The 72,089-nt window shown below is 37.9% G+C and overlaps 1 protein-coding gene across 1 annotated transcript; it reads right to left on the bottom strand.

Annotated features, from left to right (window-relative positions):
• Nucleotides 1-39,051: 39,051 nt before the first annotated feature.
• Nucleotides 39,052-49,307, bottom strand: MMP13 (matrix metallopeptidase 13). Its single transcript, XM_019948662.3, has 10 exons — nucleotides 49,188-49,307; nucleotides 48,858-49,099; nucleotides 48,026-48,174; nucleotides 47,734-47,859; nucleotides 45,626-45,787; nucleotides 44,072-44,189; nucleotides 42,938-43,071; nucleotides 41,821-41,980; nucleotides 39,870-39,973; nucleotides 39,052-39,203 (listed from the first exon to the last, which is right to left on the bottom strand). Exons 1-10 carry the CDS (start codon nucleotides 49,305-49,307, stop codon nucleotides 39,103-39,105), a joined length of 1,416 nt encoding a protein of 471 aa, XP_019804221.1. The 3' UTR covers nucleotides 39,052-39,102.
• Nucleotides 49,308-72,089: the final 22,782 nt, after the last annotated feature.

The raw sequence follows: 72,089 nt of genomic DNA, 5'->3' as shown, positions 1-72,089 counted from the left end.
CATCTGACTCTCTTCCTCTACTCTATTCCCCACTCACCACCACCTTTAATAATTTCCAAGTCCTGTCATCTCATACACTTCTTATCACATTCATTTAGCTCTTCTTTTTCTAGTCCCATCTAGTCTATACATTTATGATTTTATACCTGGAATCTAAATTCTTTTCTAATTAGTCTTTTAATCCATTCTCTATGTAAGATACATTGTTGCCAGAAATTTTCTCTACATTTTATGTTTTGCATAGTATTCCTGTTCTCAAAAATTCATTCATAAACTAAAAGGAATTATCTCAGGACAGAGGAATTACAAATGATTTTTACTTCCTTCTTTTTATGTTTCTATAGTTTCCAAATTTTGCAGAAATTTTAAATTCAAAATTCCAATCCATATTATTTTGCAAAGATAAAATTCTTTCAGAAATTAATTCCACAAATATTTACCAGGCATGGTTTTAGGCTCCAGTTCTCAAGGGGCTCACAGTATTATAAGAGAGAAAGAGAACAAAACAAATAACTGCAATCAACTGAGAAGGATATGCCCTGGGTAAGCTGTCCCTGGGGGCCTTACAGGGATCAAGAAATGACAAGGCAGTCTGGAAGCCTGGGTCAGGTAAGCACACAGGAGGGGCACACACCCTTTCCTCTGGGTCAGAAAAGGTTTCCCAAAGGAAGTCTCAGAGGAGACTGTAGGTCATCTGACTCTCTTAGACCAGGTGAGAGTAGAGAGGGGAAGCAAGGAGTGAGCAAGGTGAAGCAGCCAGAGAATGTACAAAGCCAAAAAGAATAGGAATGTCTGGGGAAGAGGGTGTGTGTGTGTGTATGTATGTGTGTGTTGGGGAGAGATGACATCTCTAGAGATGGGACTTGTCTGGGAGGGGAAATTTCCCCCTCTACACATTTTGAGTTCTTGTGGCTGGACTAATAATAAAATTGGCATGAGATTAACAGCAGAAAAAGAAACAAATTTAATTTATTTATTTATTTATTTATTTTTTACTCCAATTTGAAACAATCTCACATCGCTTTTGGGGGATTTGATTCTGTTCTGTCCTATCCAGATGGCAATGATAATGTGAGGCTGGAATGAAAAATAAGGAGTCTGGGCTTGGAGAGTGATGGTTGATAAGAGTGGAAGCCACCAAGTTAGAAGACAAGCTTGCAAAACTTCTTAGAGGTATAGGGCAGTACTTGAGCAATTGCTCTAGAGTACTGGTTCTCAAAGTGTGGCCCCAGACCAACAGCAGCGGCGTGTCCTAGGAATCCGATAACCATGTAAAATTTTGGCTCCTTCCCCAGACCTACTCAATCAGAAACTCTAGGGTGGGCCCAGCAACAGTGCTTTGGGAACCACTGCACTAGAGTTTAAAGGGAGACTCTACCAAAGATCTGCACTAAAATCTGATTTTAATTACTTCTTCTTCCTGCTTCATGCTTCCTGGAAACAAAGATAAAAACAAATAAAAACCAGGCGTTTCTGAGACCTATGAATGGTTGATTTAAAGAAGGTTCAGAGGAATAGGGAAGATGGCGGAAGAGTAAGACGCGGAGATCACCTTCCTCCCCACAGATACACCAGAAATACATCTACACGTGGAACAACTCCTACAGAACACCTACTGAACACTGGCAGAAGACCTCAGACCTCCCAAAAGGCAAGAAACTCCCCACGTACCTGAGTAGGGCAAAAGAAAAAAGAAAAAACAGAGACAAAAGGATAGGGACGGGACCTGCACCAGTGGGAGGGAGCTGTGAAGGAGGAAAAGTTTCCACATACTAGGAAGCCCCTTCGCAGGTGGAGACTGTGGGAGGCGGAGGGGGGAGCTTCGGAGCCGCGGAGGAGAGCACAGCAACAGGGGTGCGGAAGGCAAAGCGGAGAGATTCCCGCACAGAGGATCAGTGCCGACCGGTCCTCACCAGCCCGAGAGGCTTGTTTGCCCAACCGCCGGGGCGGGTGGAGCTGCGAGCTGAGGCTCAGGCTTCGGTCGGAGGCAGGGAGAGGACTGGCGTTGGTGGCGTGAACACAGCCTGCAGGGGGTTACTGCACCACGGCTAGCCGGGAGGGAGTCTGGGGAAAAGTCTGGACCTGCCGAAGAGGCAAGAGACTTTTTCTTCCCTCTTTGTTTCCTGGTGCACGAGGAGAGGGGATTAAGAGCGCTGCTTAAAGGAGCGCCAGAGACCGGCGTGAGCCGCAGCTAAAAGCGCAGACCAGAGAGACGGGCATGAGACGCTAAGGCTGCTGCTGCTGCCACCACCAAGAAGCCTGTGTGCGAGCACAGGTCACTCTCCACACCTCCCTTCCAGGGAGCCTGTGCAGCCAGGGTCCCGGGATCCAGGGACAACTTCCCTGGGAGAACCCACGGCGCACCTCAGGCTGGTGCAACATCCCGCCAGCCTCTGCCGCTGAATGCTCACCCCGCATCCGCACCCCTCCCTACTCCCCGCCTGAGTGAGCCAGAGTCCCTGAAGCAGCTGCTCCTTTAACCCTGTCCTGTCTGAGCGAAGAACAGATGTCCTCTGGCGACCTACACGCAGAGGTGGGGCCAATCCAAAGCTGAGCTCCGGGAGCTGTGAGAACAAAGAAGAGAAAGGGAAATCCCTCCCAGCAGCCTCAGAAGCAGCGGATTAAAGCTCCACAATTAACTTGATGTACCCTGCATCTGTGGAATACCTGAATAGACAGCGAACCATCCCAAATTGAGGAGGTGGACTTTGAGAGCAAGATTTATTATTTTTTCCCCTTTTCCTCTTTTCATGAGTGTGTATGTGTATGCTTCTGTGTGAGATTTTATCTGTATAGCTTTGCTTCCACCAGTTGGCCTAGGGTTCTATGTGTCCGTTTTTGTTTTTTTCCTTTAAAATTTTTTATTTCTTAATAATTATTTCTTATTTTAATAACTTTATTTTATCTTACTTTATTTTATCCTCTTTCTTTCTTTTTCTTTTCTTCCTGCCTTCCCTCCTTCCTTCCTTCCTTCCTTCCTTCCTTTCTTTCTTTCTTTCTTTTCTTTCTTTCCTCCTTCCTTCTCTCCCTCCTTCCTTCCTTCCCTCCCTCCCTCCCACCCTCCTTCCTTCCTTCCTTCCTTCCTTTCTTCCTTCCATTCTTTCTTTCTTTCTCTCTTTCTTTCTTTCTACTTATTCTCCCTTTTATTCTAAGCTGTGTGGATGAAAGGCTCTTGGTGCTACAGCCAGCAGTCAGTGCTGTGCCTCTGAGGTGAGAGAACCAACTTCAGGACACTGGTCCACAAGAGACCTCCTGGCTCCACATAATATCAAACGGTAAAAATCTCCCAGAGTTCTACATCTCAACACCAGCACCCAGCTTCACTCAAGACCAGCAAGCTACAGTGCAGGACACCCTATGCCAAACAACTAGCAAGACAGGAACACAACCACACCCATTAGCAGAGAGGCTGCCTAAAATCATAATAAGTCCACAGACACCCCAAAACACACCACCAGATTTGGACCTGCCCACCAGAAAGACAAGTTCCAGGCTCATCCACCAGAACACAGGCACTAGTCCCCTCCACTAGGAAGCCTACACAACCCACTGGAACAACATTAGCCACTGGGGACAGACACTAAAACCAACGGGAACTACGAACCTGCAGCCTGCAAAAAGGAGACCCCAAACACAGTAAGATAAGCAAAATGAGAAGACAGAAAAACACACAGCAGATGAAGGAGCAAGATAAAAACCTACCAGACCTAACAAATGGAGAGGAAATAGACAGTCTACCTGAAAAAGAATTCAGAATAATGATAGTAAAGATGATCCAAAATCTTGGAAATAGAATAGACAAAATGCAAGAAATATTTAACAACTACCTAGAAGAACTAAAGATGAAAAAAGCAACGATGAACAACACAATAAATGAAATTAAAAATACTCTAGATGGGATCAATAGCAGAATAACTGAGGCAGAAGAATGAATAAGTGACCTGGAAGATAAAATAGTGGAAATAAGTACTGCAGAGCAGAATAAAGAAAAAAGAATGAAAAGAACTGAGGACAATCTCAGAGACCTCTGGGACAACATTAAATGCAACAGCATCCAAATTATAGGGGTTCCAGAATAAGAAGAGAAAAAGAAATGGACTGAGCAAATATTTGAAGAGATTATAGTTGAAAACTTCCCTAATATGGGAAAGGAAATAGTTAATCAAGTCCAGGAAGCACAGAGAGTCCCATACAGGATAAATCCAAGGAGAAACATGCCAAGACACATATTAATCAAACTGTCAAAAATTAAATACAAAGAAAACATATTAAAATCAGCAAGGGAAAAACAACAAATAACACACAAGGAAATCCCCATAAGGTTAACAGCTGATCTTTCAGCAGAAACTCTGCAAGCCAGAAGGGAATGGCAGGACATATTTAAAGTGATGAAGGAGAAAAACCTGCAACCAATATTACTCTACCCAGCAAGGATCTCATTCAGATTTGATGGAGAAATTAAAATATTTACAGACAAGCGAAAGGTGAGAGAGTTCAGCACCACCAAACCAGCTTTACAACAAATGCTAAAGGACCTTGTCTAGGCAAGAAATACAAGAGAAGGAAAAGACCTACAATAACAAACCGAAAACAATTAAGAAAGTGGGAATAGGAACATACATATCAATAATTACCTTAAATGTAAATGGATTAAATGCTCCCACCAAAAGAGACAGACTGGCTGAATGGATACAAAAACATGACCCATATATGTGCTGTCTACAAGAGACCCACTTCAGACCTAAAGACACATACAGACTGAAAGTGAGGGGATGGAACAAGATATTCCATGCAAATGGAAACCAAAAGAAAGCTGCAGTAGCAATTCTCATATCAGACAAAATAGACTTTAAAATAAAGATTACTACAAGAGACAAAGAAGGACACTACCTAATGATCAAGGGATCGATCCAAGAAGAAGATATAACAATTGTAAATATTTATGTACCCAACATAGGAGCACCTCAATACGTAAGGCAAATACTAACAGCCATAAAATGGGAAATTGACAGTAACACATTCATAGTAAGGGACTTTAACACCCCACTTTCACCAATGGACAGATCACCCAAAATGAAAATAAATAAGGAAACACAGGCTTTAAATGATACACTAAACTTGATGGACTTAATTGATATTTATAGGACATTCCATCCAAAAACAACAGAATACACATTTTTCTCAAGTGCTCATGGAACATTCTCCAGGATAGAACATACCTTGGGTCACAAATCAAGCCTTGGTAAATTTAAGAAAATTGAAATTGTATCAAGTATCTTTTCCAACCACAACGCTATAAGACTAGATATCAATTACAGGAAACGATCTGTAAAAAATACAAACACATGGAGGCTAAAGAATACACTACTTAATAATGAAGTGATCACTGAAGAAATCAAAGAAGAAATAAAAAAATACCTCCTACAAACAAATGACAATGGAGGCACGATGACCCAAAACCTATGGGATGCAGCAAAAGCAGTTCTAAGAGGGAAGTTTATAGCAATAAAATCGTACCTTAAGAAACAGGAAACATGTCGAATAAACAACCTAATCTTGCACTTAAAGCAATTAGAAAAAAAGAACAAAAACCCCCCAAATATAAAAAGGAAAGAAATCATAAAAATCAGATCAGAAATAAATGAAAAAGAAATAAAGGAAACAGTAGCAAGATCAATAAAACTAAAAGCCGTTTTCTTGAGAAGATAAACAAAATTGATAAACCATAAGCCAGACTCGTAAAAGAAAAAAAGAGAGAAGACTCAAATCAATATAATTAGAAATGAAAAAGGAGAAGTTACAACTGACACTGCAGAAATACAAAAGGTCATGAGAGATTACTACAAGCAACTCTATGCCAATAAAATGGACAACCTGGAAGAAATGGACAAATTCTTAGAAATGCACAACCTGCCAAGACTGAATCAGGAAGAAATAGAAAATATGAACAGACTAATCACAAGCACTGAAATTGAGACTGTGATTAAAAATCTTCCAACAAACAAAAGTCCAGGACCAGATGGCTTTACAGGCGAATACTATCAAACATTTAGAGAAGAACTAACACCTATCCTTCTCAAACTCTTCAAAAATATAGCAGAGGGAGGAACATTCCCAATCTCATTCTATGAGGCCACCATCACCTTGATACCAAAACCAGACAAGGATGTCACAAAGAAAGAAAACTACAGGCCAATATCACTGATGAACATAGATGCAAAAATCCTCAACAAAATACTAGCAAACAGAATCCAACAACACATTAAAAGGACCATACACCATGATCTAGTGGGGTTTATTCCAGGAATGCAAGGATTCTTCAATATACACAAATCAAACAACGTAATACACCATATTAACGAATTGAAGGAGAAAAACCATATGATTATCTCAATAGACACAGAGAAAGCTTTCCACAAAATTCAACACCCATTTATGATAAAAACCCTCCAGAAAGTAGGCATAGAGGGAATTTTCCTCAACATAATAAAGGCCATAGATGACAAACCCACAGCCAACATCGTCCTCAATGGTGAAAAACTGAAAACATTTCCACTAAGATCAGGTCCAAGACAAGGTTGCCCACTCTCATCACTCTTATTCAATATAGTTTTGGAAGTTTTAGCCACAGCAATCAGTGAAGAAAAGGAAACAAAGGGAATCCAAATCGGAAAAGATGAAGTAAAGCTGTCACTGTTTGCAGATGACATGATACTATACATAGAGAATCCTAAAGATGCTACCAGAAAACTACCAGAGCTAATCAATGAATTTGGTAAAGTGGCAGGATACAAAATTAATGCACAGAAGTCTCTGGCATTCCTATACACTAATGATGAAAAATCTGAAAGTGAAATCAAGAAAACACTCCCATTTACCATTGCAACAAAAAGAATAAAATATCTAGGAATAAACCTACCTAAGGAGACAAAAGACCTGTATGCAGAAAATTATAAGACACTGATGAAAGAAATTAAAGATGATACAAATAGATGGAGAGATATACCATGTTCTTGGATTGGGAGAATCAACATTGTGAAAATGACTCTACTACCCAAAGCAATCTACAGATTCAATGCAATCCCTATCAAACTACCACTGGCATTTTTCACAGAACTAGAGCAAAAAATTTCACAATTTGTGTGGAAACACAAAAGACCCCGAATAGCAAAAACAATCTTGAGAATGAAAAACGGAGCTGGAGGAATCAGGCTCCCTGACTTCAGACTATACTACAGAGCTACAGTAATCATGACAGTATGGTACTGGCACAGAAACAGAAATATAGATCAATGGAAGAGGATAGAAAGCCCAGAGATAAACCCACACTCATAGGGTCACCTTATCTGTGATAAAGGAGGCAGAAATGTACAGTGGAGAAAGGACAGCCTCTTGAATAAATGGTGCTGGAAAAACTGGACAGGTACATGTAAAAGTATGAGATTAGATCACTCCCTAACACCATACACAAAAATAAACTCAAAATGGAATAAAGACCTAAATGTAAGGCTAGAAACTATCAAACTCTTAGAGGAAAACATAGGCCGAACACTCTATGACATAAATCACAACAAAATCCTTTTTTACCCAACTCCCATAATATCATAATAAAATAATACCCAACTCCGAAAATCATAATAAAAACTAAAATAAACAAATGGGATCTAATGAAACTTCAAAGGTTTTGCACAGCAAAGGAAACCATAAACAAGACGAAAAGGCAGCCCTCAGAATGGGAGAAAATATTTGCAAATGAAGCAGCTGACAAAGGATTAATCTCCAAAATTTATATACAGCTCATGCAGCTCAATACCAAAAAAACAAACAACCCAATCCAAAACTGGGCAGAAGATCAAAATAGATATTTCTCCAAAGAAGATATACAGACTGCCAACAAACACATGAAAGAATGCTCAACATCATTAATCATTAGAGAAATGCAAATCAAAACTACAATGAGATATCATCTCACACCTGTCAGAATGGCCATCATCAAAAAAATCTAGAAGCAATAAATGCTGGAGAGGGTGTGGAGAAAAGGGAACACTCTTGCACTGCTGGTGGGAATGTGAATTGGTACAGCCACTATGGAGAACAGTATGGAGGTTCCTTAAAAAACTACAAATAGAACTACCATATGACCATGCAATCCCACTACTGGTCATATACCCTGAGAAAACCATTATTCGAAGAGTCATGTACCAAATGTTCATTGCAGCTGTATTTACAATAGCCAGGAGATGGAAACAACCTAAGTGTCCATCATTGGATGAATGGATAAAGAAGATGTGGTACATATATATGATGGAATATTACTCAGCCATAAACAGAAAGGAAATTGATCTATTTGTAATGAGGTGGATGGACCTAGAGTCTGTCATACAGAGTGAAGTAAGTCAGAAAGAGAAAGACAAATACCATATGCTAACACATATATATGGAATTTAAGAAAAAAAACGTCATGAAGAACCTAAGGGTAAGACAGCAATAAAGACACAGACCTACTAGAGAATGGACTAGAGGATATGGGGAGGGGGAAGGGTAAGCTGTGACAAAGTGAGAGAGTGGTATGGACATATATACACTACCAAACGTAAAATAGGTAGCTAGTGGGAAGCAGCCACATAGCACAGGGAGTTCAGCTCAGTGCTTTGTGACCACCTAGAGGGGTGGGATAAGGAGGGTGGGAGGGAGACGCAAGAAGTAGGAGATATGGGAACATATGTATATGTGTGACTGATTCACTTTGTTGTGGAGCAGAAGCTCACACACCATTGTAAAGCAATTAAACTGCAATAAAGATGTAAAAAAATAAACAACAACAACAAAAAAACAGTAATAAGCATTTTGAATTTATAGTAAGCAATTTTTTTCAACAAATTGGGCTGTTGTCTCAATGGGAAGAAGCTTTCTGATAATTGGATGTCTTGGCTGTATCACTTTTATGATGAAAAATGGTGTAGTGTTTTAGGTATCTTTTGCCAAGGAAATAACTACAGAGTAATAATAAGATGGAATGGACTGTTTGGGAAATTATTCTTCAAAATACAAATGCTTACAGGTAACATCCTTTTAATAAATTAAGTGGCAAAAAAAGGAACATACATATCACTGTGGCTGAATAAGTTGCATAATTTTCAAGGTCCAAACAAGAAAATAAAAAAGAGATGAGTGGCAAAAAAAAAAAAAAAAAAAAAAAAAAGAATAAATGAAGAAAATATGCTATATAAATAGAATGGAATATTATTTAGCCTTAAAAAGCAGAAAATCTTGTCATACACTACAACAGGAAGGAACCTTGAGGATATTATGCTATTTGAATAAGCCAATTGCAGAAGGACAAATATTGTATGACACCGTTTAAATGAGGTATCAAAAAATAATCAAAGGGACTTCCTTGGTGGTGCAGTGGTGAAGAATCCACCTGCCATTGCATGGCACACAGGTTCCATCCCTGGTCCAGGAAGATCCCACATGCTTTGGAGCAACTAAGCCCGTTCACCGAAACTACTGAGCCTGCACTCTAGAGCCCACGTGCCACAACTATTGAGCCTATGTGATGCAACTACAGAAGCTTGTGCGCCTACAGCCTGTGCTCCACAACAAGAGAAGCCACCGCAAAGAGAAGCCCACTCACTGCAACAAAGAGTAGCCCCCGCTCACCACAATTGGAGAAGAGTCCACAACAAAGACCCAACATAGCCAAAAAAAAAAAAAAAAAAAAAAAAAAAAACTGAAGTCGGAAGGAGAATGTACAATGGTGGTTTCCAGGGGTTTGGGTGAGGGGTAAATAAAGAGTATCTGTTTAATGGGTACAGTGTTTCAGTTACACAGGATGAAAAAGTTCTAAAAATCGGCTATACAACAATGTAGATATAGTTAACAATACAGTACTGTACACTAAAAAAATTGTTAAAAGGATACATTTCATGTTATATGTTTTTTCTACAATAAAAATTGTCATCCTAATGGGTGTGATGTGATGTCTCACTGTAGTTTTGATTTGCATTTCACTAATAATTAATAGTGTTGATTACTCTTTGATTATTAATAAGCCTCTTTTCAAATATCTGTTGGCTATTTGTATGCCTTCTTTGGAGAAATGTCTATTCAAGTTCATTTCCCATTTTTTAAAAAAATTTATTGAAGTATAGTTGATTTACAATGTTGTGTTAGTTTCAGGGGTACAGCAAAGTGATTCAGTTATACATATGCATATGTCCATCCTTTTTCAGATTCTTTTTCCATATAGGTTATTACAGAATATTGAATAGAGTTCCCTGTGTTCCACTTTTTAATTGTGTTATTACTTGTGTGTGTGTATGTTGTTCCCACTATAGAACATTTTTGTCTTTAGAAATATTAACTGCCACAACAATATTTTTTCTTTCCCTGTGGGACAGAATCTATCCATTCTATCCAGAGTATTTCAAACCCTTCCTCCTTGTATGAAATACAATCCAAATCCCAGTTTTGAAGCTACATGTAACAACCAAGCATCACTTCAAAAGTCTGGGTCAAGCAAGTTCCAGGACTGGACACCCCATGCCAAACAACTAGCAAGACAGGGACACAAACCCACTCATTAGCAGAGAGGCTGCCTAAAATCATACTAAGTTCACAGACACCCCAAAACATACCACTGGTCACGGTCCTGCCCAACAGAAAGACAAGATTCAGACTCATCCACCAGAACACAGGCACCAGTCTCCTCCACCAGGAAGCCTACACAACCCACTGGAGCAACTTTACTCACTGGGGGAAGACACCAAAAACAACGGGAACTATGAACCTGCAGCCTGCAAACAGGAGAGCCCAAACACAGTAAGTTGAGCAAAATGAGAAGACAGAAAAATATGCATAAGATGAAGGAGCAAGGTAAAAACCCACCAGACCAAACAAATGAAGAGGAAATAGGCAGTCTACAAGAAAAAGAATTGAGAGTAATGGTAGTGAAGATGATCCAAAATCTTGGAAATAGAATGGAGAAAATACAAGAAACATTTAACAAGACCCAGAAGAATTAAGAGAAAACAAACAATGATGAACAACACAACAAATGAAATTAAAAATTCTCTAGAAGGAATCAATAGCAGAATAACTGAAGCAGAAGAATGGAAAAGTAACCTGAAAGATAAAATAGTGGAAATAACTATCACAGAGCACAATAAAGAAAAAAGAATGAAAAGAATTGAGAACAGTCTCAGGTACCTCTGGGACAACATTAAACACACCAACATTCGAATTATAGGGGTCCCAGAAGAAGAAGAGAAAAAGAAAGGGACTGAGAAAATATTTGAAGAGATTATAGTTGAAAACTTCCCTAATATGGGAAAGGAAAGAGTCAATCAACTTCAGGAAGCACAGAGAGTCCCATACAGGATAAATCCAAGGAGAAACATGCCAAGACATATATTAATCAAACTATCAAAAATTAAATACAAAGAAAAAATATTAAAAGCAACAAGGGAAAAGCAACAGATAACATACAAGGGAATCTCCATAAGGTTAACAGCTGATCTTTCAGCAGAAACTCTGCAAGCCAGAAGGGAGTGGCAAGACATATTTAAAGTGATGGAAAGGAGAGAGACCTTCAAGATGGTTGTGGAGTAAGATGTGATCACCTTCCTCCCTACAAATACATCAGAAATACATCTACATGTGGAACACCTCCTACAGAACACCTACTGAACACTGGCAGAAGACCTCAGACTTCCCAAAAGGCAAGAAAGTCCCCATGTACCTTGGTAGGGCAAAAGAAAAAACAGAGACAAAAGAATAGGGATGGGACATGCACCTCTGGGAGGGAGCTGTAAAGGAGGAAAATTTTCCACACACTAGGAAGCCCCTTCACTGGTGAGGACGGCTGGTGGTCAGCGGGGAGCTTTGGAGCCATGGAGGACAATGCAGCAACAAGGATGCAGAGGGCAAAGCAGAGAGATTCCTGCACAGAGGATAGCTGTCGACCAGCACTCACCAGCCTGAGAGGCTTGTTTGCTCATCTGCAGGGGTGGGTGGGGGCTGGGAGCTGAGGCCTTGGATCTGGAGGTCAGATCCCAGGGAGAGGACTGGGGTTGGCCGTGTGAAGACAGCTGGAAGGGCATTAGGGTGCCACAGGTAGCAAGGAGGGAGTCTGGGAAACTGCCTAAGAGGCAAGAGACCATTGTTTCAAGGTGGGTGAGGAGAGAGGATTAAGAACACTGCCTAAACGAGCTCCAGGGATGGTGCAAGATGTGGCTATCAGTGTGGACATCAGAGATGAGCATGAAACTCTAAGGCAGTGGCTGCAGCCACCAAGAAGCCTATGTGCAAGCACAGGTCACTATCCACACCTCCCCTCGTGGGAGTCTGTGCAGCCCGCCACTGCCAGGGTCCCGTGATCCAGGGACAACTTCCCCAGAAGAACACACGGTGAGCCTCAGGCTGTTGCAATGTCATGCTGGCCTCTGATTCCAAACCCCTCCCTCCTCCCCAGCCTGAGTGAGCCAGAGCCACCTAATCAGCTGTTACTTTAACATTGTCCTGTCTGAGCAAAAAACAGATGCCCTCAGGTGACGTACGTGCAGAGACGGGGCCAAATCCAAAGCTAAACCCCAGGAACTGTGAGAACAAAGAAAAGAAAGGGAAATTTCTCCCAGGAGCCTCAGGAGCAGCAGATTAAATCTCCACAATCAACTTGATGTATCCTGCATCTGTGGAATACCTGAATAGACAACGAATCATCCAAAAATTGAGGTGGTGGACTTTGGGAGCAACTGTAGACTTGGGGTGTGCTTTCTGCATCTAATTTGTTTCTGGTTTTACATTTATCTTACTTTAGTATTTCGAGTTCATTACCATTGGTAGAATTGTTTATTGATTTGGCTGCTCTCTTCCTTTTTCTTTTTTTATATAGATAGATATACATGTTTTTTTTCCTTTTTCTCTTTTTGTGAGTGTGTATGGGTATGCTGCTTTGTGTGGTTTTGTCTGTGTAGCTTTGCTTTTACCATTTGTCCTAGGGTTCTCTCTGTCACTTTTTTCTTTATGTTTTTTAGTATAGTTTTTAGAGTTTGTTATCATTGGTAGATTTGTTTTTTGGATTGGTTGCTCTTTTCTTTATTTTTTTTTTTCTGTTTTTTAAAATACTTTTTAATTTTGTTATTTTTAATAATATTTTTAATAACTTTATTTTATTTTTTTCTTTCTTTGTTTTCTCCCTTTTCTTCTGAGCTGTGTGCCTCACAGGGTCTTTGTCCTCCGGCTGGGTGTCAGGCCTAAGCCTCTGAGGTGGGATAGCCAAGTTCAGGACATTGGTCCACCAGAGATCTCCCAGCTACATGTAATATCAAACAGCTAAACCAAAACCTCTCATAGAGGTTTTGAGAGGTGCCAGTTGTGCCTCTCATAGAGCATCTCAAAGCTAAGACCCAGCTCCACTCAACGACCAGCAAGCTACAGTGCAGGACACCCTATGCCAAACAACTAGCAAGACAGGAACACAACACCATCCATTAGCAGAGAGGCTGCCTAAAATAATAAGGTCACAGACACCCCAAAACACACCACCGGACATGGTCCTGTCCACCAGAAAGACAATATCCAGCCTCATCCACCAGAACACAGGCACCAGTCCCCTCCACCAAGAAGCCTTACACAACCCACTGAACCAACCTTACCCACTGGGAGCAGACACCAAATACATCAGGAACTATGAACCTGAAGCATGCGAAAAGGAGACCCCAAATGCAGTAAGTTACACAAAATGACAAGACAGAGAAACACACAGCAGATGAAGGAGCAAAGTAAAAACCCACCAGACAAAAAAAATGAAGAGGAAATAGGTAGTCTACAAGAAAAAGAATTCAGAGTAATGATAGTAAAGATGATCCAAAATCTTGGAAATAGAATGGAGAAAATACAAGGTATGATTAAAAAGACCTAGAAGAACTAAAGAGCAAACAAACAATGATGAACAACACATTAAATGAACTCAAAAATTCTCTAAAAGGAATCAAAAGCAGAATAACTGGGGCAGAAGAATGGATAAGTGACCTGGAAAATAAAATAGGGGAAATAACTGTTGCAGAGCAGAATAAAGAAAAAAGAATGAAAAGAATTGAGGACAATTTCAGAGACCTCTGGGACAACATTAAACTCACCAACATTCGAATTATAGGGGTCCCAGAAGAAGAAGAGAGAAAGAAAGGGACTGAGATAATATTTGAAGTGATTATCATTGAAAACTTCCCTAATATGGGAAAGGAAATAATTAATCAACTCCAGGAAGTACAGAGAGTCCCATACAGGATAAATCTGAGGAGAAACATGCCAAGACACATTTAACCAAACCATCAAAAATTAAATACAAAGAAAAAATATTAAAAGCAGCAAGAGAAAAACAACAAATTACATACAAGGGAATCCCTATAAGGTTTACAACTGATATTTCAGCAGAAACTCCACAAGCCAAAAGGGAGTGGCAGGACATATTTAACATGATGAAAAGGAAGAATCTACAACCAAGATTACTCTACACAGCAAAGATAGCATTTAGATTCGATGGAGAAATTAAAACCTTTACAGACAAACAAAGGCTAAGAGATTTCAGCACCACCAAACCAGCTTTACAACAAATGCTAAACGAACTTCTCTAGGCAGGAAACACAAGAGAAGGAACAGACTTACAATAATAAACCCAAAAGAATTAAGAAAATGGTAATAAGAACATACATATTGATAGTTACCTTAAATGTAAATGGATTAAATGCTCCAACCAAAAGACATAGACTGGCTGAATGGATACAAAAACAAGACCCATATGTATGCTCTCTACAAGAGTCCCACTTCAGACCTAGGGACATGTACAGACTGAAAGTGAGGGGATGGAAAAACAAATTCCATGCTAATGGAAATCAAAAGAAAGCTGGAGTAGCAATTCTCATATCAGACAAAATACACTTAAAATAAAGACTATTACAAGAGACAAAGAAGGACACTACATAATGATCAAGGAATCAATCCAAGAAGAAGATATGACAATTGTAAATATTTATGCACCCAACATCAGAGCACCTCAATACATAAGGCAAATGCTAACAGCCATAAAAGGGGCTTTCGACAGTAACACAACTATACTAGGGATTTTAACACCCCACTTACACCAATGGACAGATCATCAGACAGAAAATAAATGAGGAAACACAAGGTTTAAATGATACAATAGACCAGATAGACTTAATTAATATTTATAGGACATTCCACCCAAAACCAGCAAAATATACTTTCTTCTCAAGTGCACCCAGAACATTCTCCAGGATAGATCACATCTTGGGTCACAGATCAAGCCTTGGTAAATTTAAGAAAACTGAAATCATATCAACCATCTTTTTTGACCACAACATTATGAGATTAGAAATCAGTTACAGGGAAAAAACATGTGAAAAATACAAACAAATGGGTGCTAAACAATATGCTAGTAAATAACCAAGAGATCACTGAAGAAATCAAAGAGGAAATCAAAAAATACCTAGAAACAAATGACAATGAAACCACAGTGACCCAAAACCTAAGGGATGCAGCAAAATCAGTTCTAGGAGGGAAGCTTCTAGCAATATAATCCCACCTCAAGAAACAAGAAATATCTCAAATAAAAAACCTAACCTTATACCTAAAGCAATTAGAGAAAGAACAACAACAAAAAAAAAACCCCAAAGTTAGTAGAAGGAAAGAAATCATAAATATCAGATCAGAAATAAATGAAAAAGAAATGAAGGAAACAATAGCAAAGATCAACAAAACTAAAAACTGGTTCTTTGAGAAGATAAGCAAAATTGATAAACCATTAGCCAGACTCATCAAGAAAAAAAGGGAGAAGACTCAAATCAATAGGATTAGACATGAAAAAGGAGAAGTAACAACTGGCACTGAAGAAATACAGAGGTTCATTACAGATTACTATAAGCAAATCTATGCCAATAAAATGGACAACCTGGAAGAAATGCACAAATTCTTCGAAAAACACAACATTCTGAGACTGAACCAGGAATAGAAAATATGAACAGACAAATCACAAGCACTGAAATTGAGACTGTGATTAAAAATCTTCCAACAAACAAAAGCACAGAACCAGATGCCTTCACAGGCGAATTCTATCAAACATTTAGAGAAGAACTAACACCTATCCTTCTCAAACTCTTCCATAATATAGCAGAGGGAGGAATACTCCCTAACTCATTCTACGAGGCCATCATCACCCTGATACCAGCACCAGAAAAAGATGTCACAAAGAAAGAAAACTACAGGCCAATATCACTGATGAACATAGATGAAAAATCCTCAACAAAATACTAACAAACAGAATCCAGCAGCACATGAAAAGGATCACACACCATGACCAAGTGGGGTTTATCCCATAAATGCAACGATTCTTCAATACACACAAATCAATCAATGTGATAAACAATATTAACAAATTGAAGAAGAAAATCCATACGATCATCTAAATAGATACAGAGAAAGCTTTTGACAAAATTCAACACCCATTTATCTTAAAAACCTTCCAGAAAGTAGGCATAGAAGGAACTTACTTAAAAATAATAAAGACCATATATTACAAACCAACAGCCAACATAACTTTCAATGGTGAAAAAGTGAAGCCATTTCCTCTAAGATCAGGAACAAGACAAGATTGTCCACTCTCACCTCTATTATTCAATATAGTTTTGGAAGTTTTAGCCACAGCAATCAGGGATGAAAAAGAAATAAAAGGAATCCAAATCAGAAAAGAAGAAGTAAAGTTGTCACTGTTTGCAGATGAAATGATACTATACATAGAGAATCCTAAAGATGCTACCAGAAAACTACTAGAAATAATCAATGAATTTGGTAAAGCAGTAGGATACAAAATTAATGCACAGAAATCTCTTACATTTCTATACACTAAGGATTAAAAATCTGAAAGAGAAATTAAGGAAACTCTCCCATTTACCATTGCAACAAAAAGATTAAAATACCTAGGAATAAACCTACTTAAGGAGACAAAAGACCTGTATGCAGAAAACTATAAGACACTGATGAAAGTAATTAAAGATGATACAAAGAGATGGAGAGATATACCATGTTCTTGGATTGGAAGAATCAACATTGTGAAAATGACTATTCTACACAAAGCAATGTACACCTTCACTGCAATCCCTATCAAGCTACCAATGGCATGTTTCACAGAACTAGGACAAAAAATTTCACAATTTGTGTGGAAACACAAAAAACCCCAAATAGCTGAAGCAATCTTGAGAAAGATAAACGGAGCTGGAGGAATCAGTCTCCTGGACTTCAGACTACACTACAAAACTACAGTAATCAAGGCAGTATGGTACTGGCTCAAAAACAGAAAGATAGATCAATGGAACAGGATAGAAAGCTCAGAGATAAACCCATAAACATACAGTCACCTTTTCTTTTATAAAGGAGGCCAGAGTATACAATGGAGAAAAGACAGCTTCTTCAACAAGTGCTGCTGGAAAAACTGGACAGCTACATGTAAATGAATGAAATTAGAACACTCCCTAACACCATACACAAAAATAAACTCAAAATGGATTAAAGCCGAAATGTAAGGCCAGAAACTATCAAACTCTTAGGGTATAACCTAGGCAGAACACTCTATAACATAAATCACAGCAAGATCCTTTTTGACCCACCTCCTAGATAAATGGAAATACAAACAAAAATAAACAAATGGGACCTAATAAAACTTAAAAGCTTTTGCATAGCAAAGGAAACCATAAACAAGACGAAAAGACAACCCTCAGAATTGGAGAAAATATTTGCATACGAAACAAATGACAAAGGATTAATCTCCAAAAATACAAGCAGCTCATGCAGCTCAACATCAAAAAATCAAACAACCCAATCCAAAAATGGGCCGAAGACCTAAATAGATGTTTCTCCACAGATGGATATACAGATTGCCAACAAACACATGAAAGGCTACTCAACATCACTAATCATTAGAGAAATGCAAATCAAAACTACAATGAGGTATCACCTCACACCAGTCAGAATGGCCATCATCAAAAAATCTACAAACCATAAATGCTGGAGAGGGTGTGGAGAAAAGAGTACCTTCTTGCACTCTTGGTGGGACTGTAAACTGATACAGCTACTATGGAGAACAGTATGGAGGTTCCTTAAAAAACTAACAACAAATATAAAGCAGAAACTAACACACCATTGCAAAACAATTATAATCCAATAAAGATTAAAAAAAAAACAACAAAAACTAACAATAGAAATACCATGTGACCCAGCAGTCCCATTACTGGACATATACCCTGAGAAAACCATAATTCAAAAAGAGTCATGTACCACAATGTTCACTGCAGCACTGTTTACAATAGACAGGACATGGAAGCAACCTAAGTTTCCATCAACAGATGAATGGATAAAGAAGATGTGGCACAAATATACAATGGAATAATACTCAGCCATAAAAAGAAACAAAAGTGAGTGATTTGTAGTGATGTGGATGGACCTAGTGTCTGTCATATAGAGTTAAGTAAGTCAGAAAGAGAAAAACAAATACTGTATGCTAACACATATATATGGAATCTAAAAGAAAAAAAATGGTTTTGAAGTACCTAGGGGCAGGAGAGGAATAAAGATGCAAATGTAGGGAATGGACTTGAGGACACAGGGAGGAGGAAGGGTAAGCTGAGACAAAGTTGGAGAGTGTCATTGACATATTTACATAATGAAATGTAAAATAGAAAGCTAGTGGGAAGCAGCCACATAGCACAGAGAGATCAGCTTGGTGTTCTCTGACCACCTAGTGGGATGGGATGTGGAGGGTGGGAGGGAGACACAAGAGGGAGGGGTTATGGGAATATATGTATACGTATAGCTGATTCACTTTGTTATACAGCAGCAACTAACACAACAATGTAAAGCAATTATACTCTAATAAAGATGTAAATAAATAAATAAGGAAATAAATAAATAAATGGATAGATAAATAAATTAATTAAAAGTCTGGGTCATATTGTCCTCTAATAAACATAATGTATTAGAATAAAAGACATAAACTATTTCATATTACCTCAAGAAAATTCTTTTCCTCTTTTGCATAAAACCTCCCTCTCCCACACTCAGTCCCTGGTAACCATGGAGCTGATTTGTATCTCTGTGCTTTTGTTTTTTTCTAAAATATTGTAGAAATGAATCATGCAGTACCTTTTGTCTTCTCTCACTTTTTAAGATTTATCCATTTTTTTACATGTATCAAAAGTGGTTTGTCTTTTTAGTTGCTGAGTAATATTCCAATTTTTTTGACTTTTTCAAGCATTTGGTTGTAATCCCTCATATAATAGTGTACCAAGGATACCTGATAATGATGCTCCTCCCAAATCAAACTCAACACGTGAGAAACGGAAGCCATATTGAATCACAAACATGTTGAAAGGGAAGTAAATATCCAAAGTCAGGCAGACTTTCTTGCTGTGTGATTTTGCTTAGATGATTCTGTACACTCTTTTTTTAAGGCCTATGGTGGATTGAGGAGATTATTATTGGAACCAAACTTCTCTCCTCCCAAAACTGGAATAGCACCAATGTGTGTAGTCTGTCATTCAGTGAAATGAATCTCTTGCTCATTTGTGGAGGGGTAAATAAAAGCAAATTGTAAACATCTCATTCAAAGCACTGGTTTTGAATCCTGCTTGAGCATCAAAATTACTGTTAGAAACATGTACATAAGCCAATCCCTACCCATGACTTCGGCATTAGAATTCTAAGGTTGATGGTAGAGTGTGAGTCTTTTAAACATGGCAATTGGTTCCAATGAATAATCAGAGTTGAGAATCCATGTTTGAAGCTCTCCTTGATTCTGAGAACTTGCATTCTTTGGGGTAGTAGACTTAAATTTCACCTTTTCTCATCTATTTCCCCCTCTTTTCCCAGGATGAGACAAGACTTTTAGACAGTTCATCTGTGGAGAAGCCAGTGACATCCACATTCACATTTTCTAGGACTGGGTGTGAGTGCCAGGAGCCACGACTCGAAAGGGTCCTGGGGGCACCCTTTATCCACTCCTGCTGCACTTATGGAGAGGGAAGGCCAGTAAAGAGCCAATGTCAGGCATGAAGAAAGATTGAGGTCAACTTACTGATTTACTTTTAAGGAGAGCACAACACTCAGAGTGGTAGGAGCCACATAACATTATGAGAGATGGTTAAGTATATGTGACCAAAATACTGGACTGCATAGTGTTTGGGCCAGCTTAATGAGGAGATTATATAAATTCTATAACTAAACTTGTGTATAAATTATGCAAAAATAATCACTAAAATTGCCCAAACTGTTGTGTAATGGAAAGGAATTGATTTGTTTTCCAGATATAGATGCAGTTTCTTTTTTTCCCAGTCTTAATTTTATGGAGACTATTACTGACCTTTGTAGAGGAAATGAAACCATTCCCAGACATACAAGACATTTCTGAAACCAGGGTAAATTTACAGTGAAAGAACGGATCACATCTTTTTAAATAACTTGAAAAACTCTAAGTCATGCACTTATGTTTGAAGAGTTCTTATTCTCTCTTCCTCTTTTGCAGAAGAGTCAGAATGATTTAATTTAGATCCTCATACATTTTTGTAGCTGACGTACTTTAGGTGGGAATGAGAATAACTGCATGAATGACTTAAAAATTAATACAAAAGTAGCATTCAGTCTAGAAAAATGGTACAGATGAACCGGTTTGCAAAGCAGAAATAGAGACAGATGTAGAGAACAAATGTATGGACACCAAGGGGGGAAAACGGCAGGAGTGGTGGTGGTGGGATGAATTGGGAGATTGGAATTGACATATACACACTAATATGTATAAAACAGATAATTAATAAGAACCTGCTGTATAAAAAATAAAATAAAATAAAATTCAAAAAAAAGTAGCATTCAGTGATCTGGATAGCAGTGTGGGATATGGGAAAGAGCATGTATGGGGCATGGAGCTCTGAGTGCCTACTCTGCTCACAGCTTCTTCAGAGCCAATGCCAAGTGGTTTCCTCATCCCCAAATCACCACACTTCTGTGTAAAATGTGACCTGTCTCTGTGGCCAACAGATGATTAGCTCAGAGAGGGATGCTTCACCCAAGACACTTATGGGTTGGCAGATGGTCTCTGAGTCATGGACATAAAAGGTCTGCTCAACAGAGGGGCTCCATACCAAGTAGTGACTGGCCAACCAGTTGGGTCAGACAGAAGAAGAATCAATATAAGCACACATTAAAAGTTGAGTCACTCCTTGAATAGAAAGTTAAAGTAAGGAGTAACCATGCCCACTTCCAAGGAGAAGCACACAAGAGCCTTCATAGCTAATGAAGCAAGACTGTGCACAGGTCTACTCCAAATATTGGTGGGGGACCAAGGAGGAAGGATCCAAGTAGAGATCCACTTACTACATGTCTAAATATCTAGACTAGAGGCCAAAGAAGCTGTGGACTCGCACCTCTCCCCACACTCTCTCCACCTTCACTCCCCATCCAGCCCCCATCCCTCAGCAGCCTGTGAACCTGATAGTGCACATCTTCTGGGGCAGGGCAGAAGCTGGGCTCTTGCCAGAACTTCCTGGTCAAGCGCCCTCACCAATGCTTTACTTTTCTAATTCAAGATTTCCAGGTAGTTCCAAGCACCTCCCCAGAGGAGCTAAGGAGAAAAGATGTCTGGGGAGCTTCATCTGCAAAGACACCCACTTCATGTGATTTGGGGGAGACATCCTTCTCACCTGACCCTCCCATCACTGACATATATACACTGCCACACCCTCAGTCTTGCCTGTACTGACTTGAAGGGCCAATGCAACTTGTGTATCCTCCTCCCATAACATTGTTCACTCAGGGTGGTAGCAAAATTTCAGAAAAACCTTCTTAAGATATAAAACAGGGGAAAAAAAGGCTCTATTTACAGTTTTTGATATGCAAGACACTCTAAAGTATGGGACCCAGTTTGGGAGCCCTTCTTGCCCTGCTTAAAGGGTGGCACTGGCTGTGTGCCCGTGGAGCTTCTGCCTATCTTCCTCATGTCTGCAGGCAAGGGTATCCTCACCAGGAACTCCCACTATCATGTAACCCAGGGTTTTCCTGTGCTTGGTATTTGAATGAACATAACTGCAGGGAACTAGATCGTGAGGTGTAAAATAAGTCACATTACCTCATTACCTCTTTCCTCTCAGTTTGTCTGTGTATAATATGTGTGTGTATACATGTGTGTATACATATATATGTGTATATAAGTGTATGTATATGTATGTGTGTGTGTGTGTGTGTGTGTGTGTATATATATATATATATATATATATATATATATATGAATAAGGCTTTCATTTCCTGCCATAACTGGGCTTAGAGTCTTAGGGGAGAATACAGAAAAAAATCCCACACAATTATAATGCAAAAAGGAGGCTCATGTCCTTAACCCAGACCTAGGGTCAGGGGAGGCTTCCCAGATAAAATGACAGTTAAAATTAGATCTGAAGGCTTCCCCGGTGGTGCAGTGGTTGAGTCCACCTGCCGATGCAGGGGACACGGGTTCGTGTCCCGGTCCGGGAAGATCCCACACGCCGCGGAGCGGCTGGGCCCGTAAGCCATGGCCGCTGAGCCTGCGCATCCGGAGCCTGTGCTCCGCAACGGGAGAGGCCACAACAGTGAGAGGCCCGAAAAAAAAAAAAAATAGATCTGAAAGTTGAAGAGGAAGTAAACACATATTCTAAGGCCAGAAAGGAAAAAGGGTTTGGTGTCTTCAAGGAAAGAACGATGGTTGAATCAGGGAGGGCAGTGGAAAGATGGGAGGGGACATAAGGGAATGGAGGGTCACAGAAATGAGAGACAAGGCTAGAGGGTCAGGTGGGGGCATGGGGTCAGACCAGGTGATGTCTGTAAGCCACACTGAGCAGTTGAAATTATTTCCTGAGAGCTAACTGGAACCATTGCTGGGTTTTATGCAAGGGAGTGACACATTGCTAAATAAGGAGGAATTGACCAGACCCCTCTCTCTCCTCCAGGAACAAAAGCCAATGACTACTAGATGACTTTGGCCTCCAGTGTAAGACCATGAATCTTTGTTGTGATGGTCAGTGCACAGGATTTGGCCACTTGGATTCCCAAAAGTATTTGTATTCCATTCATTTCAGACCAGTTTTGCCCATGATGTCTTTTTCCTGTCCCCAGGCCTGCATTCTAGGAACACGAATGACTCACTTGAGATCTCTTTGAAACAAATTTGTCCCTACAGTGGACATGTCCAGCAGTAGCTAGCTTGAAAGGCCTGGTACAGACATATATCTCAGAGATAATTGTGGTTGCGGTTCCAGACCACTGCAATAAAGTGAGCCACACAAATTTTTTAGTCTCCCAGTGCATATAAAAGTTATGCTTATACTATACTATAGTCTCTTAAGTGTGCAATAGCATTATGTCTGAGAAAACAATGTACATACTTAACTTTAAAATATTTGATTGCTAAAAAATGCTAACCATCATCTCGGCCTTCAGCGAGTCATAGCAATGACATCACTGATCACAGGTCACAATAACAAATATGAAAATAATGAAAAATCTGAAATATTTCAAGAATTACCCAAATGTGACACAGAGACATGAAGTGAGCAAATGCTGTTGGAAAAATGATGCTGAAAGACTTGCTTAATGCAGGGCTGCCACAAATCCTCAATTTGTGAAAAACATAATATCTGCGAAGCAAAATAAAACAAGGTGTACCTGTAGTTTCATTTCTCTGCAGAGAAGTCACATTCTAAAAACATGAGGATTACCAAAGTGAGGCAAGTTAAAATTCTCTCCAGCCCAGTCAGCAGTATCCAGCGGAGTGCTAGAGAACTCCACAAACAGCCTACAAGACTAGGGGCAGCCAGAGAACACCTTAGCCTTTGTGTGAACTATAAATTTATTTAAAACTTGTTGGTTTTACTTCTTACATTTCAATATTTTCTATAGGTTAGAGTAAAAATAACCAAGTCTTCTCTTTACTCAGAGCCTTTCAATCTACAAAAAGTCCTCATAGAAAGTCTCATTTATTTTTCCCTACCTCGGCTGTCGCTTAGTCCGTGGACACTGGGCTTGGCCTGACCAGGTACTTTGAAGTTTTTCACATGACAGTCATAATTTTTTTGAGACTTTCATTCATCAGCCATTTCTTCACTACCATGCTGCCTCTCAATAGCTTTTCTCTAAGTCTTTTCCAGCTTTTTTAAGTCTTAGATTGAGGTGCTGTGTCCTGGGCTGCATAAATTATTAAAAGATATTTTGTACAAGCGTGGAAAAATACTTTTATTAAAAATATGCATCAGGACTTCCCTGATGGCGCAGGGGTTAAGAATCTACCTACCAAAGCAGGGTACACGGGTTCGAGCCCTGGTCTGGAAAGATCCCACGTGTTGTGGATCAAATAACTACTGAGTGTGCAACAACTATTGAGTCTGCGCTCTAGAGCCTGTGAGCCACAACTACTGAAGCCCACGCGCTAGAGTTGGTGCTCTGCAACAAGAGAAGCCACAGCAATGAGAAGTCTGCGCATTGCAAGGAAGAGTAGCCCCTGCTCACCACAACTAGAGAAAGCCAGAGCACAACAACTAAGACCCAACACAGCCATCAATTAATTAATTAAAATATGCATCAATTATCTCATATAATGTGGAGTCAATATATCAGAGTGGTTAAAAGCCTGAGTTTTGGGGTCACACAAACTGAATTTTAAACCCTTTTCTATTTCTTACAGGATGTGTTTTTAGGAAAGTTCTTAACCTCTTCAAGTCATGGTTTTCCTGTCTGTAAAGTGAGTTTAATAAAACAACTACTGTATACATCTGCTGAGAAAATCAGATGAGATAACGCATATAAGACACCCAACACAGTATCACTGTGTTTGCTCAATAAATGTTAGACATTGATAATAATATTCGGAATATTAAAGGATCAAATAAAATTAATGAATGGACCCTGCCTGGAAGAGGAAAATGTGTTACTTGCCCCATTTAGTAGGTGACAAAGACAACTCTGCAAAGAATTGTAAAATAGAGAAGGGTGTGTACTGCACACCTGTTTTGGTTTTGTTTTGTTTGTTTGCCTGCACAATATCCTCTCTTCTTTCTTTTAGTAAAATGCATCCTCCTTTACTTTGATTCTCTCTTCTCTAACCCATGGGATGATTGTGCTATGGAACTGTCAGTCCAGTTCTGGCCCATTGCCACTCGCCCCTACCAAGGGTAGCCAGCAGTCTTGAGCTGAGAGAACACAACTCTCTCTTCCTGGAAGCTGACTCTTGAGTGGACTGACATAAAATGGAAGCAGTGAAGTAGGATCATTTCAATGGAACTGCCCAGAGAAAGTCTGGATTCCTCCTCTTGAGATATCAGGACTGGGCTGGAATTTGTCCTTTCTGATATCTAGGAGTTTAGCTTTTCTTTCAATTCTGTGAACTACTCAGAATGCTTAGCCAGAGTTGCATTCTATATTTCTCAAACTCAAAGAGCCCTGAGAGAAATACAAAGTGCAATAAGGCCAAAATAGAGGGGCTAGGTGCTGAGTTCAGAAGGCAGATGACTTTGCCTAGCATGACAAGGTGAGACTTCATGGAGGAGGTAGTGTATCCACAGGCATCCATCAGGTGGATCAGTCACTTTCTATCACCATTTCCACTTCTACTCTTGCTGTCAAGGAACTTTGCTCTCTGCATGATGGTCTCTTCCCATTCACAACTTTTCCTGCCTCTTGGCTTCTGCCCAGTGCCTCTTCTCTATGTTTCTCTTCACTCTTTTCCAACCTAATATCTGCAGATCCTCTCAAATCTTGCATTTCATACACAACGATGTTTCTGAGTCAGAATAAGACCATGAACTCAGGGAACTTTGTAGTCAACATGACTACCTCTGAAGCAAAACGACTGCCAGATTCATTCAAGGCTGTACAACAGGCCCTGGTCTGAAAGTGATGTCATCCAGTCACCTCCTCACATAGCCAGGCCTATGGGAACTACCGCCCATGGGGACCACCACCCCATGACACATTGAAGTTCTTGTCCTTTGTTGCAGGTGAAGACAGAAATTGCTCTATGCCACAAAAATAAAATGAACACTTGTCTTACTTTTCTTAATTCAGTGATTGGGTATTACAGTAAAACTATACCAGAGAGCAGCTACATAGGGAAAATCACTGGAACTTTTTGCACTTTCATTGAGAGTGAGAAGGGAAAACTTATCAATTTCTAAGACTCACTATTTCCCAATCTACTCTCCCCTTGTCCACCAGTTATGTTCCCAGTGGTCAGGTATTTACCTACTCTGCCATGAAAGTTGCTTAATCCCTATTTGTAAAATTATATACAACCTGACGCTTTGTAATTTTAACCTATAAATCAATTCACATGTTTGACTAAATGTGTCTGTTATCAAGCAAAGTTTCCTGTGCCCACAGTGCAGAGAGCCAAATTCTGACAGCAGGTATCTGCAGCAAAGTAAGGGTTATTTTCAGGGTTCCAGGAAAGGAGAATGGGCAGCTCATGCTCAAAAGACCCAAACTCCCTGAATGGCTTTTAGGATAGATGAATGGGTAAAGAAGATGTGGTATATATATACAATGGAATATTACTCAGCCATTAAAAAGAATGAAATAATGCCATTTGCAGCAACAGAGATGGACCTGGAGATTATCATACTAAGTGAAGTAAGTCAGACAGAGAAAGACAAATATCATATGATATCACTTATATGCAGAATCTAAAAACAAAAAAAGATACAAATGAACTTATTTACAAAACAGAAACAGACTTATAGACTTAGAGAATGAATTTATGGTTACCAGGGAGGAAGGGTGGAGTATGGGGAGGGATAGATTGGGAGATTGGGATTGACATGTACACATTGCTATATTTAAAATAGATAACCAAAAAGGACCTACTATATAGCACAGGGAACTCTGCTCAACATTCTGTAATAACCTAAATGGGAAAGAATTTTAAAAAGAACAGATACATGTATATGTATAACTGAATCACTTTGCTGTGCACCTGAAACTAACACAACATTGTTAACCAACTATACTGCAATATAAAATAAGATTAAAATAAAGACAATGTTAGCGGAGAGAGTCATAGGATGCCTGATCAGTTTGTGGACCTTCTTCTGTTTGGTTGGTTGTGAGGTAACAGTGTGATATTTCGGGAATCTCAATCATCAACCTTCTGGTTCCATCTGAGGTCTCTGTGCTTGTGTTCAGCATGTAGTCACCATCCTCCACTGGGGTCCTAGTTTCTGCAGAACATTTCAAAGATATGCATCAGATTGTTATCTATATCCCTTCAGGGAGATCTAGGAGTCCTGTGACTCTACTGTTCTAATCATTAACTGCTTGAGTCTGCTCTTTGTAAATCAGGGAAGGCCTAGGAGACTAAACCTCTTTCTACAAAAAACAAATGGGGACTATGGAGGGGTTTTGTACCCAGGAAGGCCCTGCAGGGTTCTGCTTGGTTTCAATCCCCCTTTTCTTTTGATACTCCTCAATCCTGAGCATCACAGGGGTCAGACAAGAACGTGAATAAAGTTTTGGATAGAGAGATTAATCATAAACTCACAGGGGAACTTGGTTTTAGGGGGACTCAGTTTCATGTCCTGGCACTTATTACTGAAACTTGTTGCCTAGGTGCCGTGGCCCAGTTTTACACCTAAACCTAACTTCACTTCCTCCCTGAGAAATATGCCAACAGCCTCAGTTAGCAAAATTAGGCTGCAATATATTCAAAACTACTTTGTTTAATGAATGAGGAAGTGATGAATGAAAACTCTAACAGTTAAATTTTATTCTAAGAAATTTGGAAGACAACCTTATCAATGGTAAGCTTGCCAGTCTCTTTGGGAGCTTCAGCTGGGAGAATTCTACTCGAGGGCATATAACAAAAGCCTTCTCAAGCTTGACTCAACTCTGATTATCATGATTTCCTGTTCAGTAACAGGCATTCAGCTGGTAAAAAAAACATGCTTTTATAGGGTGTGTTTTGCCCCCCGGGCCCAAAGTCTTAATTCTTCTTCACTAAGTAAAGAATCATCAATGATTATACCACCAAAGGGAACTTGCCAAAGGGCACACCTTAATCCATTTTCTTTCTTTTCCCAAGGAGGAGGGACTGGGAGTTGATAGCATCAGCTGTCAGCTGGGGTTGAAGATGGGCAGAGATACGTCAGCATATCCTCCAGGGAGCGTGAGACACATCTGTAATGTTGTAACCTAAGGGTGTGGCCATGTTGATGTACTGTCTATGGAATGAGTACATCCACTCCATATAGCTTTAAAACACTAAGTTTAGGCCCAGAGGATGTGGCTTTTTCAGCTGCAATATGAATACTCAGCGTTGATTCAGCTACTGATGCAGAAATAAAGTCAGGCACATCGTTGGAAAAATTGACTATCTTGTGCTTCAGCTGATTTGGCCATGTGACACGGTTAAGTTGTATAACATATCGGAAGAAATAGGTTTAAGAAAGGGCTGAATATAACAATTTCTGTCCATGCTCATTCTGAGGATCCAGCAGGACTTTAGTCTCAGATGAGCTATACCCCAGAGTGCAGTGTCTCTGTCATCCCACCTAGACCTTACCTTTCCTTGGGAGAAATCCTTGATGACTGGCTAATCTTCCTTGCAATTTAGAAGCCTCTGGGTCTTTCCTCTAGGCTTTGTGCATACTGGGGAAATATGGATAAATTTTAAAACTAACCTAAATAAGACATTTAGTAAAGAAAATCTATTTCCTCCAATAAACCTTAAAATGTATTTCACGGACAAATAATAATAAATCCTTTATTAGGTATTCTTTCCTTTTTTCTAAACTACTGTATTCACATGCTGATATCTACTGTTAGTATAGATAGTACAGTAGTTGATTAGATGATCTTCGCAAAGAGCAGAAGGGCCTTTTGATGCTACCACCCACATAAGAAGACTCCTCTGTTGGCCCAGAACCAAAGAAAGGGAGGCAGGACTCATTAGCTGTAAAGAAATGGATGACTGATATTTTTTTATTTTCAATTCCAGAGAGCTCCTTCTAGGAATTTTAATAGCAGAATTCCATATTCTCTGGGCTTCCCTGGCAGTCCTGTGGTTACGACTTAGCCTTCCAATGCAGGGGGTGCAGGTTTGATCCCTGATTGGGGAGCTAAGATCCCACATGTCTCCCGGCCAGAAAACCAAAACATAAAACCGAAGCAATATTATAACAAATTCAATAAAGACTTTAAAAATGATCCACAACAACAAAAAAAATCTTAAAAAAAAAGAATTCCATATTCTCAAGAAAAATAGCAGACATACAAGCACTTAGTCATTTGACTAAACTAAAGAGAAGTAACATTTAGTTTGCATGAACAAGGAAGTACTTGAGGATTACAGCTGTAAACCTGAAAAAATGACTTCATTTTCACTATTGCCTCCCCCCTCCACCGTCTTCTCTGCACTGAGAACAGCTCCCTGGCCACAGCCCCTCAACCCCTGAAAATGTGTGCCTGCACTAAGTCCATCTCCAACCCCCTCCTTTGTCAGCCACTGCGCCCATCACTGTCTGCAGTGGTGTGGAAGTGACTGATGGGAGCCCCAGTAGCTTGGCTGCTCAGGTATCCTGACCTCAGTCCTTCCTAGCCATGGCTTCCAAACCAACACCATTTCAAGGGACATTGACACAGAAGCCACGTTCACTGGGGCTGGGTTGCCAAGTTAGGGGTGGTTAGCTCTGGGGCTGGAATTGGGACTGTGTTTGGGAGCCTCATTATTTGTTATGCCAGGAACCCTTCTCTGAAGCAACAGTGAAGGGCTTCGTCCTCTTAGAGGCAAGGGGCTCTTTTGTCTGATGGTGACCTTTCTCATCCTCTGTGCCATGTGAAGGAGCCATCTCCTCTCCCATAGTTCTTTCTCCCATGTTTCATCTGCCCTGTATTGTATGTTCTTTTCCTATAAGCCCCCAGGCAGTCTGGGGAAAGTGGTTGACTCGGGGTTTAACAGAGGGAAGATAAATAATACTGTATTTTTTAAAAAAGACAAAAAAACAAGAATGACTTCAGCTACTGGTTTTGAGGATGTGCTTCCTGTCTGTGATTTAGTTAGACCCGTCATTCCACACCTCTACCGTCCCACGACCCACCCCTACCACCATCTTCAGCATTGTTGAAGTAGCAGCTGCTATTTCTTGAGCACTTGCTACAGGCCTAGGAGTCTGCTAAGGGCTCTACATGAATTCTTTCGGATTACAGCAAAATTCGCACCCCAAAATGTCTCTTTGGCATATGGATTATTTCCTATGCATATGGATTGTTTCAACAATCAAGGCCTGAAAGACTCAGGAAGAAACTTTGACCTTCCCCTAACTGCCTGAAAGAAGGTAGATAGAGGACCTGTTCCAGGAAAGGAGCTGCCACCATAGGTAACTATAGTATGAACTAGGTGCATACAGGGAGGCACCCCGCAAAGTCAAGTGGCTTGTTAAAATTCTTCTCTGTGCCCCACTGTCTCTGCATGGGCCAGCAAACATTTGCTTACCAAACATTTGCTTTTCCATCTCCATGTGAATTGCTTTCTCCCCTTTGATGTCCCAGACCACTGTCCCCAACACCCTCTTTTGTCTTCATCTGAAGATCGTGCTTAAGGTGAGGGTTTCAGCCATTTTGACAAGTTACTCAGTTCTCCTGGGTCTCTCCCATGTGTACCTGTTATTAAACTTTTGTTTGATTTTCTTTTAATCTGTCTCACATCAATTTAATTCTTACACCAGCCAGAAGAACCTAGAAGGGTAGAGGAAAATTACTTTCTTCCCGACAGAGAGCTGTGACTAGCTTTTGTGCTGATGGTATCCAGAGGGGCTATGGAGTGGGTGCTCAGGTGCTGTGAAGGAGCGATCTTTGTAGTTGTACTTTTTTTTTTCCTGAAGAAGCCAATTGGATGGCTAAGAGTGAGAGGGGGGGAAATATATAAGATGTTTGGAATGGACTGAAGAAAATTGAGATAGTTGTATGTATTTGTCAATATTTCTGTCTTCACTGAAGGAAGAGACCAGCCCCTCATCAATAAGCAGTGTGGGGCGGGGGGATTCCCTGGTGGCTCAGTGGTTAAGAATCCGCCTGCCAATGCAGGGGATCCGGGTTCCAGCCCTGGTCCGGGAAGATCCCACATGCCGTGGAGCAACTAAACCCATGCACCACAGCTACTGAGCCTAAGCTCTACAGCCCGTGAGCCACAACTACTGAGCCAACATGCCTAGAGCCTGTGCTCCTCAACAAGAGAAGCCCCCACAATAAGAAGCCTGAGCACCACAACAAAGAGTAGTCCCCTCTCACCACAAGTAGAGAAAGCCTGTGCGCAGCTACGAAGACCCAATGCAGCCAAAAAAAAATTAATTAATTAAAAAAAAAGTAGCGGTGGGGCCCAGCCTCTGGGCTGAGGCAAGGACCAGAACTTGAACCGGTAAGATCTGGTGAAAAGAAGGCAGTATCCTTTGGGCACAGAGTATTAAGAAACAGGGATTCTGGCATAGGGACTAAAGGAGGAGACAGTTTGTAACAAAGGTAGGGACTCAGTCTTGGGAAAATCACAGAAATTGAGTTGTCAAAACTGGATGCAAAACCAAAGTTGTCCTGGCAAAGAAAATTTCTTACTGAATCTCAGACAACTGAGCCAGAGCCCTTTTAATCTCTCCTGACTAAGGTCAATCAGAGACCTGAGCTGTGGGGAGAGGGTGGCCAGCAAAGGCTGAAAGCCTGGGGGGGCCTGACTGTTATCCAAGATAATATAGACACATGGACTCAGCTCCCCTTGCATCGTCAGATTAGTGGTACCCTTACGGTAGAATTAAATGTATTTCATGACCCTTGATAAATAATGGATATCTAAACACATAGTGGACTGTGGAAGTAGTAGAGGAATTAATAAGCTAGAAGGAGAAAAGTGGGATTGAGGTAGGTGATAGATAGGCCCTCAGGCTAAATGGTTTGAGTTCGTTCCCTGTGGACCGATACTCTGAGATGGGAATAACAGGACAATTAAGAGAGAAGGCTGGCCCCTGCCCAGATAGAAGATAAGAGACCACATATCCCTCATTCTCGAAGTTAGGAGACCTCCCTGACTACACATGAGCAGAAAGGCTCCTTGGAGGTCAAAAAGGGAGTGATGTTAAGTGGCTAAGTCTACCCATAGGCCTCTTCAGTAGCATCCATCTTGGCTAAGAGATGCGCGTGCACACGTGGGAAGATCCTGAGATACACCAAATATGGACTCTGAACCAGGCAAATCAAAATGATTGGTCAAAGGAAACATGGAAGAAATGCCCCATATAAGTGATTCAAACTGCCAAGAGGGCACGACTCTTTCTCTGAGCCCACCCGTGTGTCTATCCACATGTACTGTACTTCTTTTTTTTCCAAATAAATACTTTATTTGTTTCACTACTTTCCATCTTTGTGGGAATTCTTTTTCTGTAAAGTCATAGGGCCAGGGCCTTGTCACTGACCACTGGTCTGGTCTAGTGGCTAGGATTCAGTGCTCTCACCGCCACAACCTGACCTCAATCACTAGATGGGAACCAAAACCCTGCTTCAAGGCACTGCAGGCCGAGGCCACCCGAGATCTGGATGATTTTTATGGTCCAGCCTCCAACACTATTGTATGGTCTTAGAGAGATCATTTCCTTTCTCTTGGCCTCATTCTCATTCATAAAAATAAAAAATGAATCAGATGATCTAATTGGTTCCTCTAGTTATTTTCATCTTAAGTAAACACAGGATATACAATATTGCCACGTGCCCCCAGCCCCCAAATTTGCCACATTGAAATGTTTCAGGAAATGTTTTGAACTTAAATGTAAATATCAAGCAGAAGCATATTACATATACAGAGGGTATAAGGCAATTCTAGTAAAATAGCTCTGAGTTCTTCGTTCATATTCCAGTTAATTCCACATAATCCCTGGGTAACTTTGTTGTACAAGTATTCTGCTTCTATTACCACTACTGCAAAATAATACTGCCCATTATTTCATTCCCTTATTACCCTGGTTCCTTGGCCTTTATTTTATCTCTGTTATTCACACCATTAATCAGTTTGGACATTCCTTATGAAATTGGGAATACAACTACTTAGGAGGTATCTTATTTATTATGGGATAAATCCTGATAAGTGAATTCAGAAAGGTGGGCTTGGCTGGAGGCATAGGTGCTGTTTCTCAGCCCTCTGTTCAGCTCAAAATGATCCGAACCAGAGTTTTCCAGAAACAGAGCCAGCATAAGCATACACACTGTGCCCCATATACTCAGAGGTTCTTAGAACTCACAGATTTCCTTTTTCCTCATGTTGCTTTGGAAGCAAAGTCACAAGCCACTTGGCACTCATTAAGCTGAGGCACAGACTAGCTAGAGGATAAAACACAGAAAGCCCACACCTTTAACCACAGAAAACAATAGTCCTTTTCAGATAGAATTAGAACGGTTCTGTGAACTGTTTTGCTTGCGACTTGTACTGTGCTAGCCTTTAGTGCCGAGTCTGTTAAAGGAAAGGGAGGGTTGTCGAGAAAAGGAAGCCTACTGGTATATGTAAACATTAAAAAACAAATAACCCAAAATACACTGTTAGTTACTAGTTTTAAATCTTTTTGGCATAACAGATGAGGCCATAGCTAAGGACACTTGGATGATGTCCTTTAATCCAGCATAAAGCCATGGAAATGAAAAAGAGTAATGTCTTCACTTGTAAAGAATTGTAAAATATAACAAGCCAATTTTGAATAATGTGAGTCCATTGCCATTTCAACCAAGATTTAAGAGTCTCACAGACTCACCGGATATCAAGTACTTATAATCCTTCCTTGCTCTGTTGATGTGTGGGGACATTATTGAATGATTACTTCTGGACTGGGTTATAACAAATTTTAAATATATGGAAGAGAAATTTTCTTTCTCACAGCATCTAATTTTAGGGCATAATTTTGACCATTTAAGTCCAATAAGATACCATGATAAACTCTTACCAAAATGACCATGCTGTTGGTGTAAACCTACCATATCTTTGATCTTCCAGAGGTCATTAATAGAATAGCTGTAGTCCCATTTGAGTACCTTGTGAGCAGTGAGGTAGAACAAAGCCAAGAAATCCTAAATCAGCATTTCGCAAACTCTAGAATATCAGGCAGGTATAAAAGTCCAAAAAATTTAGAAAAACTAAACCATGTGAGAAAGAACATTTGGAAAGCTTAAGCATTCTCTTCCTCTATGCTTAACATTGTCTCCAGGTAATTGGACTGGTAATTTGGGATTTTCTTCCCTCTTGCTGCCAGCTAGTCTGGTTTCTCTTTAGTGTGATTCCATTCTCTGGGTACATTGTGTATTTTGTGGTTCATGTTGGAGCCTGTCACCCAGAGGTCTGTGGTGACGCACAAACCCCAGCTCCAAGGGGCCTGCAGCAGGTCTTGGTGGCTTGGTGTGACACACCTTCCTGACTCTCACCTCCCGTGAAGGAAAATTTTAGAGTTGAGATGAGTGACAGGGACACATAAGGAAACTAGAGCAAGCTATTCTTGAATTCCTAAGCTGTTAAACCTTATTTGAAAGTCAACGGCATAAAGTCAGGGATTAAACCATCAGCAATTTGGCCAGATTCCTCATCCTTACATTAAAGAGCGAAGTATTAGTTTTGTTTTGTAATTAAATCGATTCATCATTTTCAAAACAGTATGGCTGATGCCACCTAATGGAAGTATTTTGAATCTCACAACCTTATGATGAATCCTTAAATACCAAGGTATTTCCTGTAACTGGGACTTAAATTTAGTAGAGAAGTATGGAGGCTATCTTTTTGTGAGGCCTGCTATATATATCTTGGCATTTTTATTCTGATATGAGGATGCAGGGATTGAGGACTCTATTTTTAATTTAACGTGAAAGTTCTCCCAGGATAATTTCCAGGGCAAAATTTGTTTCACCAGCATGGGATCTCGTCAATTGCTCCTATTTCAAAACATTTAAACTACTGGTTCACTTCGAGGGGGTTTTCAAACTTTTCACCCTTATTATTTAATGAAGAGGCTGTTACTATCTACAATTCGACTTGAGTGCAGTGTGTTGGGCATATGCACTCTAACTTGGTCTCTTCACATCATACATGAATATCTGTGTGAACAGGCTATTTGTATTTTAACTGTAACATATTTTATAGCATAACATATTAAGCCCAACCACTCAACTCATATTGAGTTCTTTTTAAATAGTACCCCTGCCCCCACTGGTAAACTCCAGATAGACATTTGGTGTAATTTGAATTTGGTACTCTGGCCACAGTGGAAGGACACTGATCCAAGTAACACCAATCAGATTGGGCATTTGAAATTGAGGCTGGAGCAGAGATGGGAGTTGGGAAAAATCCTGACTATATATCTCTTATCTACTGGTTTATCTATCTAGCCATCCATGAGAGAGACCATGCAAGCAAATAATAAAGCAAATGAAAATTTTTCTGAAATCAAGTTAAACATCTCTTTTAAAAAGAGAGTAAAAGAAAGTAAATGATGTTCCATGTTCAGATATGTTTGGAAAACCTTGTTCAATAGGTTAAATAGTTTCTTTGACACAGGATTATTTGTAGCCTTTAATATGCTAGTATATACTATGAATCTTCTGGAAGGAGTGTAGAATACAGTGTTCCCCAAGATCTTAGCAGGAAGCTTTGACCCCTGGGAATACCAATGTCATCTCTCTCAGAACAAGAGATTTTCTGAGGGACTCTGGGACCTGAGGGACTAGAAGCCTTGTTAAAACACAGATCTCATTCCTTGGCTCTGGGGGAGCACAGAATGTGCATTTCTAGCAAGTTCCCAGGTGGCACTGATGCTGCTGGCTTACAGAACACACATTGAGAAGTATTGTTCCAAAGCAACCATTCTTATGCAGAGAGGAGTTAGACACCATCTACCTGGGGTTTCCCTCAGAGTTAAGTCATCCACTTAAGACGAGGGGCGGGGTTGGTGAGTGGCCTTTTACCACACCAGTACCATGCACTGACCCACTGGGCGCCAGGCAGGACCAAGGCCTTCACTGGGGAAGGGCCTCCCCAGTGCTCTGATGGAAACAGGACCCCACCTTGTTTCAGAATAATGTAGACACCCATATGCTCAAAAAAGTTAATATTTCCATCAACTGACTCAATTACCAAGAAGTAGATATTCACATGCCAACTCCTGCAATGACCTATGCTTATTTTTAGCATAGACAGTTATTTTGTGCTAACAGTCTTTAAAAATCAATACTTTTTTTGTTGTTATTGATCATAGAGAGATTCTCTGATTTATATTTGGCATAGTGAAAGATAGGAGGAACATGGTTGGATTTAGGGGGTTTCCTGGTACGTTTTACCTATCCATACTCTGCCAACATCATCATAAAACTATCTGTAAGGGAGTTCCCTGGTCTAGTGGTTAGGATTCTGAGCTTTCACTGTTGAGATCTGGTTCAATCCCTGGTCGGGGAAACGAGATCCCGCAAGCTGTGTGGTGCAGGCGAAAAAACCCTCTCTGTAACTCTACTGAGCTCCAACAGATCCATTCTAGTCTGAAGGCATGGGCCTGGAACTCTTTCCCTGATTCCCTTCACTGCCTTGTACTCATTTTTTATGTCAGCTTGGGTATCTATCTCTTCCTTTGTGTTGCCCTTCTTGAAAGACCCTCTTGTTTCCCTCCCCCCAATATATACAGTAGGTAAAATCCCTCTTATGAGAGGATCTCAGAGCAAGTTTCCTTACCTTATAGCATTTATCACAGTTGTAATTTATACTTATCTGATTAATGTCTGTCTCCCCAACTACACTGCGAGCTCCAAGAAAGTAATGAGGTTTTGGTTTTCACTGTACTCCCAGCATCTACTTAAGTTCCTGACACAGGACAGAAATTAATACTTATTATACCTTATATATTTTATTGGATGGATGGGTAGATGATGTTCTACACCAATAGCAAAACTTAGAAATCAGTAATCCTATTAAATTGTCAAGGAAGATGAAAAGTGCATAGACTGACTTTGGGGGTGCACTGGGAGGAAGGTAAGAGCAGTCTTCTCTGCACCCATAACTGGTGGTCATTTCACCCCTGGAAAAGCACTTTATTTACTCAATTTTAATTGCTTTGTTTTCATAGTAGGATAGAAGCTCTTCAGGGGTAGAGATCAAGTTTTTCTAGTTTATCTCAATGTCTTAGGTGCCTGACATAGAACAGATACTTATTAAATGTTTGGGAATGAACACTGTTTAAGAAAACACAAAAGATCTAATGTTTAAGCTCAGAGGCCCTGAGTTTCCTAGGTAGTGTTTGTCTTCCCCATTAGAGTTCCCTGCTTCCTCATATTTCCCCAAAGCTGCTATTCCTTTCATTTTAAACATCAGCAAAGTAAAGCCCACACAGATTAAATGAGCTGCCTGAAGTAACATGCCCGAGTTCATGGCAGAGTTGGTGTTAGGACTCAGTCTTCCTAACTCTAGATCTACTGCTTTCTCCACTTCATTACCAAGTAATACTCTCAGCAGAGAAGATTCTGAGGAGCCTGTGGGCTCCATCTAAGGAAGCTGGCCCAGTAAATGGGACTCATCAGCACGAGGCTGACCAAACTCAACCAGAACTTGAGTTAAAAAAGCCGGGTACAATTAATACTAAATTTGAATTTAGTGTTCTTATAAGAAACAACCCAACAAAGAGGTTAGCAAGAAAAAGGAATAATTTAAATGGACATTCTTTGTGTGAGGAAAAGCTTAAAATTATACCAAAAGACAAAAATATACCGTATGACAATGTCTGTTGAAAATAACTTTTTATTATAAACAATATAAACACTTCCTAATACTTTTCACATATATAATACACTTTCTTTTCTTTGCCTGAGTTTTTAGGAACATGATTTCTCAACACAAAGCTTCTTCCCTTGATGACCATTCATATATTCAATAAGTACCAAGTGCCAAGCACTGTAAAAAGTTCCGAGGGATTAAAGAAAAAAAAAAGGAGAAAAAAGGCATAGTTTCATTTTTCAAGAGGACCACAATCCAGTAGAATATTTCCTTTATTTTGGATATCTCTGTTTTAACATATATACTTCCAATTTATCATAAATTTTAGTCTATTTCTTTCAAAAATAGCTTATATATCCAAAGTAAACTGGACAATTAAAACAATTGTTTAGATAAAATAGGGTTAAAACACTACTTTTAGCCTTAAATAATCAGATGATTTATGAAAAAGTGGTTCTGTGACCTTAGATCATTTTGTTAACAATTTTAGTATACTTTGATATTTTTGAAAGACCTGAAATATTTTAATACAAAGAGAGATCATCTCTCTTTGTCTTCTATAAATATGAAAAGAAATATTTGTCTTCTTTGAGAGTAGTCCTTGAGTCATTGCCAATAGTGAAAATTAAACACAATACAAAGGCCACATCTGCTGTCCTCACCATTAGTCTTTGTCTCATATCTTTAGTGACTCTGATATTTCTGAATGAAGAGGGGCACATACATCCAAATATTTTTAGTGAAAAACCCAAGTTATTTCTTTGGAAAGTTGTCTATAATATATTTATTACAGACATTTCCCTTTGGTTTATTGTTGTTTGTGTATGGCTGTCATATGCTCCCCCAAAATTGCATTTTCATATGACTTTATACTATTTGGTAAAGATGATTCATTAATTATATAAATGTGATTTACTTTTATGTCTTTGCAAAGTTTCCTTATAAATATATTAAGCTAACTCTCTTTGACAGATCATATATCCCATTTTTGATGTTGAATATTGTCAACTACTGCTTCTGTATAGTATACAAGAATTAGGTGACCCTTAGAGATAATGAATTTCATGACTTTAAAATTCATTGTGGTTCCAGCCCCACACATAGCTGTATAGATACTAAATATTCAAAGATAACTTACTGAAGCTTGTTCACAGAACTAAGCTTTCCCCTGATATCTCTCCCTCCCCCATGGCCCCCCTCAAAAATGTCTGGAAGCATTATCCCAAATGGTCTCCAGGATTTAAATAACAATATTTTTAAAACATTTAACACCACAATAGGGAATTTGTTGGCATGACACGAACAATACGGTTACTCCAGATGCTGTATTCAAACTGTATGGGCCCATTGAAAAAATAGATATAACCTAAAAGAAAAAGACCAAAAAGAAAATTTCAGAGTTTGAAAATAATGTTTTACTCTAGCTACTTTTAAAAGCCCAATCTGTTAGCTTCACTTTTTTTTAACATTCCAGTGTTTATCTTTATAAATACCACTAATGTTTTAATATATTGCTTATAATTTAAAGAGGGGGAAAGGTATAAATGTCTCCAGCTCTCTTAAACTGTCACCACGAATTAATTGCTGTATTGGCAGGAGTTCCAGTTTTGATGGTTGAATTATTGATATTGGTTATTTTTTGTAAATTAGAGATAACATCTCTTTCCATAATTCAAGCAAAAAATCATTATATAGCTATGATTATTGGTCTTCATATATAAATTACTCCCCACTCCACCCCTGATTTGACCTATACTTTTTGCATCTTAATGTCTTTAAATTTAAGGTAGTGTTTAAGATTTGGCATCTTTTATTCATAGAATTAGCAGTCATTAAGTAAAATTCTCATTTATTCTAAGCATATTAATTTTTGTTTGCTGTCTGTGTCAGTAGTCACACAAGAATGAGTAATCCCTTAACTGTCAGACATTTATCAGCACATCTAAGTTCTGTGTAAAATTCCTTTATAAGGAAATTATTTCAAGGGGCTACAGAAGCCCTCCATTAAGGTCAGTTCAATGGAACTAGTTACCATTTTTCTCGAAGACAGCATCTACTTTATCACCAATTCCTGGGAAGTCCTCTTCTATTAGTCTGGGGTAGTCTTTATGCATCATATGGTTAGTTTCATCATAGCTATTTAATAAGAAAAAGAAACTCTTGAGTAGGTCGTAGGTAAATTACTTTAGAAATAATACAATGGATATAATGGCAGCTTTCAAAATTGACAAAAGTTTCAAATTTTTAAGTCCATTTGAAACAACCAGTAGCTTTTTAAAATTAAGAATTATAATACTGAGTATACAGTGGATACCTGGTGAGGTATTTTGACTTGCCTAAAGACCATCTTTGTAAAGACAGTTATAAGCTCATTTCCATTTCAAAATTTGAATAGCTGCTATAAAAGTATATTATTAGGAAAGTGTTCTTAGAGTGAAATATATGTTTATGCATTGAACGATTATCTGTTGAGCTCCCACTATGTGTAAGACAACTTGCTAAGTGCAGTAACGGATGCCAAACTATTTAAGGTTCAATTTCTGCACTAAAAAGTTATAGAGGCATACAGTGGAAATAAAACTAGGAAGGGGAGCACAGCTTTCCCCTCTCATAACTTTATATTCCATACTCTTCTTCCCCTGCACATACTCACACCCTAGCCAACCAAACACACTCTGAAATTAACCTGAGAGAAGAGCTTCCTGTGATGTAATATTCTTACTGCTATTGATGAAAGTTTTTTATATTTTTGAGGTATTTTTCAATAGATAAAAAGTAAGAACCACTGCACTATCAAGAAAGCTAAGACATATACACACAAAACTGCAACATTAGGCAATAGGGGCTAAACATCATGAGAGAGTAAACATGAGATGTCATGGGAGTTACATGAGAAGGGAGATAATTTTGAATGGGGTGATCAAGAAAGACTTTCAAGTTAACTTTAAACAGTGGATGGAATTTCAAAAGACAGAGATGTAGGGAAAGACCTCTAGCAAAGAAAATTGCATAAGGGAAGGTTATGGGGAGATAAAAGCACAGTGCATTTGAGATATGATAAGCAATCCATTTTGACTGAGCCATAGACCTCATATAAGGTAAAGGGACTGGAACACTAGTGCAGGTAGAACCTGGCAGTAATATTTAAAGTGGTAAGTGTCATTATCAGAAATAAAGAAGCCAAAACGTAAAGATGATATGTAAGAGTGTGTATGTGTGGGTACACATGCATGCATGAGTGTATATATATGTATATATATATATAATGAGTGTATATATATATATATATGTGTGTGTGTGTGTGTGTGTGTGTGTGTGTGTGTGTATAGAGGGAGTAAAGTTACCATTTAAAATATTTCAACTATTGTGTACCTATGAGATAATCATCCCTGAATATAGACATGGATTTGGGCTCATAAATATTGCCAATGTCAATGCTGCCTTGAGCTCTACATGTGTTTTCGATATTACTGTTCTACTTGTTCTTCAGAAGGAGCTGGCTTCACAAACTACAAGCCTAGCAGCTTCCTGGCCAACCTCTCCGATGAATCAACAGACTAGAAATTGTGGCCTTCTCTTGCTCAGTCTTTTCCTGTACCTATTCTTGTGTCCTCTCTGGCCACAGAAGATGGAGCTCCATGTAAATTAGGAGAGGATGACAAGAAAGAGAATCCAGGAGAAAGATTACAAGGAATTAAGATGTCAAAATAAGAGAGTTTTGCCATGGTTGTAGTACAACAAATGCCTAAGAAAGAGAAGAGTGGCCCAGAAAGGGCAAGAATTATATGTGTATTTTCAAGAGGGCTTGAGACTTTTAAATACCTGTGTTAAGAGCTACCTGCTGGAGCTGGCATGGAAGAGAATGAATGACGGGTATGACATTTACAATACTTCATGAGATAATTTTAAGTAGCAAGGGATTTTCGAGACTCACTTTGCCTCTATGATATAAGATGATGGGTCAGTAAATATGGCTGCCATACCTCCAGACTTGGTTTCCTGAGAAGAAGAGCGTCTTCTCTGTATCCTCAAAGTGAACGGCCGCACTTATCTTTTTAACCTCTTTTGGAAATCCCAGGTCGGATATTTTTCTGGGATAACCTTCCAGAATATCATAACCATTAAGAGCCCAAAATTTTCTGCCTAGAATAAGTAAAAGAATTGTTTTATTATTCAAGGGAATCTATTAAAACTCAAATATGTAGATATTTAACAAAGAAAGACTCATTTTACACATTTAGAAATAAATTAGTCAGTGTTTGTGGTCACCATGTTTATGAAACACAGAAATATGCACATTCTTCAAACAAACAAAAAAAAGGATTTAAGATGCCAGTTTCCTAACTGTAAGTATAGCCCACCAAATATCATGATTAGTTTGACAATTTGTTACCTCTGAATATTAAGTTTGGAACTGGGTGAAAAATACATTAAGATTTCTGTATGAATAAGCAGCACAGTAGGAATAGGAAATTAATTTGAAAACTCAAATTTTATACCAGTAGAAAATTATTTTCTTCTCTAAAAAGTGACTTCATTATAGCTTTATTATAATAGTCAAACAATAGAAACAATGTCAGTAAAATGCTATGTAGCCATTATAAATTATGATCACGAAGCTGGAATAGCAATTTGGGAACCTATGTCAAGTAGAATATTAAAATGTATATACATTATGAATATAAATATTTAAAATATGTATTTCATATGGTGAAAGACTAGAAAATAAAGTGATAAAATAAAATAAGTTGACTTTTCAGAAGGGGGAATTATGGATAATTTTTTTCAATTTTTAAAAATGTACATTGTTATTACATTTGCTTAGTAAATAATTTTTAAGAGGAAATAAGAAAAAAAACTGACATGATTCGTGTGAAATAAAGAGTGGATATGATAAGTAATAATGTAGACTTTTTACTTGTCAAATTTGGGGACACTTGGTAGAAAGGTTTCAGGTGCTTTCTGGTTCCCATTTTGTTATACTTGATTCTTAATTTAGGTGTATTTTTGACAACAATCATTTTATTAAGTCTCTGGTAACATCAAGTTCATCACTGCCTGCTCTGGACATGTGGGAGGTCCCACTGGTGGAAAGATTACCTCTAAAGATGAAGATAAGGTCATGGGAAGGGTGCTCATATGCAGCATCAATACGGTTGGGAAGTTCTGGCCAAAAGGATTTTGTTAAAAACAGCTCTGCGTCAACCTGCTGAGGATGCAGACGCCAGAAGAATCTAACACAAAAGTAAAAATGCAGAGTTTGCCATCATTTTTTCAAGTGCAATATGTCTATCCTGCTAGCCACCTTTCTCCACATCAATACAGGTAAGTTAGACACAACCACTCCCTAGCACCCGTGAGGGTGAAAGATTTCCACTTCCCTTAAGTGCCAGTTAAACAAGCTGTTGCTATCTTAACTCTATCCTAAATTATTGAAGTCTAAAATCTCACAGAGCCTTTGTGAAGGCTCCAAGTCATTTGTGGGCTGGGACCATGCTTTGTTCAATTTTGCATATCTTTTAAGTGGCAAGCAAATGTGCCAGGCACTGTGTTGGGCTCTGGAAAGAAAACATGAGTGACACAAACTATGCTCCCAAGATCTCATGGCCTGGGGAAACTGATATATGAGAAAATACTGGAGCCCAATGAAATTAGAGCTATAGTAGAGGAGGTAGGAATGCTATAGGATCACAGATGAGGGAACAATTAATTCATTGAATAGATGAACAAATGAACAAATAAGGATATTAAAACAATAGCAAAATTAAAAATTAGTATTTCATTTTTCGTCACCTATAGATTTAGGTTGTACAGTGCTTCCTCTCTTAAATTCCAACATATGTTACCAGAACCAAAGTTTTTCCATATCAAAAGGAATTCATGTGGAATTATGAGTAACAGCTTACTAACATGGTAATTGATTTCAATAACTGCATTTTAAAATAAATAAATTGTATTTCTATATTTACTTTGTAAATATGTCTTTATAAGAAAAACTACAACCAAAGATGTAAAAGGAAGCTATACAATGCCAAGATTATCCATTGAAAAGTAAAACATTTATCCATCAATTATTTACTTCCTCTCATATATGTAAATAAACTACCCAAAGTTCTATTATTTTCACTAACTTCACCTTTCTTTGGAAGTTTGACCACATGTTTTGGCAATTTGAAGACATGGCCTCACAAATGTTTGTTACATGCAGGTTTTATAAAATAATACGAAGAGTACCTGTCTTTAAAGATCATTGTTTCTCCTCGGAGACTGGTGATGGCATCAAGGGATAAGGAAGGATCACATTTGTCTGGCGTTTTGGGATGTTTAGGGTTGGGGTCTTCATCTCCTGGCCCTGCAGTCATGAAATGAGTGAAGGAAGTTACTGAGGATGACCTGATTCTGCCAATGGAGAGCAGAAGGGGCAGTAAGTCCTGCCACCACTACATAATTCTCCAAAGAACCTGTAATCCTACTTCCTTCCTCCATGGTTACCAAGTTCTTGCCTACAGGACTTCTCCTTCTGTTTTCATCTTTCAAGACCCTTGAGAATCATCTCAGCTACAAATTTAGCTTTCTTGAGGTTGGTGATAGAAATGGGGTGGCGGAGGGTGGGGAGAAAAGACTTTGAGGAAACTTTCCCCATGCTTTGCACAACCTATTGACGGACTTCGCTTGAGAAACACATTCCTCTCAAAGCCATTTCTGGCGGCATGTTGTCTCTGTGGCAGCCCTCATTTGGGCTCTTTCTCTTGCCTATTTTATCAGCTGTCAACATCAGCTCATGTTGCTTTACCAGTTGACCACATCACAGCTGCATCTCAGTGAAAAGCTAGGTCTTCAGCCATTCTGGTATGACCGGCCGCATGTTGGGAACTGTTCCACTCACATGAGTGCAGAAGAGGTGCAGTAAATAAAATAATTCTAAACTTATTTTTCTCTAAATAGGTCCTATTAGTTCTATCATTAAGTTCCTCAGTCAAGATATTGTAGAAATAGTAAAAAGTGCAAAATTCTTGCCTGTGCCTACACTAGCTGCTGTAGTAGATTTAAATCCAGAAGGGAAAATAATAGGTTGAGGTGGCCTGAGCTAGTTTTCTGAGCTCTGTGTTCTAGAAGTGTTTACACTGATGACTGTGTACTGTGGTTTTACTTCTATTTATGGTAGGTACTTTTGCTTGTTTGGGTTGAAGTTTAATTATTTTGTAAATATTATTGAAAATTTGGAAGAAAAAAAAGGAACAGATTCTTACAAATGGTCACTGTAGATGTTGGTTAAAAACTAACACAGGCCACTTGAATGGATTCTACTGTGGCAAACAGGAGTAGTTGAAAGAATACCCAGATTTTGTAAATGCTGGTTAAAATCTCACTTTCTCCCTGTATAAGCTGGGTGAAAGCTATCCCAAAAGCTGTGTTACTATCCAGCTGTGTTTCACCCAGCTGTGCTGCTATCGATACACTATTTAAACTCTACAGGCTTAGTTTCTTCATTGGTTAAATGGTGAATAAAATATTTCTTTCTGATGTCAGAAGTATTGTGAGGATATCAAATGTACCTTACAATGTATAAAATACAAACATGGGGAGTTACATTCTGCAAAAACTTTGGAGAATGGAATATTTTCTACTTGAGCAGGTAGTTTGATTTGGAAAGAAAAAATGAGCGTGTTTCTCCAGGTTTTAATAACAAAACCAGGACAGCAATATTGGTAATGGTAAATTCACTAATAATTTAGAAAATAAATTTATATATCTCTTCTGCTGTTAAACGGATAAATTAATAGTTACCATAGAGAGACTGGATCCCTTGTACATCATCATCAGGAAGTATAAAGTGGCTTTTGCCAGTGTAGGTATATATGGGAAACATGAGTGCCCCTGGGTCCTTGGAGTGGTCAAGACCTAAGGAATGGCCAAACTCATGGGCAGCAACAAGAAACAAGTTGTAACCTGTAAGAAAACAAAGAAACTGAGAAAAAAAGTCCTCCAACGACCAATTCACAGAATAAATATTATTTTGTTTATTATTATTATGTCACCATTTCTCTTTCTTGGCTATTTAACTCACTTTTTAAAGTTAATATTCAGTGTCTTAAAGGAAGATTTAAAACACTGATTTAATCATTATAAATAATTTGGTGTTCTCTTCGATTATAGCTGCCTACACAGAGTACCAACACATTGATTAGTAATCAAAAACGATTTATTGTGAAGACACTAGTAATCCTGATTTGCTCTTTGTTTTCTCATGTCAGGTGAGGAAAGTAGACAGTGATGACTTTAACTGGAAACTCATGGGAAAAAATATAGGATGATACATATCTACAGTACTGCCTAGAACATCATCTAAACCAGAGGCAGCATCCAAAGGTATAATGACCAAGCATAGAGGATGCATTAAATAGGATCTCCGAGAATCTACTTGGGAGCAAATTCCAACCAAATGATCCTTTCCAGAATATCTCTAGACTCTAGAATTTAAAGAAACAGAAACTCTGGACATGATTGGCCAACTTTCCTCTATTCTCGAAGACTACTATGTCACTGTATTTACACTATTTCCGCTAGCCACTCTTTCCACCAATTATTGAGCCTCCTAATACTGGTAATTTAAATTGGAAAAAAATAATAAAATATCAAAAGAACAGATGAAAGCTGGAGTCAGTGGTTTCAATTTGACCTTGAATACCCTTTGCTCTCATAGCCTATGCATGAAGAAAATGTATAACAAACTTAGTGAATTGTGCAGACCATAAGAGTGATCAAAGTTCATGATAATCTGAATAACAAGTAATTCTTCATTGAAATAACTAGCAGTGGGTATCATTCTTGGCCTTCAGCTGAAAAATTAATCCTGACTTATGGATGTTTTCATTCATTTTACTTAAATTTTTCAAACCCAGAATTTATGCAGGAACCAAAAACTGAAGCTTACTGTGACTATGTCTTAACAATACTACGTGTTGTTCTTTCTTCCTAAAATCATTCCTACCTGCTAAATATTCAGACCTTAAATATATAAATTCTCACCTTCCCTTCCAAAGACAGATTGGAGATGTATGCATTGAGACATTGACTATTCAAGGCCCAGTTTTACTTCTTGGAAAAATAATTCTTTTTATATTTAAATGAATAATAAAAAGTAGCTGTTTTTGAAGACTACCCTTTAATTGTCACAACTAAGAGTCCATATAGCTCCAAAATTAAGTCCTAGTTGTGATAATCCTGCTTTTCTGCCTAAATTAATATTCCCAATCCTTTTGAGCCTTGAAGACTCAACTACTGACTGAATTCACTCAACAGTCAGTTTCATTTTGCTCTTGTAAATATAATTTAATCTGTTTTGTCTCATGCTTTCTCAAGTAAGGCACTATATTGATTTGTTAGAGTGGTATTTGTAAAATCAGTGATGCAGACAAGTCTAAAACAAGTAACATATAATAGAGAACAGAAATTTGACTGGACTTGTGCCATTAATATTTCTACAAGGGAAAAAACTATTCCAACTCACATCCAACTCATTTACGATCTACATATTTAGCCCTAATAGTTTTTAGATTTATATTTGTAATAAACTGTACTTCTTCAACATGTCAAAGGTAATCCACAATAACAGCACCTTCGTTGACAGAAAGCATTCTGATCCTGTTTCAAAGTTAGCTAGTATCCCTCGAGCCACTAGACTTAGTAGATTTTGCTCATTTTTAATGTTTCATATTAGCTTATAGAAATGTCACTTGTAGAGACTAATAAGTAGAAGATTATCATACTTGTTAACTTGGAAAATAGAATCAAATACCAAATATAATTTACAGTATGCTTAAACTTCTTATTAATGGGTTAATGATCTAATCTAATCTGATAATCATGAATTATATCTTTATAAGAAATACTACCTTTGGAACTACTTGTCCAGGTTTCATCATCATCAAAATGGGCATCTCCTCCATAATTTGGTCCAGGAGGAAAAGCGTGAGCCAATAGACCAGAGGGTCCATCAAATGGGTAGAAGTCACCATGCTCTATACACAAAAACAAGAGTTAAGACTCTAATTATATGAAGTAGTGCCTAGCACAGGTGCTTAATGAATTTTTGTTGAATTCTATAAAAATTAATGAATAACTGAAAGAAGGAATAAAAGAATGGAGCCAATTAAGGAGCAGAATATACAAAGTCTGCATCATTACCTTTAGTTCCAAAAGAGATCATGATATCCGCAGTGCCATTTTGAATTCTGATAAAATTCAGAGGTGTCACATCAGACCAAACTTTGAAGGCTTTTTTGAATGCCTTTTCAACTTCATAATGAGTCAAATCAGGGGTATAATTCACAATTCTATTCAACAGAGAAAGTTTCCATCAAATTTTCGGAAGGTGAAAGATATTTTAGAATATATTTTCTTGGAATACTGCTTTTCTACTCAAAATGCAATGGCTTCTTTAAAAGTTCTACTAAACGTCCATTGTTTCCAAGAACGTATTAATTATGATGCCATACAAAGACTATAAAATGAAAAATTCAATCAGATATTTGAGTATCTCCAAAGATTTGACCATTTGACATCTTAAAGTATTTAGATGTTTAATATAACTTATACTGCATGCTAAAAGTTCTGTATCACTGTAACCTAAACAAATGAAATAGTTCTGTAAAGTTCATAGAGAATGAAACTCTCCATTTTTAGCACTGTTATAATAAATATGCCTGATTACTGCATCTCTGCAAATTGCCTTGAAACTACTTTTACTTCTATTTTGATTTCATATCTGAAAGAAATAAATTGAGATTTGCAATGAGAAATAATGCTGGGTTAATGTAACCATAATAGATGTTATGAGATATTCTCATCAACAGTATTAAAGTTATTCCTGGACATACTTAACTTCCAGTTTAATATCTAAGGCCTATGTAAAATAATGGGACCACACGTGTTCTGTCACCTGTAGCTTGTGCTGAAAATTAGACATCTGATACTGAAAAATATAACAAATATTAAAGAAAGATAGTCTATGATTTACCTGTAGGTTAAGTTCATTTTGGACCATTTGAGAGTTCGAGGAAAAACATTGTATTCACCCACATCAGGGACCCCACATCTTGGTTTTTTCATGATGTCTAAGGTGTTATCATCAAGTCTGCCAGTCACCTCTAAGCCGAAAAAAGACTGCATTTCTCTAAGCCTGTCAACCACAGAGCTTGCTGCCGTCTTCTTCAGGATTCCAGCAGGATTCAGAGGATAGTAGTATGATTTCAGGTAATTCTAAGAAAGAGACCACAATGATCCTCTTTTAAAAGAAAAGGACATTTATGAGATGTATCACACCACTGGGGTTGGCAAAATACTCTACCTCTGCAAACTGGAAGTCTTCCTCGGACAAATCGTCAGAATCTTCATCATTGGGAAGAGGCAGGGACCAACAGTGAGTCCAACTCAAGAAGAGGAAGGCAGCCAGGACGCCTGGGTACATCTTGAGTGGTTGTGCCTGGAGGCTGCTGCTTTTCCACAGACAAGTACCTTTACTTTTATAGGCCTATGATGGTGAGTCATCATTTATGGACAAGTTTCAACTTCCTAGTCAGTTAAAGGTAAACATGCTTACATGGGGACTTTTTTCCTCCCAAGAAGTGTGGTTTCTGGTAGAATTTGAGGGAAATATAAAATGAGGCCTTCTCTCATTTCAGCAGGGTCTCAAAAACCATCTGGCAAAATAACGGCCTCAGCATATTTATGGCTATTGTGGGAAGAGTAAAATTTTCACTTCACTTGGCAAAAATGTTTTCCTCTTTGTGGGAAAGTAGCTTATTCTACTTTTTCAGATAAGAATATCAAGATGGTACACCTACTTCCATAAGAAGAAATGTAGTCTTGTTTCCAGAATGTTTATAACCTGGTGAGTTTTAAACTTCATTTTCTCCAGAGAACCTAAGAGGGAAATATTATATATACCTGAAGGCCACAGAAATGGACCAGAACCAAGCTTGGAGACTCATCACAGGATTGAGTGCTGCAGCTGGAATTTAAAAGCACTGGTGTGACCTCTCAACAAATATGGAGCCCTGCATGAATTCCCTACAGGTTCAGGCAGAGGTAGAAGAATGTATTAGAATACAGTATATCGGAATACAGTATAATGGCTAACACATATTGAGGGATTACTGCATGCTAGACTTAAAAGGTATTATCTCATTTAATCCTTACAACAGTCTTGTAAAGTAGGTATTGTAGGAAGGCTTGTTTTTCACTTTACGTATGAATAATCTGAGACACAGAGAAGTTAAATATTTGTTTAAGGTGACATGGTTAATAAATGCTACTACCAGCATTTGAATCCAGGCCAGTAGACTTCATGTTTTTGACCACCGTGGAATATGACCTCTACTCCATCCATTCTCAGATATTTTCTCAAAAACAGAGCTGCTTAGTTCCCACACCTCTGGGAGTGCTCAGGAAAACTAAGACTCTATGGCCATTTTCAAGTTTCTTGATTTTCACTTTTAAGTTTGAATAATAGAAGTACCTTTGCTCCAACAACTCCAGAAAACTGTCCTTTAGGGGCCTCTAGTCTATTATTCCCTTTAGAACTTCACACATTTAATTCACACATGAATTCAGAATGCCATCTTTGGTCCCTTGCAGATGTAAATGGATAGAGAAATATGGGCCATGATCTTCAGATTGACTGAATGATTGAAAACACAAGTTAATTTAAGTGATTAAGAGTCAGAGAGAAGTTTAGGTCAGAGAATACTAACAAACAGGAGGAGCATGAAGACAGATTAAGGTGAGTAGGGAAGGCGTATCCCAACATGTGGCTAAAATGCTATCATCTAAATTAGCCAGTACCTCAGAGAAAACCAGAAAAACCTATCACATGTAAGCAATCACTTGAGGGAAATTTATTATGCTTTTATCCAAAATAAAGCCAAATAGATCCTTACAATAGATTATTTCCAGAGTTCAATATTACATTTGGGCTCAATCAGCAATGGAAAATAATAATTTGATTTAAGCCTCTTCCATGTATAACATTTAACTTTGAGATTAAGTGAAAATTGTCTACAAATTTGATTCATCTATTAAGCTTATAAGAAATCGATTCATTAGAAAGCATTTGCTTTTACCAATACATTTTTATAGTCTTTTAAGGTCACATTAGATAATAAAAAAGAAGTCCTTGAACAAGAAGTTTAAAAACAAGTGTCATTTTATTTAATGTTTGAAAGTGGGTGAAAAGAATCAAATAAGCTAACTCTACTTATAGATTTCATATATTTATAGAAATGTTACCACCTGAAACTAGAATTTTTTAAAGCCCTTTTCATTATTAAATAATGAATGCTGATTGGACATCAACTATGCAGGATACTATGCTAGTCACTATGAAGATGGAATGAAGGATAAGATAAGAGCCTTTTACTTGCAGTGATTGCAATATTATCTACCCCATAAAGAAAGATTTTTAATGAACAATAAAAATAAATGTCACCATTTTTCAACTTTCAAAATTATGCTTACTGTCAAACCACTTTAATATTTTATTACTTTCTTATTTCACTTAAGAATATAGACAGGGCAAAAGATAAAACACAGAAAGTTTAATGATAACATACTGTTACACATTTCACAATTTTCTTACTGGAATAAATAAAAATTCTGCAGAAGATTAAAATAGAAATTGATTTCTTAGGAAAATCATCAGACTGCTCGACTATAGGCTATTTTTCATGGAGGACTGGTTTTATACAGCGATCAGGATGTGTCAACACATGGAAATGTGTTGGCAAACTGCTTGTCAACACAAGTCCTTACCTCAGGTTAATTATTAAAATGAAAGTCAGGCCTTCTGGTTAACACTTAAACACACAGGCTGAACAGGTATATACAAATGGTTCTAAGAAGTTTACGAATCACTGGGAAATTTGAAAACCTGTAGAACAAGCAAGCAAAGCTGTAGGCAAAATTAGATATGTGCAGTATGTGTATCTACTGCTGATTCAGATATAAGCAATGTGGGAATTTTTAAAACATATGTTATCATCAGTTTCTAAGTTCAAAACATCACCCAGAAGAGAATCTAAAATGTCTATGAACAACTCTTGAGTAAAGCATAGGGGTGTTCCTGATTAGAAATAATGAAATAATAGGAACAATGGGCCATTTGAGTTGGGTTGAAATTATGAAAATTGTGTAAACCAAAGAACATTTATGATAAAAAATTTGGCTTCAGCTTAAAGCATTGTAAATGATCAGTGTTGACAACGACACTTAGTAGTATCTTTATTTTTCTAAAAGGCAAATGATTTGATTCTGTAACTGCATAAAGTAATGATTTTTTAAACACTCTCTGATGGTTGCTTTGCTCTAGTCTCTGATTTTCTTTCATTCTGTCCTTTTTTTTTTTGCCCATGGCCCCATGAAATGGGCTCACATACTCTTAAAAAAAGAGAACTAAACTAGAATTTAAACACTTAATCATATTTACACCCTAGATTAAGGTGTAAGAGTGCCCTACCTAACCTACTTATGCACAATCATGTCATAATCCACTATTTTAGATGCTGAAGATACAAAGCAGAAGATCAGCAATTTAGGAGGTCACTTACTTTTAACATTTGAATTGCATAGTCGTCAGAGATCCTGCATTCATACTGGATTGATCCACAAAAGAAATAAATAGAATCTGCAAGAAAAAATAAAAGTCTTTTCAGTTCTTATTCGAGTATGACATCTGAAAGTCAAGACACAATTTCCTGGGCTCTATTCCTAAATGAATTTTAATTTGTATTGTGTTTTGTTAAAAAGGGTGGTCACTGAATGTCCACCTCTGCCAGCTTTAACAAAATACTGTAGGAGAAAACAACCAGGAATAGAACACACATTCTAGCCCATTCATGCCCAAATGTCTCTGAAAAGGAAAAAAAACAGGGTTTGGCAGTGAATAATAGAAATGAAAACCAGCTCGAGAAACGGGGCCTGAGGTTTTAACAACAAGCAATTTCAGTGTATTTTAAAATCCCTAATATTTAAACAATGAATCAAAAAGTCTATTTTTGAAACAGCCTAACCTCACCTTGCTGCCTCAATTCACTAAAGTAGAAGTTGTTACATATTTTTAAGCAATAAATTTTCTGATTTAAAAAGTAAAATACAAAAAAGTAATAAACTTATTACATAAAGACTGGAAAATAGGGAGAAAACTACAAGACAAAATTTACTGTAATACCCCAAGATTTTTTAAATAACCCCATATATATATAAAATTTAAGGATATATATATATCCTTTAAATTGATATATTTAGATGACAGTCAACCTTAAAAGTTTTTAAAAACAGTACTTTCTAGAATAGAAAAACTTGTCAGGTTAGTCATACATTGCATCTATTTTATTTTCAATTCTAGGAAAGTTATCTTTAATAAATTTGGGGTAGCCATCTTCCATAGTTTGCCTTTCTTGATTGAGTCTATTATAAAATTGAGAATGAACTCAAAATGCACAAAATGTAACTTAATAATGCTATACATTAAAGAGATTAACATTTAAATTTTTTCTATATGCTCTAGTTAGTTAATTTCAGAAAATTATAGACAGGAATTCACTGCAACCATGAACTACCAACAAAGGCTTCTACCTCAACCTGGCTGCTAAGATGATTTCATCCCTTCAGCACTGGTCTGCAAGTGAAAAAGGTGGTCATCCCAGTGTTAGGTTCTTGGACAGCAATATCAATCTCTTAGGTGTCTCCTGGAAAGCCAAGCTCACTAATTCCCTTGGGACATTCATCCAACACGACATGAAGGCCCTAAAGTTTATTCTTGTTAATAACAATGAATTTTCAAAGAAAGACCTTATTTTTGGTTGGAAAGTTATGACCAAGCAAGGGACATGTCTAAGGCAAAGAATGTAATAAACTGACTGAACATAAACTAAATTACAAATAAATCCTTCTAAGTTATGGACTACAGGATGTGTATTTGTTTCTTTTACCTCTCCAGTGATCCAGTCCTTAGCTAAGTCTGTGGAGCTCACATAGAGATGGAGAGCACAGGGCTTGGAATCAGTTACACCAACCGAAATCCCAACTCTGCCATTTATTAGCTCCCTAATCTCAGTGATACAACAGTGAACAAAACACATCAAAATCCTGGTCCTCATGAAGCGAACACTCTAGTAGAGAGAGAGAAAAGGAGAAAAGTAAAGCAAGATAGAGAGTTGAGGGCTCAGGGAGGACTGTTGTAATTTATATATGGTGACAGGGAAGGGCTCACTGAGGAAGTGAAATTTGAGAAAAGACCTGAGGCAAGGTCAGTGAAGGCAAGAGCTATGGAACTGTCTGAGGAAGAATGCTCTTGGCAGAGAGAACAGCAAGTGCAATAGCCCTGAGGTAAGATTGTGCTGGTATAATTGGGGTAAGCAGCAAGGAGACCAGTGTGGCTGGAGCAGAGTGAGGAGAAAAGTTACTCAATCTTAACTATACAAATGGGATCGTCACAGTACTTGTGTTATAGGTTATATGAGGATTGAGGGCATTTGCAACAGTGCCTGGCACACAGGAAGCACCTGATATATATCATTAATTAACAATAACTAACCTACCTAGCACCCAGCAAAACCATTGTGCCAGGCACTCTTGTAGGCATACAGGATATTGCATAAACAGTATTGACGAGAACTCTTAGATATTAGAAGGAGAAAGTAGACATTGCAAAAAAAAAAAAAAAAAGCAACTTTGGCTAGTTAGAAATATTATTAAGAATGTAAAATGAAGTGAACCTATAGAGGCAGGGCTGGGGGGATATCTGAATGTTAAGGCAGGCCTCTTCAAGGAGATACACTTAAAACTGAGACCAGATGACAAGAGAGTCTCAGCCATGAAAATACCTGGGAGTAGAGTATTAGTCTAGGCAGAAGGAATTGCAAGCACAAAGGCACAGCATGGAAGAAAGCTTCTGTTCAGGGAAAAGGAAAAACATGTGCCAGACTATAGCAAACAAGGAGAGTGGTGGGAAAAGCTGAACTGGGGAATTTGAAGACTGTCAACTTGGGGTGTTTCCCAGGTATTCCACTGATGTTAGGCCTCAAATTTGACTTACGTGTCCTTAAAGATAATTTTTTCTCCTCGTAACTGCATAATAGCATCAAGTGTGAAGTCTAGATCACATTTCTCTGGAGTTTGCCCACTGAATGATCTCTTTCTTGGACATAAAAGTAAGAAAATAATGACCCAACATGGTCCCTTGATTTTCTTCAGATTGTCTCCAGATTCTTTTCAAAAGCAAAATAACCATTAGCATTCTAGTTTTGATGTCTAGATTAAAATGAGATAGGAAAACGTCTTCAGATCATATATTGTGGCTTATTCCTAATTTAGTCTCAAATACTGACCTGTGTTTCCCTGTGTCTGGGGAAAGGGCCACTGCTTAGCTTTAAGGTGAGGTTGATGTTCTTAACTTCCAATCTTCAACACTTCCTCTGCTAATTAGTACTTTTCCTGGGCCCTCTTGCCAAATGGCTTCTAGGTAGGGTCAGCCAAAGGGAGACACTAGAGAGCAGGACAAAAACCAGTATTTCTTGTCCTCTCCTCTCTCTTCCTTGTGAGGAGTGGTGGCTGTCTCCAGTTCGCTGTAGACAGCCCCTCCCTCTGTGGTTCCAGCTCCTCCCAGGCAGCCCCACCATGCTTTCTAATTCCTCATCACTCAGGGTGCTGGGTTGGTCACATCATCTGCTCCCTGTGTCCCTCTAGCCCCAGGGGCTGGTAGAGGTTTTCGGTGTTGCTAATTTGTGGGTTGTTTCTGTTTCTCTTCTAATCCTGTTTTAATACCTAAAGTGATTTCTGGCTCCTGGTTGGGTCCTGATGGATAAAGTTGACAATATAAGGATTAAAATGGGAAAACTGTAATACATTTTCCAGTCACGATCAGCACTGACTTACTGTATCTTCTTGTATAGTTTAATGTATATCTTCATGTATAAATTATATACTTATTTTCAGATACAAGGAAAATAATAGCTCCCTATTTTAAAATTTCACAGAGAGTGAGAAAATGAAATGAAAATTGTATTTTGGCAGCAAACATAATAATTATTTTACCCGGTCCCCAGGACCTATAGGTAATGAACATTTTCTCCTAGGTCTGGCCAAAGACAGATGTCATGTCCTTCATTAATTAGATTCTATGTTAAGTTATATTTTAATTAGATTATATATTTCAATTAATAAATCTCCCACCTTTAATAGAAATTTCTGGGGTTTTTTTTTTCTTTTGGATTTACCGCATGGCTTGCAGGATCTCAGTTCCCCTAACCAGGGATTGAACCCGGGCCACGGTAGTGAAAGCCCAGAATCCTAACCTCTAGGCCACCAGGAAACTCCCAGAAATTTCTTTTCTCATACAAAATTTGGAATGAATTTAATATAAATTATATGAATTTTAACAGGATGGATTTTATAAAATGGTATTCTCTAGTCTGCACCAGCCATGCATTTGCTAAAGTGCAGCATACAATTATGAGCTTCTCTTCTGAGATGGGAAAAAGATTTGGAGAATCTTAAACTACAGGTACAGAGATAACTAAATTACTATAAAATATGCCTTTTAAAATAAGATTAAAAGTTTGGGTGAAAAGTAAATGGCGGCCAACCTGGTAATCCCGATTCTCTCAGATCTGGACTTCCACAAACTCATGGAGAAAATCACTCCTCACTGTTATGTGTCTTAGGACTGCATTTTTCAAAGGGGGTGCTGTGAAACCTCATTCCATGGGATATCAGAGATGTTCCACCAATATTAATGGTGGGAATGAAGAAAGGTAGCGAGGGAAGGAGGGAGAAAAAGAGGGAAATGTCTATGGTCAAATAAACTTAGGAGATGTTGAATTAAACAACTGTGAACCAGTTTCTTTCCTGGAGGACTTCCTAGAGCTTCATGACATCATGATAATCTAAGAAAAGGGCTAGAGCTTAGAATGAGTCCCTCAGTTATTTGAGCTTGGAACAGTCTTTTCAGTTGCTTCTTGAAGCATTGGAGTTCCACAGTACACAGACTGAGAAAAGCTGTTTTATGAAATTAGCAGGGCAAATGAATACTTCTAGAATGAGAAGAAAACCAAACATCAGCAAACCACAGAAAGCCCAGATGCCTTTGACATCATCCTCAGAGAAGATCTTCCTCTGGTTAAAGTGGGTGTATATCAGATAAGGTACATCAGAACCTTGGGGTCCCTGGAGTGATGGGGGCCCAAGTTGTGGCCAAATTCATGTGCAGCAGCAGCAAACAGGTTAATGTCTATGAAGGAACACAGTGTTGATGATGTAAGTAGAAGCACACCAAAATCAGTTCTTTTAAAAGATTTTTTAGACAAATTCTTTAAGCCTTATTAATTACATCTCTCCCTTGTTGCATATTTAATGAAGAAGGACAAAAACCAAAATCTGTAAGGATACATTCGTCAGTGACCCTGACACAGCAAGTGCCCAAGTGGTGCAGGTTGGAGCCACTGAGATTCCATTACTGATTTTGTTGTGCACTTTGACTGCTGTGTTATTAGGCAGTAATGAATAAGGGAAAAACTATGGTCACTTTACTTTCAGTGAAAAAGAACATTTGGACACCACAAAACTGTACAAGTATATACAGCTACTATGGAGAACAGTATGGAGGTTCCTTAAAAAACTAAAAATAGAACTACCATACGACCCAGCAATCCCACTACTGGGCATATACCCTGAGAAAACCATAATTCAAAAAGAGTCATGTACCACAATGTTCATTGCAGCTCTGTTTACAATAGCCATGAGATGGAAGCAACCTAAGTGTCCATCAACAGATGAATGGATAAAGAAGATGTAGCACATATATACAATGGAATATTACTCAGCCATAAAAAGGAACAAAATTGAGTTATTTATAATGAGGTAGATGGACCTAGAGTCTGTCATACAGAGTGAAGTAAGTCAGAAAGAGAAAAATAAATACCATATGCTAACACATATATATGGAATCTAAAAAAAAAAAAAAAAAGGTTCTGAAGAACCTAGGAGCAGGACAGGAATAAGGACTCAGACGTAGAGAATGGACTTGAGGACACAGAGAGAGGTAAGCGTAAGCTGGGATGAAGTGAGAGAGTGACATGGACTTATATATACTACCAAATGTAAAATAGATAGCTAGTAGGAAGCACCACGTAGCACAGGGAGATCAGCTCGGTGCTTTGTGACCACCTAGAGGGGTGGGATAGGGAGGATGGGAGGGAGACACAAGAGGGAGAAGATATGGGAGCATACGTATATGTATAGCTGATTCAGTTTGTTATAAAGCAGAAACTAACACACCATTGTAAAGCAATTATACTCCAATAAAGATGTTTAAAAAAAAACTTAATTAGTTTAGAATATGTAAAAGAAATAGCGAATCCTGTACTGGTAGGGCATATGGGCCCCGAAGCCAGACAGATTCCTCACCTGTGAAGTGAGGATAATGAAACCAGTCTTACAGGATTAGTGACAGTATTTAATGGTAAAGCACATAGCACATTATAAGAATTCAACCACTGTACTAGAGATTAGTTTTGTTGTTTATATTATTAATATCCAAAGGACCCAGCAAATAGTAAGTGCCTAATGTACAGTATCTACAAAGATTGAAATATAAATTAATAATGGAGTTTATCCAGAGTCTATTTTGGCACTATGAAAAAAATTGCTGAGCTGCAAGCAATAATAGACACACTAGGGGTATTCAAATTCGAAGCTTTAGGTTGTTTTAAAGTATTTAGCAATATTTGCATAAAAACAATAAACATGCCAATCACAGTAATTCTTGTTGATTCAGGCAAGCTTTCTGGCAGAAAGTACTTGGCAAACATGACTATTACTATGTAGTTGATATAAACACACACCCTCCTAATTCCATATTTGCCCAAGTTAGAGAATTTTTTACAGTAAGCTTTTCTAATGCTCATTAGTTTACTATGAAGGATATATTTTCTATGCCAGCTTGGGGACAGAGTGACACATTGTTTTTCTAATAAGAAAGAAGAGAGATTATAGATTGATATTTAATGCCTGTGTTGTCTACCCCTTGATATGATATTTAGTCAAAGTGTTAGTGAAGAATAGGAATATAACATAAAGCAGCAAAACATGAAATAAAGGTCATTGTTTTATATCTGAATATATGACAATATGTTTTATTTGTGAATCACTATAAATTATTTCCACCATGCTGAAGTTTAAATGATCAATTAGCAAACTATGTTACACTTTCTTCAACCATAGGAGGGAAAAAACCTGGGTCAATTCAAACTTTGTAGTGTTACCACACAATCCCTGCAGTGTCAGCTTAACCTTCTAAGACATCAAAAAGCATTTTGGTTGATTCTGTTTTATTGCCTTAATTGCTGTTGGGGATATGAGATGGAAAACTCAATGTTTTGACAACCTATTTACATAAGATGGAAAAAGCAATTTTCTCCCAAATGAGGGATTTCTGTAACTTTCACCACTCTTTGAGATCAGTGATTACACAAGTTCAGTGAATAGGATTACATCAATTCTAACTGAAGGTTATTCACCTTTACCTTTGGAATCATTTGTCCAGAGTTCATCATCATCAAAGTGAACATCATCTCCCAGACCCTCACCAGGAGAAAAAGCATGCGCTCGTGGTCCAAATGATCCTTCAAATGGGAAATAAATCTCCATATTCTAAAAGGGAAACAACTCAGAAAATAATTGTGGAAAAATTGTCAAGACAAGAACAAAACCTATCACTTCAGGTGGAGTGTATTAAAAAATGAGACATCCTCAATAAAGACAGTCTTTTCATCATCATTACCTCTGCTTTTGAAGATGATTATATGTCAGTAGTGTCCCAGAAAACTCTAGTGAATTTGAGTTGGGTCTTATCACTCCAAACCTTGAAGGCTGCTTGGACAGCATGGTCCACAGTTTTAGGGAAAAGAGCTGGAGTGTAAGTTGCTATTCTGATTAACACAGAGAGACATTAAAATGTGACATTTTAAAGATTGTTGTACTTTTGGATCTAGACTTTTCATGATTCTTATTTCCTTATAGAATCAGAAGTCTAAGGTACACTATGATATATTCAAATTTCTTTAGACACAGCCTTTTTATGTGATACAAGTATCCTTACTTAAAAAAAAATCTAAATTGCACTATAATCAGCTAATATTTAAACAATACTTAAGACATTAATAATTTTAAATAAGGGTACAAAATTCCACTTAATATAAAATGTGTGAATGTTTGTTTTATTTCATTTAAGTGACAGGCAAGAGATAATTCAGTACAACTAATTAACATTCAGCCTATGCTATATATCAATAAGTAATGCACTAAATGATTGAATTGGTGGTCCCAGAGTTTGGAGGCAAAACATTTAAAAAATATTATTGTAAAAAAAATTAAAGAACCATTAAGTTCATAGATTCTTGGGAAAAATTACCTACTGCACTCTAACTGGATTTGCCTTTCAAGTAAAACTAAACATTAGCACAGAAAAACATTAAAGTGTTTCCTTTCTGCATCATTCTGCTAGATGAGATTTATGTATACTAAATAAAATATTTAACTATATCAGCAGGCTTTAAATCAGTGAGGCTTTACTTTAAAAGGCATTCACTAGTGGAGAAATATCTTTCTGATGTACTAGAGATTGAGTGCAAAAATGCTTCTTATTCATTTTTATATCCCTAGAGATTCAACCCAGGCTTGTTACTCAATTAAAATGTGTTGAATGGATAAACCAATGAATAAATGGACAGATGCGAATAAAAACAGGCTCAATGTGAGTATCTACAGATTTCATGCTGGAATTATCTCATGTCTTAATCCTTCACTTCACTTGAGTTGTAATTTAGAACCTCACTTGAGAAAGAATAAGTTCCGAGAGGGCAGACAGCAGAAGCAAGAAGAAGTACAATCCTGCAGCCTGCAGAACAATAACCACATTCACAGAAAGATAGACAACATGAAAAGGCAGAGGGCAATATACCAGATGAAGGAACAAGATAAAACCTCAGAAAAACAACTAAATGAAGTGGAGATATGCAACCTTCCAGAAAAAGAATTCAGAATAATTATAGTGAAGATGATCCAGGACCTCAGAAAAACAATGGAGGCAAAGATTGAGAAGATGCAAGAAATGTTTAACAAAGACCTAGAAGAATTAAAGAACAAAAAAACAGAGATGAACAATACAGTAACTGAAATGAAAGATACACTAGAAGGAATCAATAGCAGAATAACTGAGGCAGAAGAATGGATAAATGACCTGGAAGAGAGAATGGTGGAATTCACTGCTGTGGAACAGAATAAAGAAAAAAGAATGAAAAGAAATGAAGACAGCCTAAGAGACCTCTGGGACAACATTAAACACAACAACATTCACATTATACGGGTCTCAGAAGGAGAAGAGAGAGAGAAAGGAGCCAAGAAAATATTTGAAGAGATTATAGTTGAAAAATTCTTTAACATGGGAAAGAAAATAGCCACCCAAGTCCAGGAAGCACAGAGAGTCCCATAGAGGATAAAGCCAAGGAAAAACATGCCAAGGCACATAGTAATCAAATTGGCAAAAATTAAAGAAAAGAAAAATTATTGAAAGCAGCAAGAGAAAAAGGACAAATAACATACAAGGGAACTCCCATAAGGTTAACAGCTGATTTCTCAGCAGAAACTCTACAAGCCAGAAGGGAGTGTCATGATATACTTAAAGTGATGAAAGTGAAGAACATACAACCAAGATTCCTCTACCAGGCAAGGATCTCATTCAGATTTGATGGAGAAATCAAAAGCTTTACAGATAAACAAAAGCTAAGAGAATTCAGCACCACCAAACCAGCTCTACAACAAATACTAAAGAAACTTCTCTAAGTGGGAAACACAAGAGAAGAAAATGATCTACAAGAACAAACCCTAAACAATTAAGAAAATAGTCACAGGAACATACATACCAATAATTACCTTAAAGGTAAATGGATTAAATGCTCCAACCAAAAGACACAGGCTTGCTGAATGGTTACAAAAACAAGAACCATCTATATGCTGTCTACAAGAGACCCACTTCAGACATACGGACACATACAGACTGAAAGTGAGGGGACAGAAAAAGATATTCCATGCAAATGGAAATCAAAAGAAAGCTGGAGTAGCTATACTCATATCAGATAAAATACACTTTAAAATAAATAATGGTACAAGAGACAGGAAGGACACTACATAATGATCAAGGGATCAATCCAAGAAGAAGATATAACAATTATAAATAAATATGCACCCATCATAGGGGCACCTGAATACATAAGGCAACTGCTAACATCTATAAAAGAGGAAATCGACAGTAACACAATAATAGTGGGGTATTTTAACACCTCATGTACACCAATGGACAGAAGCTTTAAATGACACAATAGACCAGATAGATTTAATTGATATTTATAGGGCATTCCATCCAAAAATAGCAGATTACACTTTCTTCTCAAGTGCACCCAGAACATTCTCCAGGATAGATCACATCTTGGGTCACAAATCAAGCCTCAGTAAATTTAAGAAAATTGAAATCATATCAAGCATCTTTTCTGACCACAACGCTATGAGATTAGAAATGAATTACAGGAGGAAAAAAAGTAAAAAACACAAATACATGGAGGTTAAACAATACATTACTAAATAACCAAGAGATCACTGAAGAAATCAAAGAGGAAATCAAAAAATACCTAGAGACAAATGACAATGAAAACACGATGATCCAAAACCTATGGGATGCAGCAAAAAGAGTTCTAAGAGGGAAGTTTATAGCTATACAAGCCTACCTCAAGGAACAAGAAAAACCTCAAGTAAACAATCTAACCTTACACCTAAAGGGACTACAGAAAGAACAAACAAAAGCCAAAGTTAGCAGAAGGAAAGAAATCATAAAGATCAGAGCAGAAATAAATGAAATAGAAACAAGGAAACAATAACAAAGATAAATAAAACTAAAAGCAGGTTCTTTGAGGAGATAAATAAAATTGATAAACCATTAGCCAGACTCATCAAGAAAAAGAGGGAGAGGACTGAAATCAATAAAATTAGATATGAAAAATGAGAAGTTACAACAGACACAGCAGAAATACAAAGCATCCTAAGAGACTACTACAAGCAACTCTATGCCAATAAACTGGACAACCTGGAAGAAATGGACAAATTCTTAGAAAGGTATAACCTTCCAAGACTGAACCAGGAAGAAATAGAAAATATGAACAGACCAATCACAAGTAATGAAATTGAAACTGTGATTAAAAATCTTCCAACAGGGCTTCCCTGGTGGCGCAGTGGTTGAGAGTCCGCCTGCCAACGCAGGGGACATGGGTTCGTGCCCCAGTCTGAGAAGATCCCACATGCTGTGGACTGGCTGGGCCTGTGGGCCATGGCCACTGAGCCTGCGCATCCGGAGCCTGTGCTCCACAACAGGAGAGGTCACAACAGTGAGAGGCCCGCATACTGCAAAAAAAAAAAAAAAAAAAAAAAAAAAAAAACTTCCAACAAACGAAAGTCCAGGACCAGGTGGCTTCACAGGTGAATTCTATCAAACATTTAGAGAAGAGCTAACACCCATCCTTCTCAAACTCTTCCAAAAAATTGCAGAAGGAACACTCCCAACCTCATTCTATGAGGCCACCATCAGCCTGATACCAAAACCAGACAAAGATACTACAAAAAAAGAAAATTACAGACCAATATCACTGATGAATATAGATGCAAAAATCCTCAAGAAAATACTAGCAAACAGAATCCAACAACACATTAAAAGGATCATACATCACGATCAAGTGGGATTTATCTCAGGGATGCAAGGATTCTTCAATATATGCAAATCAATCAGTGTGATACACCATATTAACAAAGTGAAGAATAAAAACCATATGGTCATATCAATAGATGCAGAAAAAGCTTTTGACAAAATTCAACACCCATTTATGATAAAAACTCTCCAGAAAGTGGGCACAGAGGGAAACTACCTCAACATAATAAAGGCCATATACAACAAATCCACAGCAAACATCGTTCTCAATGGTGAAAAACTGAAAGCATTTCCTCTAAGATCAGGAATGAGACAAAGATGTCCACTCTAACCAGTATTATTCAACATAGTTTTGGAATTCCTAGTCATGGCAATCAGAGAAGAAAAAGAAATAAAAGGAATACAAATTGGAAAAGAAGAAGTAAAATTGTCACTGTTTGCAGATGAAATGATACTATTCATAGAGAATCCTAAAAATGCCCCAGAAAACTACTACAGCTAATCAATGAATTTGGTAAAGTAGCAGGATACAAAATTAATGCACAGAAATCTCTTGCATTCCTATACACTAATGATGAAAAATCTGAAAGAGAAATTATGGAAACACACCCATTTACCACTGCAACAAAAAGAATAAAATACCTAGGAATAAACCTACCTAGGGAAACAAAAGACCTGTATACAGAAAACTGTAAGACACTGATGAAAGAAATTAAAGATGATAACAACAGATGGAGAGATATACCATATTCTTGGATTGGAAGAATCAATATTGTGAAAATGACTATAATACCCAAAGCAATCTACAGATTCCATGCAATCCCTATCAAATTACCAATGGCATTTTATACAGAACTAGAACAAATCATCTTAAAATTTGTATGGAGACCGAAAAGTCCCAGAATAGCTGAAGCAGTCTTGAGGGAAAAAAAAGGAGCTGGAGGAATCAGACTCCCTGACTTCAGGCTATACTACAAAGCTACAGTAGTCAAGACAACATGGTACTGGAACAAAAACAGAAACATAGTTCAATGGAATAAGATAGAAAGCCCAGATATAAACCCATGCACCTATGGTCAACTAATCTATGACAAAGGAGGCAAGGATAGACAATGGAGAAAAGACAGTCTCTTCAATAGGTGGTGCTGGGAAAACTGGACAGCTACATGTAAAGAATGAAATTAGAACACTCCCTAACACCATACACAAAAATAAACTCAAAATGGATTAGAGACCTAAATGTAAGGCCAGACACTATAAAACTCTTAGAGTATAACATAGGCAGAACTCTCTATGACATAAATCACAGCAAGATCTTTTTTGATCCACCTCCTAGAGTAATGGAAATAAAAACAAAAGTAAATAAATGGGACCTAATGAAATGTCAAAGCTTTTGCACAGCAAAGGAAACCATAAACAAGACCAAAAGACAACCCTCAGAATGGGAGAAAATATTCACAAACGAATCTACGGACAAAGGATTAATCTCCAAAATATATAAGTAGCTCATGCAGCTCAGTATTAAAAAACAAACAACCCAATCCAAAAATGGGCAGAAGACCTAAATAGACATTCCTCTAAAGAAGACATACAGATGGCCAAGAAGCACATGAAAAGCTTCTCAATGTCACTAATTATTAGAGAAATGCAAATCAAAACTACAATGAGGTATCACCTCACACCAGTTAGAATGGGCGTCATCAGAAAATCTACAAACAACAAATGCTGGAGAGGGTGTGGAGAAAAGGGAACCCTCTTGCACTGTTGGTGGGAATGTAAACTGATACAGCCAATATGGAGAACACTATGGAGGTTCCTTGAAAAACCAAAAATAAAATTAGCATATGATCCAGCAATCCCACTACTGGGCATATACCCAGAGAAAACCATAATTCAAAAAGACACATAATAAATGTTCATTGAAGCACTATTTACAATAGTCAGGTCATGGAAGCAACCTAAATGCCCATTGACAGATGAATGGATAAAGACGATGTGGTACACATATACAATGGAATATTACTCAGCCATAGAAAGGAACGAAATTGAGTCATTTGTTGAGATGTGGATGGACCTAGAGACTGTCGTACAGAGTGAAGTAAGTCAGAAAGAGAAAAACAAATATTGTATATTAACACATGTATGTGGAACCTCGAAAAATGGTACAGATTAACTGGTTTGCAAGGCAGTAGTTGAGACACAGATGTAGAGAACAAATGTATGGACACCAAGGGGGGAAAACCACAGTGGGGTGGGGATGGTGGTGTGCTGAATTAGGTGATTGGGATTGACATGTATACACTGATGTGTATAAAATTGATGACTAATAAGAACCTGCTGTATAAAAAAACAAACAAAAACAACAACTAATACTAAACTTTCTTTGGTTTATTTGTATGGAAATATGTTAATATAAATGTTTCAGACATTACATGAAATTTCTAAAAATCTTATATGGTCTGGTATAATATTATAAGTCATAATTCTAGTTATTACTTTAAAATGTATATCTTAGAAATAACTAAATTTCCTTGTCAATTGCATTATTATGAACTTTCATTAAATCTTTAACCGTGGTCATTTTTAAGTCTTTTGTTATTTACAGACAGTTCTGGGTGTACTCTGATGCTTTCGCAAAAATGTTCCTATAAAAGGGTTTCATCTTCAAAGAATTCATGGAAAAGACTCTGACAAGTACAGGTTTCTGGTAACTGACTATACTGCTGAACTGAATGAATAAGCATTTTCAGACCTCTAATGGAAAACTGATGAATTCATAAAAGTGCTAACAAAAATCAAGATGAAAAAAAATTAATTACATGGGACTGATGAGGATGATTATAATTTTTGTGACTTTCTGTTTGAATAAAAAAAAATCCCACAAGGACTCAGAGGCAAAAAAATATACAAATCAATTTTCACTGCAAAGTAAAGGAGCTGTTACAGTGGAGGATTACTGGACTGAATGTCAATATTATGACATAGTATGAGTGTGTTTCGTTTTGGTAATTGCAATCATTGTTGCTTTTGTTACGGTCATCCATTTACAATGCTTGGTGTCAGTTTATTTATCTCTTGTAAAAATAAAATATAGTGTGTGTGTGTGAGTTGTGAAAAAAAAAAAAAGAATCAGTTCCGCCCAATAACATAGGTTCAATATTTGTTGTTTTTGAACTCTAAATTTGCAGGAAAATTCTTAGCACTACTGTTCTTAAGAAACAACTGATTTTAACAATTTTAAATTTCAATTTTCATTTAAAATTCTTACACAAGGTAAAAATGAAATCATTAGTTCTCCATCATATTTTTTAATTAAAAAATTATTTTCTTCTAAGATATGTTAAGCCCTTTAGGGAAGATTTACTAAGTCAATATTCAAGTAACTAAGTCAATAATCAAGTATCAATATTTACTAAGTCGATATTGATTTACTAAGTCAATATTCAAGTATTCCAGACCAGATTAGCCTCATCTGGAATACATAAGAATGTGATTTAGGGATAACAGACTTACATAGACCCCTAAAGTACACCTAGAGGTCATCTAACCTAATCCCTTTATATTACATTGGAAAACAGGTTCGAAGACATTGAGAAACTTCCTCAAAACCACACCAAAAGATAAAGTTAATGCTAGGATTAGAAGTTCAGACTGCTGACTGGGATAGTCTAGGATACTATGTATTCCTCCTACTACTTCTTAATACATGCTAAACTGCTAAAGCTGATCTTGCCAGCTAAAGTAATATTACACATTGCACAGAGAAAAAATTATAAGCCACTTTTTTCCCTGTAGGTCAAATTATCAGTTAGTCATTTCATTTTCTTAGGAAAAAATTATACTCCACTATGCCAGGAAGCCCCCACACACATATACATACACCTTAGCTGCTTCATAAGGTTTAAAGTTTCAGCATCTAGTTAGTCTTTTGCTTTTAGACCAAAGAAGGCTTGCATGTGCTGAAGTCTATTCCCCAGGAGCTCTTCTTCCCATGTGTTCATTTCAAGGGGAGTTGATAAAAGCCTTTCAAATAGTGCTAGAAATAAAGCACACAATTATACCCATTAAATGTAACAACTACATGCTAAATTCAGAAAACTAAAAGAGAAGGAGATATCACCTCTGTGAGAAGCAATTCTGCCTTGGTGAGGAGATCTTGTTATCTACAAGTATAATAGATGTGGGATTGATAGGGGCCTGCAGACATCGAGATTCCAGAACAGAAAGGCCATTAGCACAGATATGGTGGCCTCTGCTGCTTGGGATTCTGAAGACCTTCACTTGAGGGTGGGGGTTTGGAAGGAGATACTTTGATCCTCTGCCTCACTGAGCCTCTTTTATAGAATCAAAATGTTGGCAGGTGATTTATTTATCACTATTTTCTTTTTGCACTCTTTTCTGTTCAGGGACAGAGCAAGTATAGCCCATTCTTTTGTCCAAAGTAAAAGTTTATGGATAGAAGCAAAGGCTTCACTCCTTGTTTAGTTGCCTTAAATGTAGAATGTAAGTTTTGCTCTTTTTTTTTGAGGACTTTATCACTAAAATTGGCTGAGCAACAGGGATCTTGTAATTTGCCCTCTGACATTGGAAGGAAGGTAAGGAGGGAGAGAGGAAACAAAGAATAGAGTGAGAAAGGAAGGCAGAGAATGAGTGAAGCAGGGAGGGAGGAAGAAAGGAAGAAGAAAAAGGAAGGAAGGAAGGAGAGTAAAGAAGGAAAGGGGCAACATAATAGAAAAAGACGGAAGGAGAAAAGGTAAGGAGGAAGGGAGGTGGGTTAGAAAGAAAATGGCATTTATTCTGAAACAACAAAGGACCAAGCACTGTCCTTTTGCTTTGACTCTTATTTAACTAGAGGGTGGCCAAGAATCCGAGTGAGTCTGTTCCAGACACCTAAATACAAAGATACTAACAGAACTAGACAGGACTGTAGGGATGGGAGGAATTTTCCCTATGAGTCATAACCCAAGGACCCTCACTGCTAGTTTTCCTCAATTTGGGAACTCATCTAATCACCTTGCTGCCAGACCATTTTAACCATGAGTCCAATGCTAATGGGATTAATATAATCCAGATGTTAGGAAATGAGCCATATTCCTGGTATAGCATCACTGAGGATATGTGCCAATTTTTTCCAAAACCAAAATTCTTTTCAAAATTTCCCAAACACTGACAAACACAAACGATTAAGTAGATCCTGACCCCTTCTTGTACAAATATGCAAGCTGATGAAACCACTCAAGCAAGAGGTTAAATATAGAATTTGATCTACTCTTCCTCCAATGATAAATACTTTACACATCTTGGAAAGTCCTATACCCGCCAGTTTTTGGATGACTGCAGAGTGGAGTGCTTTCAGTTTGAAGAGGCAAGTACATTGCATAAGAGACATTCATCCTAATATTTCATTTGCTTCAAGGTATTTTGCCATATCCAGATTAAATGAATGATTTTGAACCAGTTTTCTCCACCATTACTCATTATCTTATAGAATTTAGTCAGTTGATGGGAATGGAGATAGGTCACAATCTCAAAAATTAAGATGACCCACCCGCCAAATTTAGGCAGTCAATCAGGAAATGGTTCCCAAAAACCAGCGGTGGTCAAAAATGGCTTGCTGGGGCTTCCCTGGTGACGCAGTGTTTAAGAATCCGACTGCCAGTGCAGGGACCCGGGTTCAAGCCCTGGTCTGAGAAGATCCCACATGCCGCAGAGCAGCTAAGCCCATGCACCACAACTAAGCCTGCGCTCTAAAGCCCACGAGCCACAACTACTGAGCCCACATGCTGCAACTACTGACGCCTGTGCGCCTAGAGCCCATGCTCCGCAACGAAGAGAAGCCACCGCAATGAGAAGCCCATGGACTGCAACAAAGAGTAGCCCCCTCTTGACACAACTAAAGAAAGCCCGTGCACAGCAACAAAGACCCAATGCAGCCAAAAATAAATAAATAAATTAATTAATTTTTTAAAAATTAATTTTTTGAAAATAAAGAACATTAGGTCTCTAAATCATGATATAATCACTTTAAAAAAAATGACTTGCTTATGAGATCCATGTAAACGCATCCATTCTCAGCCATGTTCTGTGGTCCCCTGTGATAGATAACATTCAACTGTACAGGATACCACTTGAAACTCTACCCCTTTCTCTCCAATTCAAAAAAACACACTAGAAAGCAGTGAGAGTGACACTATCAAAACAGATAGCCCAGAAAATGATACAAAAAATGTTAAAATGTAAATTGTTTGAAAAATTCAGCACTTTATTATTCCTCATGACCAAGTTCACACAATTAATGGAGACAAATTATTGAGTTATGACAGCAAAGTGGAGGATTTCCCCAAAATTTTAGGTATGAAGATGAGAATATTGAAATTAGTTCATGTATAGGAAAAATTCATTTACAAATGATGAAACAAAAGACTATGAAAATAAGTTGTTTTCTATTTTAACAATTTATTTTGATAATTTATTTTAGAAAGATAATACATATTTGACAAGTGCTAATAAATTTTATGTCCTAGAATATTCTTATAAATGTTTATATTTAAAATGCATTAACTAACTTATTTCAATGATTCTTAAGTTTTTTATAAATTCTTAATATGTTTTTAAAAAATAAAATGAGTATCAAACACAGAATTTTATGAAACAAGTACTGAAACACCAGTATTATCATTTTGTTAATTTCAGAAATTTATTGAAATCTCTCAAGTGTTAATAAACCCTCGCATTGTCTTGGTTCTTATAGAGTTTTATAACTTTTGTTTCTTTTATATAATTTTAACAGAGTAAGGATTGACATATAGACGCATTTGTCTGCAGCAATATCTACTTGTTCTGTCTGGAGTATCTGGTCTGTGAGGGAGAATGGGGTAACAGATAAAATCTGAAGGAACCGTCCTTTAAGATCACCCAGGGCCTTTTGCTCTGTCTCCAAATAAACCAAGAAAACTATGCTCTTGATTATATTACTCATATAGGTATCTCAGTGGAAAAGAATGCATAAATTATTGGATATGATTCTTTAATAGTCATATTTTTACCTAGCAGATATTCCTTTGTCCAAATTAACACTGGCACACTGATTTGTCAGTTTCTTGTGAATAGCTCTGGTCTGCACTGAACTGCCATGATCCAGAGATGATGTTTAAGGCAAAAGACATTAGACCAGGGTTTCCCTGGTGGCGTAGTGGTTGAGAGTCCGCCTGCCGATGCAGGGGACACGGGTTTGTGCCCCAGTCCGGGAGGATTCCGCGTGCCGCGGAGCGGCTGGGCCCGTGGGCCGTGGCCACTGGGCCTACACGTCCGGAGCCTGTGCTCCGCAGCAGGAGAGGCCACGGCGGTGAGGGGCCTGCGTACCGCAAAAAAAAAAAAAAAAGATATTAGAACAGTAGAGATATAAGAAGACTAACGGTGGTAACTTAGTTGAGCTTTGTAACTACTCTTCCATCCCAGACCAGATTACCTGTTATAAAGTGTATTTATCTGCTCTTTGCTCTGCCATAGAAATGCAATTGCCTTTTCAGTACACGCCTGTTTGAGTCTCAGGAAAACAAATACAACAAAATATGAAAAAAGCAACTCCCTGATCATGATATAATCAATCAGGAGGAGGCTTATAGATTTCTTTTTAGTTGTCTGAAGAGAATTTTCTGTGAACCTAACCTCTGTATAATTCATAAGGTTTTCTGTGGGTTGCATGCTATTTGCAATTATTTATTAATTATTGATACTTATGAACTCAGTGCTCAAAATTCCCTGGTTGATGGATAGATTAAACAGAAAAATCGTCTAAACCCAAATTCAGTTTAAATTGTAAGTAGCCTTATTTAATTAGAATGTTAGTAACCTAAATATTATTATTATACTATTAACATTAATACATACAGTTTAAAGAAGCTGTTTGCAATCTCTTGTAAGTTAGTAAGATTTTAAGTTACCAAGAGTCACTAAATAATGTGAGTCATGTTGTCTGGCTTCAACTCCAGACAATGATTGTGGCTTAACATTGGATTAAAGTATAAATGATATGAAGAGTTTGTGAGCCATGCCCTTGGGGCAGGGAAGATGGTGCTGCATACCTTCAATAAAAACTTTTAAATTGATTCTGTATGTATGAATCACTGCTGGATTTTCCATAACCACAAAAGAGAGAGAGAAAGAGAGAAATATAAATAACAAATAAATGAATTTTTATTTCCTTAAAAGCCATTTAAGGAAGAAAAATCTTAGTTCAGAAGGGCAAATTATTTTCAAAATAAAGTAGACAGCTATAAAAACAAATTTCAGGTAATAAGCAACAGTGGTACTTGAGCCATAGAGTCCACTCACCTGAAAAAGTTAACCATTGGTGTACAATGGAAACAGGCACTGAGTGTAATCTTCATGGGGTGACTTGAAAGCTGTGTGACTTTGGCAAAATTATTTAACTTTCTGAGTTTC

Source organism: Tursiops truncatus, chromosome 8 (genome assembly GCF_011762595.2).
Source record: "Tursiops truncatus isolate mTurTru1 chromosome 8, mTurTru1.mat.Y, whole genome shotgun sequence".
In the NCBI taxonomy this organism is placed as follows: domain Eukaryota; kingdom Metazoa; phylum Chordata; class Mammalia; order Artiodactyla; family Delphinidae; genus Tursiops; species Tursiops truncatus.
This window is presented reverse-complemented; position numbering and strand designations above follow the sequence as displayed.

Coding starts and splice junctions, on each gene's coding strand:
- MMP13 (XM_019948662.3), bottom strand. CDS start 49,307: ATGTACCCAGGCGTCCTGGCTGCCTTCCTCTTCTTGAGTTGGACTCAC. Junction 49,100..49,187: donor AAGACTTCCAGTTTGCAGAG/GTAGAGTATTTT, acceptor TCTCTTTCTTAG/AATTACCTGAAATCATACTA. Junction 44,190..45,625: donor AGGGATCCAGTCTCTCTATG/GTAACTATTAAT, acceptor TCATGACTGCAG/GGCCAGGAGATGAAGACCCC.